This window comes from Ursus americanus, chromosome 17 (assembly GCF_024610735.1).
Source record: "Ursus americanus isolate L20-20 chromosome 17, mUrsAme1.1.p, whole genome shotgun sequence".
NCBI lineage: Eukaryota > Metazoa > Chordata > Mammalia > Carnivora > Ursidae > Ursus > Ursus americanus.
This window is the reverse complement of record NC_142143.1, coordinates 9,306,280-9,367,227: the sequence shown is the minus strand read 5'-3', so window position 1 is coordinate 9,367,227 and position 60,948 is coordinate 9,306,280. Positions and strand designations below refer to the sequence as shown.

General features: G+C 55.0%; 2 protein-coding genes across 3 annotated transcripts; one reads left to right on the top strand and one right to left on the bottom strand.

The window, feature by feature from the left end:
* The first annotated feature begins 2,413 nt into the window (after window positions 1-2,413).
* On the top strand, window positions 2,414-29,002 carry LOC123780568 (DNA dC->dU-editing enzyme APOBEC3-like). The gene is made up of 15 exons (XM_087869096.1): window positions 2,414-2,442; window positions 3,375-3,519; window positions 4,859-5,141; window positions 11,676-11,833; window positions 16,227-16,309; window positions 18,878-19,025; window positions 20,434-20,713; window positions 20,936-21,049; window positions 23,484-23,534; window positions 23,872-23,956; window positions 24,561-24,638; window positions 26,958-27,114; window positions 27,776-28,043; window positions 28,270-28,385; window positions 28,725-29,002. The coding sequence occupies exons 1-15, from the start codon at window positions 2,414-2,416 to the stop codon at window positions 28,773-28,775; spliced, it is 2,046 nt and encodes a 681-aa protein (XP_087725222.1). The 3' UTR covers window positions 28,776-29,002.
* Window positions 29,003-38,115: 9,113 nt separating this feature from the next.
* CBX7 (chromobox 7) lies at window positions 38,116-58,227 on the bottom strand. 2 transcript variants are annotated; one of them, XM_045779645.2, is made up of 6 exons: window positions 57,931-58,227; window positions 55,712-55,755; window positions 48,962-49,027; window positions 44,494-44,560; window positions 41,620-41,971; window positions 38,116-41,234 (listed from the first exon to the last, which is right to left on the bottom strand). In XM_045779645.2, the coding sequence occupies exons 1-6, from the start codon at window positions 57,997-57,999 to the stop codon at window positions 41,080-41,082; spliced, it is 753 nt and encodes a 250-aa protein (XP_045635601.1). In that variant the 5' UTR covers window positions 58,000-58,227; the 3' UTR covers window positions 38,116-41,079. The 2 variants fall into 2 exon arrangements, with proteins under 2 accessions (XP_045635601.1, XP_045635602.1); XM_045779646.2 differs by having other exon boundaries at window positions 41,620-41,692; window positions 57,931-58,226.
* Between the last annotated feature and the right edge of the window lie 2,721 nt (window positions 58,228-60,948).

Here is a 60,948-nt window from a genome sequence, read left to right as displayed (position 1 = left end):
GCGTGTCCTCCCTGGCCTCGGCGACACCGGGCCAGAGAACACAGTAGTCCCTGGGCCTCTGCTACACCAGGGAGTCAGGCTCCGGGGAGAGGGGAGGATGTGGGGGAGGATGCCGGGGCGGGGGTCCTTCGGGAAGGACAAGGGGCACGAGAACAGAGGGGAGGCCCACCCACGGCCCAGGCGCTGTCTCCTCGTGCTCCTGCCCTTCGTAGCCCAGACTCAGACAGGTGGCTCAAGACATAAGGTTCAGGGGAAGGGCAAAGCCCTGTTACCCACGATGTACCCTCTGGTCTTCCCAAGACAAGGAACCCCTTGCCACCTGCAAAACTGACCTACGGACTTGGAGACACCCTGGGCCAGTCTGGCCTGTGTTTCAGTGGGCAGCTGGGGGCAGCCAGTGCAAGGGAGATCAGGCCAGGCTGGGGCCAGGGGAGCCAGGAAGGAGGGGGTGCCGGGAACATTCCAGAACTGGAGACCTCAGAGCTGCTGGCAGAGGAGCTAGACTGGCAGGGAGACTGTCCCCGGGGAGGCAGGAGGAAAGTGTCCTCCCTGCCATGTAGCCCCCGTTGGTCTCCCCACAAAATGCTACAGGACCATTGAAGGGGCACCTTTGCTCAGCAGAGCCAGTGATGCAGGCTGAGCCCAGAGAGACACGGGTGCTCTGGCTGCAGCAGCTCCCTGGGACGGCAGGGGCCGATGTGGGGGGGGGGGCTCCCCCTCAGAAGTCCTCCCGGGGCCAGGGGCTTGTGCCCAGGACCCCACACTCCTGGAGCCCCCTCTGCCCCCAGCACGGGACTGGGTGCACGGGGGTCCCTCCACGGAAACCTACGGTGTGGGGGGACCAGCAGCGCTCCCTCGAGCAGGGTGAGTGACCAGAGGGACTTTGGAGGTCCTGGAGGAGAGCCAGGCCTGCATCAGGGCGGCATCCTCCCCCCTGGAAGGCGAGAGCTGGGACCAAATCCTCAGGGGCAGGCCTGGCCTCTGCAGCCCCGGTCCAGGCAGGGATGGGGGCTCCCGCTCAGGGGGGCTGGAGATTGCGAGCTATGTGTGGTCTGTTGTGTGCACGGGCTGGGACCTAGGAACTATGGGCAGCAGGCAGGATGGCCCAGAGACCACCTGGGCCCCCAGGGGACGGGGTCAGGGCTAGAGGGCACCGGGTCTAGGGGATGGAAGACATGGGAAGACGGCTCAGTGCAGGTATGGGGAGGACACCCTCCCCTCTGTCCAGGAACAGGGAATGCCCGCCCGAGAAGGAGGGGCCACGGTGCTACGGTTTTCACTCTCAGGATGTGACTAGACAGCCCGGGAGGGTGATCAGCCCAGCGGTTCTCAGTGCAGGCAGCCAGGGTGTGACTCAGGCCCCGGTTGGCCCAGCTAGTCCCGGGACAGACACATCCCTCAGGGAGGGGACACTGGGCCAGGACTGGGGGTTCTAAGGGAAGCCAGAATGGGGGAGTGAGTGGGACAGAGGGGCAGCCCTGAGGGGACAAATGGCCAGCTAGGGCTCAGGGACCTGCCTGGGGCTGGAATACGAATCCCCCCTCATTCCTTGAGGCCTGGGGGTGAACAGAAAGGGCTCAGGTGGCCGCCCAGTGGGATGTCTCCATCCCCCCATCCCTGCATCCAACAATGCCTGTAGGGTCCTGGCCAAGTCCCATTCCCTCTGGGAGCCTTTCTTTTCCCCTGCAGGTGATGGGCCAAAGGCTCCACGTCCAGTTTGCAATCACCCGCTGGGCGGTGTGCTCTCAGGGGAGCTCAGTACTTGTTTGTCCTCCTCCCTTGGCAGATGCAGGGATGAAGGCCCTGCTGCGACTTCTCAGACCAGACGCTCCCGCCCTCCACAACCCCTGTCATGTGCGGGTGCCCAGGTGTCTCACCCAGCTGGCCCCGGGGAGCCTGGGCCACCCCCTCCACCCCCCACCCCCGCCGTGCTGGCTGCGGACCGGGACTCAGGGTGGGGCTGCCCAGGAGCCTGCCCTCCAGGGGCCCTGTGTCCTGGGCCAGGACCTTCCTCCAGGGGGGACGCCTGTCCTCTCACTTCCTGCCTTGCTGGTCCCTGCTGCCCAGAGAGCCCGCACCCTCCCCGAACCTCACCTGCCCTCGGTCACTCCTTCAGACTTCCAGGTAGGGCCTTCGTCAGAGCAGGGAAACCAAAACTTAACTTGACCCCAAAGACTTAGGGACATGACAGCTGGCAGAGAAGTTCCTCCTGTGTTGACACCCATGAGGGTGGCATGAGTAGCGTGAGTCTAGCAAGGGGTGTGTCCCCGTAATGCCAGCTCAGCCGCTTCCAGGAGCTCTGATGGCATATAAGGCTCCTGGGTGCTTGGAAAGCACCCCGAGAGGACGGCACAGGCGGGACAAAGCAGAGAAGCTGTGGACACAGAGCCACAGCTGGTGAAGGGACCTAGACATGGATGCTGGCAGAGAGGCCTGGGACAGGTAACCCCGCCCCCTGCGTCAGCCCTGCTCCTGAGCCCCTCCTCCCGGCTGCCTGATGGGGGCTCGCCACTCCCTCCAGGTCCCTCCTGGACCCCTGGGGGCGCCTGCTCTTCTTTGCCTTGCTCCTGCCACTCCAGCCCAGGCCCACCGAGCCCTGTCAGCTGACACCCGGTCTGCTTGTTCACCCAGCCTCCCCCAGGATGACTCCTGAGGACCCATCCGTGAGGGTCCCCACCCTTGGCTCCCTCCAATCCCCTCAGGAATCTGGTCTTTCTGCCTGGGATCCCTTCTGAACTGTGCACTGGAAGGTCCCTTTTAGCTTTTAGCTTTTGGTTTTGTAAAGGGCTTGTGGTATATTCATCATTACAGAAAAGCCCATGATTATTTCAGAAGCACAGGCTCTGGTGTTCTCCTATCGGCAATGGTCCCGCACGGGCATGTCTTGGCCCCAGTGCACCCTGCGGCACGGGCTAACCTTGAAGTCAAGAGGGAAAAGCCCCAGGTGTCCCTCCACGCAGGGGAGTAGGCCAGCGGGGACAGGGATGGGATGGTGAGGCCAGCAGAGAGTCTGAGCGCCCTGGGAAGCTCCTGGGGGTCACCTGACAGAGCACTGGCCTGGCCTCCTCCCCGGGGGATCCCAGAAAGAGTCGCAGAGGGAGGCTGGGTGGCCCAGCAAAGCCAGTGGAAGCCCGTCCTCTGCAGCTCCGGCCAGTATGTGGGGTGCAGGGGGGAAGGCCTGGGGCGGAGGAACCCAAGAAACCAGCCAAAGACAATGAGCTCATAAGAAATAGTTTAGATTTTTAAAGATTGAAGTATCTTCACCTTTTACGGAAAACCTCTCTTCTATTCCCAACACACATCAGCAAGAGGACTCTCACTGCTCCAGGGGGAGGCCGTGTCCTTCAGCCTCTCCTCCGCCCCTTTGTCCACAGACACCTCCTGGATGAGGACACCTTCAATGAGAACTTCCGCAATGATGATTGGCCCTCCAGAACCTACCTCTGTTACAAGGTCGAGGGTCCCATTCAGGGCTCCGGGGTCCCTCTGGGCCAGGATAAGGGCATCCTGCGCAATAAGGTGACAAGGCCTCCCGGTCCTGGGACGTTCAGGGTAGAAGCTTCTGGGTGTACCAGGGGCAGGTCTCACCAATGTTTCCCCTTCGGTCCCCACAGCTGCCACACCTTGGCCTGAGTCAGGTGGGGACTGTTTCTGTTGTCGCTGCTGGCTTGGAGCCACACGTCAGAGAGCAGGCACAGTGTCCCAGGCCTGGCACCGTCAGTCCCTGTCACCCCAAGGCCCGGGCTCAGCCTCTCCCCTCCCGCTGTGCCTCTGAGGAAGGGTTAGGTCAGAGGAAAAGGCTTCTGGATAAGGGGTCAGCTTTTCTAAATGGGTCCTGCCTGGGGCGAGTGCCGGCCACAGAACCTGAATTCCGTTGGCTCTCGAGGCTTCCCTTGGTCACCAGTGGGGGTCCTGGCAGGACCCCTGCCCACTGCCTGGAGATCGTGCCAAGGGCACTGCTCCCCACACCAGCATCGCCCAGGGAGGTCCCCTCGTCCCCGATCCCCATCCTACTTCGCCCAGATCTCTGAGCTCGCACCAGGGAACCTGACTTGCTCCCCATCCCTGCTTGACAATCCTTCCCTGGACGGGTTGGACCCATCTCCACAGTCCTGTGAGCCCCGACAATGACATTCATCCCACAACCCAGGCGCCTCTCCTCTGGGCGCCCCTACCCCATTCCTCTCAGCACAATGAGCCCTTTTCTATCACCCGTGGGCGAGGCCCAGAGCAGAAGCTCCTGGAAGTGCTGGTGCATAGGTGGGAGGGACGTTCGGTGGGGGTGGATGGGATCCCTGACTGGAGGAAGCACCCACTTCCACAGCGTCAGGCCAGGGTCCTTGGAGCTCACCTGGCCTCCTGTCTCCCTTCCTGGGGCTCTTCCGCTGCTGTCTGCAGGGCCCCAGTTAGGTACGGGTCCCGAAGACTCTTCCCTTGGGCACAAGCTCAGAGGACTCCAGAAACTCAGGGGTCAAGTTCAATCATATTTTAAAGCAATCCTTAAAAGTCGAAATTCCTGCAAATCCCATGACAAATCAAATCACAACAATGCAAATGAGGACCAGTCAGGTGCCCTGCCATGCAGAGCCCTAGTGAGCAGAGGCAGAAAGCAAAGTGCTCAGCACCCCTCATCGGGCTCCTAGGAATTTGCCCTCCTGTGCTTGTCTGCCAGTGGTGCTGACCCGGGATCCTGGGAATACCGCACTGACATCCCAATCAGCTCCACGCTGAGAAGGGCTCCCCCTGTATTTTGTGCCTGAGGCCAGGACTTCCCTGCCTGGCCCTGGTCCCACCCTCTCCCACGTTCACCACCAATGACAGAAACCCTTCCTGCCTCTTCTGTGCTCAGCCTGCCCAGGGACCTGAGCCCTCCTGCCACGCGGAGTGCTACTTGCTGGAGCAGATCCAGTCCTGGAACCTGGACCCGAAGCTTCACTATGGGGTCACCTGCTTTCTCTCCTGGAGCCCCTGCGCTAAGTGTGCCCAGAAGATGGCTCGGTTCCTGCAGGAGAACAGCCACGTGAGCCTGAAGCTCTTCGCCTCCCGCCTCTATACCCGACAGCAGTATGATGAGAATTACAAGGAGGGGCTGCGGACCCTGAAGAGGGCTGGGGCCAGCATCGCCATCATGACCTACAGGGGTCAGCGGGGCCCTCCCGGGGGTGGGCAGAGGGCAGGGAGAGGCCTGGGCAGGGCGGCTGCTGGGGGGAGTGGTGGGCAGGAGTCGTGTCCCTGGTGGTAGACCCCGTTGGCTACCTGCGGAGGGGAGGCTGGAGCCTGGACAGCACAGGACAGCAGGGTCTGTGGGAAGAGAGAGGCAGGGCAGGACAGATGTCTCCGGAAGGGAAGGGAGCATGAGGGGTGGACAGGCCACACAGACCCTGGGCTTCCAGGAAGAAGGCCAGTCAGGCTGGATGAGGCTCCAGGCTGAGGAAAGAGTCCCCGGGGTCAGGGGAGCGCCCTGGAGGAGAGTGAGCAGAGGTGTATTTAGGAGGGGCACAGCCTGTCCCTGGGAGTCAGACCCCCTGTGGGCCCTGGGCCTCCCCAGAGCCAAGCTCATGTCCCTCCTCTGCTTGCTGCAGAGTTTGAGCTCTGCTGGAAAACCTTCGTGCTCCACGACCAGGAGGGAAGCTGCTTCCAACCCTGGCCATTTCTGCATGAGGAGAGTCAGAAATTCTCTGAGAAACTGCAAGCCATTCTCCAGGTGGGGGTCCTCCTTCCCTTCCTGCCACCTCCCCTGCCCTCCTCCCCCCTCTCCTCTCCCTGGCCTTTCCCTGCCCCTTCCAGAGCCTCCACTGGCTTACCTGCTCCCCCCTGGGGGTCAGCTCCACCCCTCTGGCTGCCTGGGACAGACACCTCTGTTCCCTGTCCTCCTGTGTCCCCTCCCTTCCCCATCTCTGTGGCTGCCAGACCCCTTCTGTGTTCCCTCTGCCCCCCTGTCTCACTGCCCGCCCCATGCCACTCCACCTTCTCCTCCTGGAGCAGGGAGCCTGAAGCATGGACTCCAGTCTGGCTAAAGACCGCAGGAGACCTCTGTGAACAGCAGAATCAAACACTTCCTCCCGGGAAATGCAACCTTGCCCTCCACCCCCATCTCCAGAGGGATCCAAAGAAGCCAGCAAAAGCCAAGGAGCCCAGAGGAAGTTGTCTTGAAAGCAAAATCTGAGTAGATTTACTTGTCATGGGAAACCTGTCTTAGGTTCCGAATATACCTGATGAAGATTGCCCTCGTCTCTGTCAGAAGAGTTTTCAATTTTCAGAGAATAATTACTTTAATTGATTTCAAATGCAAAGCAATGAAAGGGGATATTAAGGCTCTCCTACCAAAGGTTTTCTCTGGAAATGTGTCACAATGCCCAGAGAGCCACACCAAGGCTTATAACCCTGTGCAAACCTGCAAATACCTCTCCCTTTGCGGTGGGCCCTTCGGGGAGCAGTCACACAAATTCCCTCTGTTGCGAGTAAGAATCAGCTAAGCCTTATGGGGGGGGGGGGGATCTAGAAATCAGAAACCTGCCCCCTGCCAACCTGTCCTATTGTCAGCCATGCTGATCTGCAATGACAGCCTCGCTGTAGAGAATAGAAAGAATGAGTCTAAATATTGGGGAGGAACCCTCACATTTGAGGTAGGGGGGAGGGTGGGAGGTTCTCCAGTCCTCACCCCTGCTACCTGCCCTGCCCTGAGAGGAAGCCTGAGGGAGGGGCCTCCCTGCTCAGAAGCTGAGCTCTGCTGCTTCATGACACAGGGCACCTGGGACAGAGCCCCCGGGTCAGGGCCCACACAGGACAGGGCACTGGGCAGAACCCCCCGCAGGCCTGGCATCGCCCTCCCGCTGCTCTCTGTGGAGTCCACACCCCTGAGTGCAGCCCTGGCAGCCGGTGGGTCCGCACAAGGCCTTCCTGAGGCCCAGCACAAGTCCCCGGTCCCTCCTCACAGACTTCTGCTCCCCTGTCAGGGCCTAAAGGGTGTCCCAGCCTCACACAGTGACTGTAAGGGGCTGGAGAGAGGCTTCATTCAGGTTGGGACAAGGGAGGGACTGAGAGGAAGGGATAGAGGACCATTGTCAGGCGGGGAGGAAGGGGCTGTCACGGAGGGCTGGCACCCCAAAGTGGAGGAGCTGGAGGAGAGAAGCGAGCCAGAGAGAGGGTAGAAAGGAGAGGAGAGGAGCACAGCGGGGCCCAGGTCTGCCGTGGAGGACGGGACAGAAGGAGCCTTAGGACAGGACTCTGGGAGAGAGGGGCTGCCAGCCAGGGAGAGCTGCCCTGGGGGGTGGACTTTGGGGCTGTAGCCCAGCAGACAGGAGGGGAGGGGCTCAGCGCTCCTATCAGCACCTGCCCCACCCCCCTGCCCCTGTTCCCCAGCTCCCCTCCAGGCACCTGTCTTCTCCTGCTGGGCTCCTGGGCCCCAGGGCAGCCTGCCCCCAGACAGCACCTCCTCCAGCCTGCATGGCTCACTCCCAGGAGAAGAGAGAGGGGCACTGACCCCAGACTTCGGAGCCTGTGCGTCCTTCCGTGGGCAGGAGCCGTGTCCATCCCTGGCAGGTGGCAGAAGGGAGACCCCAGAACAGGGTTCCCACTGGGGATTCCTCCGGAGACCCTTTTGTGCTGCAGAGGGAACCAGATTGTCCTCGGGGCTCGTCACCTGGAACCTAGGGACTGACCGGGGGCTGTGTAACCGGTCAGTGTCCAGGGCTGAGGACAAGGTGTGACATGGTTGTTCCTCCACGCACAATGCTGCCGTGGAACGGAGGGGATGTCTCCGCTCCCGTGGGTCCCTCAGTCCGCAAATACTCCCTCCGTCCTGCTCGTTTGGGCTCCTGGCTTGAGCAGCCTGGCGCTGGGAGGCTGAGCTGGTTGGGCAGCCTTGGGGCCCTCGCCAGAGTGACAAGTGTAAGAATCGCGGTTTATGCAACTTTACAAGCAACATCCTAACCTCAGATACCACGTTCAGAAGGAAAAAGAAAGGGGCTCCCTTGTAGGGGAAGAAGAAGTTATACAGGCTCCCGCAGGAAACAATTACTTTTCAGAAAGGAAGCCGACTTGGCCTTCATTTTCACCGACAGAACTTTGGCAACAATCTCAATCACTCCCGTGTCCGAGTAGAAGCCCACCGTTAACATGCTTTCGTAAACGTTGGCTGAAGTAAAGCTGTAAACGGAACGCCATGTGAACACCCCGTGCCCATGGCCGACTTCAGAAATAGACACAGGACAGCCGACCTGGGTGCCCGGGCCCCCTATGTCCTGCCCCCTGTAAGGTTGGGGAAAACCAGTCACCCCTGCCTTCCAGCTCGGACTCAGGAGGGGCGAGGGAGTCAAGGGAGGGAGGGGACAGGCACAGCCCTGGGAGCGGGGCGGCCTCTGGCCTGCAGGCGGTCCCTTGTCCCACACTTGCACACAGACTGTGCCCACACCTGCGGGCCTGCTCCCCCGCCCTCCCCAGCACATCATTCTCGGTCCCCCAAGTCTGACACATGTCGAAAAAAGAATGCATACTCTTCAAATACTGGGAGGACCACATCGATATCCAAAAGGACGCATAATATTCTCTCCGTGGGGCTGAGCCCTGGAGACTCACTTGATCCCACCAAGCCCCTAAGGAGCACATCTAGGTTCTTTCCAAACATTCAGAATTCTCCGGAACGCCGCAGCGCTGAGTTGTGTAAATGCTCTGGCATTTTGGACAGATGGTCAGAGGAAATCCCCAAAGAACTGGTTGCGGGAGCTTTGGTCCCTTTGACAGACTTCCCCGTGACAGCTTGTGTGGAGCTCCTCTCCCACTGGAGGCTGTGAGAGGCGCCTGGTGACACCACCACCCCTGGCCCTCCTGCATCTGGGGGGTCCTGGCAGGGGAGGAATAGGACCGTCCCACTGCCTGGGAGCAGAGCAGCCCGAAACCACGTCCTGGCCACACTTCTGGAACAAAATCCCTGTGTACTGAGCTCAGATCACTCTGGAGAACGGCCCCACCTGCCACAGCGGGGCTCAGCAGAGTCACCCAGTTAGAGGGTCCCATTATGGCCGCCTAAAGCTGCTCCGTAAAGGAGAAGGGGTGCATGTTGGGACCTGTGTGGTCAGAAGCCATGGGCAGGGGAGAAGCCCAGTGGCCATGGGGATAGAGGATCAGTGACCTGGGGCAGGGGCCCTGGGGACTGTCATCACACATAGGGGGCCTGACAGAGGGAGCAGGCAGGCTCTGGGTCTCCGGGGTGACCATGTCTCCAACTCCAACAGAGAAAAGCATGAGATGTGTCCTCACGAATCAGCTGAATTCAGGGCTGGGCTTCCCCCCGGCACCAGTAAAGGCAACAAAGGCTTCCCAGGCTGTTACCAAATGGTTCGAGACACAGAGATAAAAAACCACCTGCCTGGACCCCAGGAAGCCCTCTGTACCTTCCTTTTTTCTGCCTCCAGTAGCCTGGTGCCCCCAGATGACTTTCTCTTTCTCGGACAGGAGATGGGTGGCACGAGGCTAACCTATGTTACCATCTGGTGCAACTGGCCAGTGGTGCCCGTGTGGCTTCACAACGACGTCCTTCACAGCCAGGCACCAGGCAGGGACAGGCCCAGACATGCCTGATGTATAGGAGAAAAGTGCAGCTGTAGGTGGGCTCTTCTCAGTCATACACCTGTCCTCCCAGCATGTGTAGCTCAAAGGTATTGGTGGCGTGGCAGTGGGTGGGGACAACAAAGATGGAAGCCTGGTCCTGAGTCGTCCCCTCAGCTGTGTCCCCTCAGCTGGAAGGGCCAAGTCCAGACTGCAGGGTCTATGGGCGGGTAGAGGGGGGTCTGGGGGATGGAGAGGCTGGGTCACTGGCTCCTCCCCTATCTGCTCCAGACTGAGATCTTCTTGAGGACAGGACAGTGCCTGGCCCATCCTTGCCTCCCAGGTTCCCCCCGGCGTGGGACCCTGAGTTGGGGCTCCCGCATGCTGTTGAATGGCTGGGGGACACAGTGAAGGACCAAACCAGTCTTGCCTTCCCCGTGAGCGGGAATCTCGTCATGTGGAAGTGTGGCCCACATGCTTGGAGAACATTCTGGGGAAGCTGAAAGCACACGGGGGCTGCCGGGTCCCATGGTCCATTTCCCGGAGCCCTGGTTCTGAATGTGCCCAGAACGCCTATGTCCCTGACTTGAGCACAGAGCCCCCTGCCTGAGGACTTTGTAGCCTGGACCCCAGCACTGGTCATCCCCACAGATGGCCCGGAGCTGGCACCGGGCACAGGGGCCTCCTGGGGGTCAGTGGCCTGGCCGGGCTGGTGAGGAGTGCCAGCCAGTCCCCAGAGGGAGGATTCTGGCCTGTGGTGAGTGTGGGGGCAGGGTACTGGCGTAGGTGACACTGGGGACAATTTCAGTGTACCCCTAGGGCAAGGAGACAGACAGGGGGCATGTGTGGTGGTGGTGGGGTCTTCTGCTCCCTGCAGGGAAGCTGCCTGTCTCCTTTCCCACCACAGAGTTCCCAGGATGCTGGGAGGACTCAGGGACCCCAGGGAGGCCTGTGAGCCCTGGTGTGGCCTGCACACAGGTGCTGGAAGGGTCCTGGGGTGGGACGCCGTCAGCCCCTCGGCCCTTCCCTTTCCGTTTCCCCCCTCACTGGCCCTTGGTCCCTTTGGGGGAGACCCTCCTTTCTGTAGGTTTTCCTTCTCCCCCAGGCTCCTGCTGCCTCTTTCCAGTCCCTGTGCTCACTTCAGCTTAGCTCTGCTGTCCCCAGTCAGTCCCCTGTCGTTCTGTCCCTCCCTCCCTTCTTCCGTGTCTTCCTCCCTACCTCCCTCTGTCCCTGCCTCCCTCCATTTTTCTTGTCGTGGATCCTTTGCTTCTCTCCCACTGCCCAGAGTGTTTTACTGTCCTCTCTGATCCTGATTCTGTTCCCGCACTCCACTTTCTCCTCTCTTCCCTCATGGCGGCCTCTTTCCTTCCCTTGGAGCTTCACCGCTCACAACTAGACTTGATTTTCTCCGTGTCTCTCTTAGATCCACCATGAAGTAAGGCCTTGAGTTTCTGCTTCGACCCTTTGGGACTTTCCTCTCCAAGATGCCCTGGCACGAGTCACCTCACACGACCATGGCCTGAAAAAGCCCTTCTTGGAGATGCCACCTTGCAACCTGAGCCATGTCCCTATGTCACCACAGACAGCTGACACCCCAGTGTGTCCCTGTGCCCGGGTGTCTCTTTGGGCTCCTCAGTAGAGTTTGGAGTTTGTCTTTTCATCGTGGTTCTTTTTGAGCAGGAAACAGCATCCTTTCCTCCCTCCCATTGATGTCCAGCTGCTATGGGAGCGGCTGTCGCAGCCCAAGTGCCCTCTGATGCCCAGCTCAGTCCGTCTTGGGAACAAGCACTCACCTGCTGAGACAATGGATGGAGGCTCTGTTCCACCCCACTGCTCACTCAGTCCTTGGCTCAGCAACTCTGATCACAGGCTGTGCCCTTGCCTTTCAACCGGGCCCCATAAAAGGGGGGCTCCTTAAAATAGTCATGGGGTATATTAGTTACCACAATAACAAAAGTTATTGGGAACCCATTCTTACATATTTCAAAAAAATATTTTTAATAGTGTTGGCATCTACTAAAACACCCAAGCAATTTGTAATCAGTAGAGTAAGAAAAAAATCTCTTCTCTCATGCCTCCTGCCCACCCCATCCAGCCCTTTAGGAGAGTCCTGTTTCTTGTGGTTGTAGATCTTCAGTCCTCCTGGCTGCAGGATAGTCCCTCCGTGAGCACGCTGCACTTCCTTTATGAGCTCCGCTGTCATGGGCACTGGCTGCAGGATAGTCCCTCCGTGAGCATGCTGCACTCCTTTATGAGCTCTGCTGTCATGGGCACTGGCTGCAGGCAGGTGACTGTGGCAGAGTTCAAGAGGCCATAGGGGTGTAAGAAGAACTGAGGCTACCCAAGCCCAACTTCACCAAAGCTACACTCTTTCCCCAGAACATACCTCATTAACTCATTCACTTAGTCTCTTCAGTGTTTTCCAATCAGATATGGGCTCTGGTGTTGGTCCTAGTGTGAATTCCCTGATTACCAGGGAGGGATGAGGTGAGGTCTTTGTTTTAGACTCTACAAGGGAAGTCCTATCCACCTTCTTCCCCTCCCCCCCACTCTTATTTTTTTAAGATTTGGCTCTACCAATCTTCTATTGGCTTTCTTGCTAACTAGCGATACTTCACAAACTCATTCTAAAAAATCTACAAATCTTCATAAATACAGAATAATGTAAGATAGAGATGAAAATGTCCCTTCCTGCCACCACAGAAATTGAGGGAGAGAGATCTTACTGTGTCATAATATTAGTTCAAAGAACTAGTTCAACGAATCTGAATGTAAGATTAAAATCTCACATTCACAGAGCATCAGTCTTGATTTTCGGTGCTATTGTGTGAACACCAGCAGCTGTTACCCAGCAGTATAGAGTAGTGGTAGGAGGAGAGACTCTGGAAGCCAGCTACCTGAGTTCCAATCATGCCCCTACCACTTACTGGATTATGACATCTGACAAGTTCTTTAGCCAAATTATAAACATATGAATTGGAGATAATAATAGAACTTTCATCTATTTGTGTTTTGTGAGGCTTTAATGACTTTGTTCATATATATATCTACATATATTGTGAAGAGTGCCTTACCTATAGTAAACATGATAAGAGGGTTTGCTGTTACCTATTACTAGAAATCTGTCTCTGAAAACAGCACTAAACATCATCTTGTAAAAGTATCTTAGATCCGTACACTGAAAACTACAAAATGTTACTAAGACAAAGCAAAGAAGATGTAAAAACAAAGGGAGAGATATGCCATGTTCATGGATCAGAAGGCTCCATATTGTTAAAATGCCAGTTCTGTAGATTCCATGTAATCCCAAGTGCATTCTCAGGGTTGTGCCCCCTTGCAGCAGCTCTGATGCATGGACTTGGCCAGGCTGAAATACATTTGCAGAATTCCCCTTACAGTAGTCCTAGATAGAGGTGGGCCCCAAGAGAGGCTAGTTTGGCCAATTGAGGGGAATGCTGTGAAGAAGCAGTCTTCTCTAACAGGCTCCCATGTTGAGGTGCTGACTTGACTCACCTCCTTAGTGTGAAACCACAACAGTAAGAACCTCCCCCACATCCTCCTTGAGCTTCTCCCACCCTGGAGTGAGGTGTAGTTTGCTAGCCCTGTGGCAAAGGAAGTGTTAAGAAAGAAAAAAACAAACACAAAATGGAGTCGGTTACTCCCCGTGACAGCAAGCCAAGACTCAATTGCAGGGTCAATCTGTCCTAAGACTGTAACCTTTTATCATTCAATCTGAAATTTTGTAATTGGCCCTAGAGAGGTCATCTGCTTGATAAAAACCCTACTGGTCCCTTCCCCCCAAAAAGAAGATGTGCAAGACTGAAACAACCTTCTCTTTTGTTTTGCTAACAACTTCCTTGCTCCACCCTCTACCTATGAAAACCTTCACTGGTACAATGCCTCAGAGCATCTCTACTTGCTAGGTGTGGTGCTGCCCAATTCCTGAAGCGTTTAATGAAGCCAATTAGATCTTCAAATGTACTCAGTTGAGGTTTATTTTTAACAGGACCCCACAGGACACCCAGACCACTAAAGTCAGGGGCAAGAACAAGGACATGGGTTTCTGCCCATCCTCACGAGCTCTACAGCGCATCCCTTAGGCTCCAGTTTGTCCTTGCTCTCCCACACCCTACATCCACCATCCCATCACAAAGTTCTTGTGCCATGGACTTCATGTCTGCTGCACACCGGACATGAAGACAGCACCTTACTGACACTGCTTAACCTGCCCCTACCATGGCATAAAGTCAGAGTCCCATAAGAAGTCCTCGTATGTTCTGTATGATCCAGCAATCCCACCTCTGGGTATATAGAGCAAGATAGCTCTGTAGAGAGCAAGACAGAGTCACTCGTGTCAAGCAGTGAGTCATGTCAAGCGTTGATGTAAGCAGCCCAGGGCACTGTAGGTAGGACCAAAAATCCCCAAAACCAGCACAGGCTGACAACGCCCGACACTGAGAACCAGCAGGCCCAAGGGCAAAGGCTGACTAAAGTCCAAAGGAGTTTTAAAAAGAACTGTAGCAAACTGTGCATCTCTCCTGATGCTGATTCTTTTACATCTGGCCGCATCAAAAAGGCAACTGTGGCCGAAGGCTCTGCCCAGTTGATCTCTGAACATAATACAGATCCTCCACTGCTTGAACGTAATAAGCAGCAAGTGCCAAGAGCTGACCAGGACTGGACAGAGGCCTCGTCTCAATTGTGTGCCCACAGACCGACTTCGAGTTTGGTTCATCAACTTTGTAACCCTTGTATCTTGTTTGTTGTGTGACCTTGTCTTGTGCTTTGCTTGGTGTGACATGTATGAAGCCAATTTAGAAATTGGGCATATGAAATGTCATTGAGTTTGGAATCCTGAACTTGCTTTACAATTACATTAACCTTGCTTTAGGACTGAATAAAGCTGGCATTGTAGAAAGACAACTCCTGCATGCACCCTCATAGCATGCTTGTGACAATAGCCAAAGGAAAGGAAATCAGTATTTTGAAGAGATATTTGCACCTCTATGTTCATTGCAGCATTATTCACAATAGCCAGGCTGTGGAAACAACTTAAAAGTCCAACTGACTGATGAATAGATAAAGAAGATGTGGGAGATTGTATATATATATATATATATATCTGAAGGGAATAACAAAAGTATTATAATCAAAACCTAGTACTTTGAAAAAAATAAGAGAGAAAGCAAAAATAAACCAAATTATGAGTAAAAAAATGGGGTCTTTTTTTTTTTTTTTTAAGATTTTGAAGTAATCGCTATACTCAGTGTAGAGCTCAAACTCATGACCCCGAGATCAGGAATCACGTGCTCCACCGATTGAGCCCGCCAGGTACCCCTGGGGTTGTCTTTTACAGAAGCGTAGAAAGTCGGAAGAGAATACTATGAACACACTTGCACCAATCAGTTTGAAAAATGAGACTGAATGGATAACCTTCCAGAAAAAATATGATAAAAATGATACCAAAAGAAATACAACACATGGATTAACCATAAACCATTAAAGAAATGCAATTTTTACTTAAAATGACCACATAAACAACCGTATCAAATAGCCAGCCCCAGAGGTTTTATGGTAAGTTCAATCAACCATGTAAGGATCAGAATTGAACTTTCCTAGGAAACTAGAAAAAAGTGGAACTCCCCAACTGATTTTCGATAGGTACAATAATCTTGATTTAAAACTAAATAGGAAGAGGATGCCTGGCTAGCTCAGTCAGTGGAGCTTGTGACTCTTGGTCTTGGGGTTGTGGGTTCAAGCCCCATGTTGGGTGTAGAGATTACTTAAAATTTAAAAAAAATAAAAAAAAACTAAATAAGAACATGAGCAAGAAAAATTATAACCATATTTATTTATAAACGTAGATGCAAAAATCATATTAAACTGTTAGCAAACATATTCAAGCCAAGAAAGATTTAAAGACTATGGGACTTCAACTATACTCAAAAAAAATTATTAAAAAAAAAGATAAATAAAGAACTTGGGGTTACAATTTTCTTTTCTTTCTTTTTTTTTTTTTTAGATTTTATCTATTTTTATTTGAGAGAGAGAGAATGAGTGGGGGGAGGAGCAGAGGGAGAAGAAGACTCCCTGGAGCGTGGTGTGGAACTCTATCAGAGGACCCTGGGATCCTGGGATCATGACTTGACCCGAAGGCAGATGCTTAGCCAAAGGAGCCACCCAGGCACCCTGGGACTTACAATTTTCTATTTCCCTCTTAGAAGAATTTCCCTTAAAATGGAAGGACAGAAGAGTCCCCTTTACGACTGCTACTGTTCAACACTGTGCTGTTGTCCAAGCCAGTGTCCCAGGAGACACAATAAAGCACAAGAGCTGTGGGGATTGCAAATGAACAGAAACTATTAGAAATAGTAAGCAAGTTCTCAGTGAGGTGGGTGGATCCAACTTCAACTTAGGAAAATTAGTAGTATTCCCAGATACTAGCAACAAATGACAAGTGTAAAGGTAGCTGAAGGCTACAATAGCTCCCCAAAAGTTTACTAGAAGTGAACCTAACAAAATGTGTGAGACCTTTTTGAAAAAGTACAGGAAACATAAAGAGAAGACCTATAGAAATTGAGGTATATATCATGTTAATGGATAGAGACCCTCTGTTCCAAGATGTTTATGCTTCCCAAAATTTCTTCCCCCTCTCCTTCTCTCTCTCTCTCTCTCTTTAGCAAAGGCGAGACAGTGCCCAAGAGGAATACCTCCATGATGACGTGGAAATGCCCCCTGTCAAGGCTGGGCCTTATAATAAAGGGTAAAGAAGCAGCCAAGGAAACCTGCACAACCAAAGAGCCCAGGTTGGGGAGGAAGCAGGAGGGACGCGGTGCCCATCACTCCTTTGTCAGGATTATAGGCAGGGCTGAGGGTGAGGACTCTCCCCAGTCTCCAGGACACCAGCTTCAGGGGCAGCTCCTCTATTTTGCATCTGCTATGAATCTATCTCCCAGCCAATGCGCCTTCGCTTCTTTTATTCCCATCAGGAAGCTCCCATCCCTGCTAGGTGCAGCACTGGCCCAGCTACCATCACTCACGGGGCCTCCAGGGAGGTAGCAGGGAACACAACTTCTGACCTCCAACCTCCAACCTCCAGAAAGGCAGCCACAGAGCCCCGAGATTGAGATTCAGCTCCGGGTGTAAGGCAGCACCCCCCCCCCCCCATGCAGCAGTGTGAGGAGGTCAGCCCTCCTGTCCCTGAGTCAATGAAAGGAATCCTGTCAGTCACAGTTGTTATGGGCTGAATGTTTGTGTCCCCCAAATTCATATGGTAAAGCCCTAAACCTCAGTGTGGTGGTGTTCAGAGCGGTGGGGGGGTGTCTTTGGGGTGATTACGTTTAGGCAATATCATGAGGGTGGACCCCATGAGGGGATTAGTGACCTAAGAAGAGGAAGAGAAACTAAAGCTGTCCCTCCTTCTTCCTCTCCCTCCTTCTCCACCTGTTCCTCTCCCTCAGCTCTGTCAGATGAAGGCTGAGGGGCCTTAGGCAGAGGACCCACCACAGACTTAGGAGCTCAGAGCACATCTGTGCCCTCACTGCTGGGGAGTCAGGAGAAAACACCAGAGTCCTGACATGAGATCCACACTTCCATTTCTCTTCCACTCATTCAGCAGACAGGTGGAGAGCAACACCTGGGCCCAGACATGGGGGCGCAGGGGTGATGAGGAGAGGGCTCACTCTGCTCCCCAGAGAGCCTGCCTCTCCTGGGAGCTGGCCTCCCCCGCCTCCATCCTGCTCTCCCCTGCCAGCCTGTCCCAACCCCCTCTGACATCCTACTTTCTCTTTCTCTTTGCAATAACTCAGGTCCTGCTGCCTGTCTCCACCCCAGGGCAGGAAGCCTCGCCCCCCCCCCCCAGAGAAGGAGAGAAGGGGGGTCTGAGCCCAAGGAAGTGCAACCACCAGAGGGCCCTCCCACCCCTGAAGCCAAAGCAGGAAGGAGGTGGGGCGTCTGTGGAGGCACCCGGGAAGTCTCAGATCCCGAGGCTTTCCTAAAGCAAAGCTGGGGAGAAGAATGGAGCCCTGGCATCACCACCCAAGGTACTGCAGCTGCTGCTCGCTCTGTCCACGCGCCCCCACCCTGCCCCCCCTTCCACAGCTCCTCCTTCCTGGTGGCCCTGCCCATGTGTGCCACTGTCCCTGGCCTCCTCCTCCTCCCTGCTGTCCTCCTTCCCTTCTCTCCCTCTCTGGGCTCCTTCTCTGCAGGACCCACTCCTGCCTGGGTCCTCACCCTATTCTGGGGACACTCCCACTACTGCTCCGAACATACCCCTCCCGCACCTCCACCCAGCCCCGTGATCCTCCAGGCCAGCCTCTGGGTCTGAAAGTCTGTCGGGCCTGCCCCTCCCAGCCTGTGCCGGGTGATGCCATTCTCTGAGGCTTCTGGAAGTTTCTGTTCTCTGTTAACGCTTAGAATTTAACTAAAGGATGAGCGAAGAAGTAGGTGGATTTAGTTTTAAGCACTTTGATTGATTTTCTATCATATTTACCCCATTGTAAACACGGTGTGAGGCTAGCTCTTGGAGGCAAAAAGAGAAGTCATCTGTTGCTGGGCTCTCCCAATCCCGCGCAGACACGTGAATGCAGCCTGTTCTCGACCTTACCCGCAACCTAGGTGACCAAGCTTCACCCTTCACGTTTGTAACGACCGCTGACTGGCAGCTGGGGGCAAGATGCCAAGGTCAGGAGAAATGCGCATATTTAAAATGAAGAGGAGAAAGAGGCAGGTCGAGGACCATAGTCATGGGAGGTCCTTGCTGGAAATAGCTTGGAAATAGCTGCCCAGGGACCGGCCGCAGCCCCATCACTCACTAGCCCTGGGCTTGGAGAGGCTGCTCCATCTCCTGCCCCTGCTTCCTTTCCTCTACAGTGGGGGTGGCTCCCACGGGATCTGGGGAGGACTCTGTGAATTGAGATATTTAAAGCACTTGGAATAGTGACCTGAACCTGTGCATTAACCTGATACTTAAAAAAAAAATGCAAAGATAAAAAATCAGGAACGAATTGAACCGCAGTATTAGAAAAGCCGTTCTCCAGGGATGGAGGGTTCCTATTTCTCTTTGCAATTTTTCTAATGCGTCGGAGGAAGAATGGGCAGGAAAACCGGCGTGGCTGGCAGGAGCAGGCCTGCAGGGGCCCCTATGGGAGAGGTCCCTGTCCCTGATGTCCCCGGCAGCACCCCGCCCATCCAGTCTGGAAAAGCAGCAGGCGATGCTCAGGACCCCGGAGCGGGAGCTGGGCAGGGAGCCCCCGTGCCCAGGGGAGGCCAAGGGTCAGGGACAACTCCAGAGAGCATTCTCCGCATTTTGTTTTCTGTCTTTCGCCCCCAGAAACCCAATGGAGTGGATAAGTCCTAAAACCTTCTTCTTCCAATTCCCAAGCCTGTGCTACGCTTGGGGGCGGAAGTTCTGCTACCTGTGCTTCCAAGTGGAAAGAGGGGGGCACCCCCTGAGTGACTGGGGGGTCTTTCGAAACAAGGTAAGGCCCGTTGACAGGCAGGAGCTGCGTCAGTTGGGAAGGGGGAAAAGAATGGACTAAAATGCCAGGTGGAGGCTCTCCGCGGGGCATGCTCCTTCCTCCGACGTTGTCCTAAGCCTTTGGCCCAAGAGCTCCCTGCTTGATCCTCCTGGAACGGGATACGGGATGGCGTTTGACTTACCCTGTGAGCCTGGCTCTAAGAGTCTGCCGGCGTTCGAATCCAGGTCTTGTCCTGGAGCTTGGCCTCTAGCAGTCTCTGATGAAAGAGCATCTTTAGAAAGTCGGGGCCTACTGGACACCAGAGCCTTTTCTGCTCTAGTAATGGTTTTGCCGGTTGAGTCCTCCGCCGCCCCACCACTGACCCCTCCCGATCCAGGACCTGTGATCCCTCAGGGGAGAGCCTGCACCCCTCGTCTGCCCGCCCCCGGCCTGCTCCCAGCCACAGCCCCGGGGTCCCTGGCAGGCGGCCACAGCACCAGTGACCAGCTTCCACGGCTGCTGGAGCCAGGCCACCCCCCTGCAGCCCTGCCCCCTCAACACCTGCCACTCCTGAGAGATGTCCCACCACACCACACCCCTACCCTCTCCTCTCTCCTGACACTACAGACTTTTCAGAGCCTCTTTGCAGGACAGAGCCCTTACGGGCTGGGTCAGGGGTAGCCCAGTACTAACCCATAGAAACGTCATGGGGGTCACGTATGTCATTTAACGTTTTCTAGTACCCAGTGTTCAAAGACTTAAGAGAAATTGATGAACTGGGTATTGATAATGTATGGGATAATATATCTAAGATTATTTCAAGTTATAATTAATATAAAAATTCTTCATGAGGTCATTTACACTCATCTTTTTTACGTTGTTGGAACAAGATGTGTACTTTACACTTGCCCCACATCTCAATTCAGACAAGCCACGTGTCAAACGCTCTGGAGACACGTGGGGCTAGCGGCTTCCCTGCAGGGCAGCATGGCTATGTGGCCCTCCCCAGCAGACAGCACCCACGGAACCAGCCTGGACCCTGGAGGGCCTGGCCTGGGGCCAGGGGGATGCTTGTAGGATGGATGGATGGGTGGATGGATGGATGGATGGATGGATGGATGGATGGATGGATGGATAGATGGATAGGTGGATGGTTGGATGGACAGATGGACGGGCGGATGGACAGATGGGTGGACGGACAGATGGATGGATGGAGAGTGGATGTTGGAATTGATGGTCGATGACTGTGAGAAGGGATGGCTCAGTCAAAAAAGACAGGGTGGGGAAAGATGGAAAGGAGGGATAAATCAATGAACACCATGCCCCTGGGACTCCTGCCCCCTCGTCCGTCCTCTCTCGGCACCCAGCACTGCCATGCTGTCTGCTCTGCCAGCCAAGAGTATCCCCTTCTCTTCTCCGCCTCTCCCAGGTCCATCGCCGGGCTCCCTACCATGCAGAACTCTGCTTCCTCTCTTGGTTCCGTGCCCAGAATCTGTCCCCTGATGAGAATTACCATGTCACCTGGTTCTCATCCTGGAGCCCCTGCCACACCTGTGCAGATGAGGTGGTCAAGTTCCTGGACCAATACAGGAACGTGACCCTGGACATCTTCGCTGCCCGCCTCTACTGCTTCTGGGATCCACCCTTCCAGAATGGGCTTCGCGAGCTTCAGTCTGCAGGGGTCCAGCTGGACATCATGTCCTTTGAAGGTGACAGCAGAAGGAGCTGGGACAGGGCTGTGGGAGGGAGTAGGACCCGGGCGGAGGTGGGGAGTGGTGGAGGGTCTAGAGCGTCCCTAGGGAGAGTGAGTGGGAGGAGAGCCTGGGAAACTGAGGCAAGGACTGGTGGCGCCTGGCCGGGAGGTCACGGGAGGGTCAGAAGAAGAAGGCCTCCAGGACCCACCTGACTTCCTCCTTCCCTCTTTATCTCAGATTATCAATACTGTTGGGAAAACTTTGTGGACCACAAGGGGATGCGCTTCCAGAGTCGGAATCTATTAAGACATAGGGATGTGCTGGCCACAGAGCTTGAGAATATTCTTAGGTGAGGACGTCCTCAGCCTCCTGGCCTTTCCCTGCTGCTGCTCTTCCTGGCTCCAGCCACCTTCACCTCCCTCCCCAGTCCCTCAGCAGTCCCCACTTTCCCCCTGCGCATCCTCCCTCCTCCCTCGAGACTTCCCTCTCCACCGGGAGGTGGCCCCCTCAACCTGGCTCCTCCCATCTCACCACATTAATCAAATCTCGTTAATAAACGGAAGGTCAATGGGCCTGAACATGTCTAAGTGTGAAAACTGGAAACTGTGAGAGACATCCTTCCTGAGGATATGACTTCTCAGAGAACCAGGGTCCTCTGCGCTCATCACGGGGAACCCCCGGTGTCCCTCTGCGTGTCCCCGTCTCCCCGACTCGTAACAATATCAGGCAGATTGGATCCGGGCCCACCCTAAAGGGCCTCCTTTTAACAACCATCTTTTTAAAGTCTGTACGTCAAATGTAGTCGCATTCGGAAGCACTAGGGTTGAGACTTTAGCTGACGGATTTGGGGGGCACACTGTTCAGCCCAGACAATGACCCAGGGCCTTTCTGAGCTGAAGGCATGGGGCAAAAGCAAGATCCTTATTCTGCTCTCTGCCTCCTGGGTTCCGCCTGAGCGGCCCCTGCCTCACCAGCTTCCCTTCCAGCCCTTGCTGCCCTGGACCGCCCCGCCCCCCACAGTCACTGCCTCTCACCAGGTCAGCACCACCCCTGCCCTCACTCCCACATCCCTTACCCCCTTCCCACATTGCTGCCAGAGGGGACAACAGAGATTGCAGCCTGGAGACAGCAACGGAGAGTGAGCTAGAAATGAATTATTCAGTTTATGTTTAAATAAGGCTTTTTTTTTTTTAATGTAGGATTGGGTTTGGGAGGCCTGAGATCATCAGAACTTTTCCAAAAAAGCAGAATCAAAAGTGGCAGGCGGCTGAGAATCAAGTCGGGGAGACAGGGAAGCGCGCAAGCAGTCGAAGTAGAACAGGGACCATCTGGGTCTTTGACCACAGAGCCGACGACCCCATAAACATACTGGGGGGAAAGTCAGAGGCAGGGCCCCCTGGGGTGGTCTGGACCAGGGCACGGCGAGAAGGAGCAAGAGGTCAACCTGAGACGGTGGGATTCTGGGCAGGCAGAGGCAGGAAAAGCAAGAGGGCAGGTGTTCGGTTTGGAAGACATCCCTAAAATCACTGTGGAGAATGTCTTGGGTCCCATTCAGACCAGCTGTTTCTCCCTCTGATCTTGGCTGTCTAGGTGTGAATTGTTGGTGGCCCTAGACCGCTGTCCCTTCCCTCGGCTCCCTGTCTCTCCTGCTGCCTGGGGGCCAAGGGCAGAGCTCAGAAGAGCTCGGGCTGCCCCCCACCCCAGTCTGCCCTGCTGCTCTCCCTGCCCGCACAGCCTCCACGCAGGGAGGCACGGAGAGGCACATGTGGACAACGCAACTCTCGGAGGCCTGCATCGTCAAAACGGGCCAAAGGAGCCAGCTCAAAATATCCCCTCCTTCAGGAGGAAAGAACCAAGCGGAAGGCTAGTCTTAGAGATCTGTGGGGGCCTTCAGGACATTTCCTCCAAAGCAGTCACGCTCCCACTCTGGCACACTGCCGTTCTCTGCCCATCTCCAATGGCTAGCAAGAGTTCAGCCCTCCTGCCCACCCTTCCTGCTTCTCGGGCCAGAGGCGTCTTAGCTGTCATTTTGACTAACACCTGAGTACGCAAATCTGATCACTTTCTTGGAAGGGCCGGGGCCCAGCTCATTCTGGAAGCTTCTTCCATTGGCTGGGGCCTCTAGACATGAGACCAGATGGCAGTGAATAGTGAACTATTCCCTCAGATCCTCCAACTCTTGCCCGTGCTTTTGTTACCCCCTTGGGGCCATCCCAGGGCCAGTAGGGCAAAATAAGGTGTGCGTGTGGCGGGGGCCACCAGCTGGGAGAAGTTCTGCGGGGACTCATATATGCATGTCGTCTGGACTGGGGGTGACAGGTGGCTGCTCTAAGGCCTCCTATCTAGGATTCAGCTTTTCCTCTCTTTGTTTTTCCATCCAGGGGTCTTGGTGGACCTGTGACAAGGCAAGCGGATAGCTTTCAGGTCACACATTTCAATGTCAGGTCCTAGAGATGTCAAGACCTAGGAGGCCTTGTGGGGGCAGCAGTTTCCCTCCTCTTGTGTCCCACCCCCCAACTCCTACTCCAGGAACACTGAGGAAGAGGGAAGGGCCAGGCCAGTACCCTTGGAAGGCATTCCAGCTCCGCCATTTGCTTGCTGTGTGGCTTTAGAGAGTAGCTTAGCCTCTCTGTGCAGGGACCTCATCGAAGATGTCAGGATAATGGTAAGCCCCTCCCAAAGCTACTGGGGGCTTTGGTAGCGGAGAGAGTACAGGCTCTGCTCAACACACCTGCCTTCTCCAGGGTTAGGGATGAAGATCTGACCCATAGACCTCACCTTCCAGATGCCCAGAGTCCTGACACGATACTGAATGACTCTAAAGGGCAACACAGGGGTAATGGGGGAAGGGCTCACTCCACTCCTCAGAGAGCCTACCCCTCCCCAGGAGCCAGCCTCCGTCCTGCTTTCCCCAGCCAGCCTGTCCCAAGCCCCTCTGGCACCTTACTTTCTCTTTCTCTTTGCAATAACTGGGGTTCTGCTGCACAGTGGGGCCTGTCTCCATCCGAGGGTGACTCGGAGAAGGAGAGAAGGTGGGTCTGAGCCCAAGGAAGTGCCACCACCCGAGGGCCCTCCCCTGTCCTCCCACGTCCAAAGACAAAGCAGGAAGGAGGTGGGGCATCCGGGGAGGTCACTCCAGATTGGGGCTTTCCTGAAGCAAAGCCAGTAAGAAGAATGGAGCCCTGGTGCCCCAGACAAAGGGCAGGCCTGGGACAAGCCAGCTGAGGCAGGCAGCTGCCTAGGGACTCCCAAGGTCAGGTACGTTGGGAGGAAAGAGGGTGGGTGGGAGCCCAAAGAAGCACAATCAAGCTAGGGCCTCCCACCCCAGCCTTTGTCCGGCAGGAAGGGGGTGGGTTCACCACTCAGACTGCTGTGGGAGGACACCCAGAGTAAGGGGCTTTCCCAAGGCCAAGAGCAGCCTTGTGAGAGGGGAGTGGAGCTGGAGAACCTGGGCCCCAGGCCAGGATGGGACGAGCCTGCCAAGGAGCCTGGGACGGGGCTGCAGGGACCCAAGTACCACTGCTCGCTCAGCTCTCTGCCTCCTTCCTGCTCCCAGCCCGACTTCTCTCCCTCTCTGACACCTCGTCCAGTCCATCCCCGTCCAGTCCATCCCTGACCGTTCCTGCCTCTGGCTCTTGCACACCACCTGGGCAGGTGCCCATCCCCCCACCCCAGCCCCACCCCTGCTGCCTCCAGCATCCTGTCTCTGTCTCCGTGGCCCTATCCCCTAGGCCCATCCCCTAGGCGTGGCCCCTGGGTCTTTCTCAAGCACTTCCTTTAAGCTTAGTTATAGACTTTAGATTCAAGGACGATTGAGACAATTGTTGGAGTCAACTCCAGATTTATATATTTTATTTTAAAGACTTGCACGGTTTTGCAAAGAATGCTGTAATTTCTGTAACCGACCTGAGCAAGAGTTCATCCGCCTTCCATTTTGGCTGTGAGTTTCTCAGACTTTCCTTGTTTTTGATGACCTAGACAGTTTTAAGGAGGACTGATCAGGAATTTTGTTGGATGTCCTTGGGATTTGTCTGATGTTTTTCTCATGCCTTGACTGTAGTTATGGGCTATTGGGAGGAAAACCACAGAGGTGAAGTACCATGTTCAGCACATCATATCAACAAGCCCTGTTTTTTATATTTCAGGAAGCCAACAGAGAGTTGACGCTGGGCTTCTGTGCTGAAGAGACAGGCTAGTTACTGGTGTGCTACCACCCAGGGGAGCCGGGAGCTGATGCTCAAAGGTCCTGAACTCCCCGGTGGTTTGCAAGTAAGGGTGTTTAAGGGCAAAAACTCAAGGTTAGGGGTCCAGGCTCGTGGCTTCTTCTGATTTATCTGGGATTAGGTAAACTTCAAGATTGATTGACTTGTCTTTCTGGTACCAACCGGTCTGGTTTCATCCAGATTGTGGTCAGTGGTCCTACCGCTTCCCTGGTCCAGGTCTGCAGGCCAGCTCAGCAGAAGCAGAAGCCAAGCACCTCGTGGCTCTGGTGGCTGCTTAGATGATGTTGCCTGGGTAAAGTTCATCGTCTTAAGCAAAGCATCGTCTAAGCTCCCACTGGCGTTTTCCCCAGCAATCTTTAACTGCGGGCAACACGCCTTTCTGCAGACTTAATTCTATGGATGGTTTCATTTCTCTACTGTGGAGGGAAAAATCATCTCCAAGACAAGAAGATAAATTGTTTCCAGGGAAGACACTACCAAGTGTGCAAAATTAAATTAGTCTTTAAATGCTTCTTACAAGTTGTTTCCATCATCCCTCGATTTTAGCTATTCAAGGTCAAGCTTCAACGTTTGTGCCATAAAGATAGTGTACTTGTCTAAAATTTGAAATATTTCAGCCCTGAGTGTCCGGGTTTGCCAGGGATTGGGGAGTCTCTCAGGGCGTGGGAACTTCAAGGCTAAAATCGGGAAGCCGCGGGGCAGCTGGTTGTGCTAAGTGTGCGATGAACGGATGTTTCCGATCCGATGTTCGCGCTGAGCGCAGCCAGGTGCCCTAACTGAGACTCGCAGCTCTGGGGGAGGTCACTGGCGGGCAGTCCAAGGCCAACATCCAGGGATGTCTTTTTCAACCACAGTCATTGAAATGCACCTGAGGCTTTACTAATCAGCATAAAGGGTGTCGGAGATGGGTTTCCATGATGAAATAGTGGCTTTGTCAATTAGCGTAGCAGATGACAGAAATGGTCTTTTGTTGGTGGAATCCATGGTTCAAAGAGTTGGCTGGAAATATGGGAAGGCACCTCCGGCCTTGAGGGAGCACGGGATCCCGTAGTCTGTACAGGAATGGCACCCTTGGCTTGATACCTGTGTCCGGTTCCAAGCGTCTGTGGTCACCTGAACCAGACTCAGTAGTCGGCCAGGTCACATGAGCTTCGGGTGGAGTTTCCAGAAGGAGAGTGGGCTGCGGCCCCATCGAGCTTCCCCAGCGCGTTCAGACTGGTTGGCGTCTGCTTGGTCAATGATGTCCACATGCAGTGGGGCTCCGCCGGATGGGTTGTCAAGCACTTCTCGGGGGCAGACAGGAAGGCTCCTAGTTCTGTGTCCACGTACTTGTCTCTTTGCAGCGCCGACGGCTGTGCACGCACGCTCACATGAACCAGGTCACTCTGCGACTGAAAAACGAGCCAGATAGGAGACGGAATGCTCTCCAGAGCACCGTCACAACTGGGGGGAGGAAAAGCTACGTGAGTCCTTTAGCCAAAGTCTCGGTCACAACACGTCCTTGGTGACAACAGTTTTTCCTGTTCACCAGCCTCTCTGCGCTTTGTACAGTCAAGATTGTCATACCCACACCTAAGCAAAGAGCACAGAGTTAGAAGAAATACCAGTGCAGCCCCTCCCTCCCCAAAGAGAAGGGCTGTGGCATTGGACAGCAGGGTTGAGATGTCCGTGGGACCTGAACAGAGGGGTCTGGGGCACAGGACAAAGATGGGTGAGCCAAAGAAGGACATATGATGTCGAGTTCTCAGGGTGGGGCCCCCCAGCCAGCCCAAGGCATCTGGCCAGCAATGACCTCCAGCGTGGGCGTGGTGGGTGCTCCCCCAGACCAGAGGTGGGGCTGTGTGCAGCTGGGAGAGCTCACCCTCTTCCTTCTCCCTTCCCAGCCCTCCTGGCCAACAAGGAAAGAGGAGAAGGTCCCTTCCCTCCCCACCCCAGGGGCCCAAGTGGACCCAAGGAGTTGGGTTCAGAAGGTGACAGAGCCTGGGGTGACACCAGAGGATGCTCTTTGCATCTTTGGTTTTCTTCCTCTTGCGCAGAACCACGATGAACCCACTACCACGAAAAGTATTCTACCATCAGTTCGGCAACCAGAAGCGGGTCCCAAGGCCCTACCGCCGGAGAAAGACCTACTTGTGCTACCAGCTGAGGCCCCAGGATGGCCCCGTAACTGCCAGAGGCTGCCTTCAGAACAAGGTGCCCGGCGGGCTGTCTGGACACGGGGCCGATGGAGAAAATGCCGAGGCTTCACCGGGTCTCAGTGAGCCCTGCTTCCCGGGAACTCGGCATGATTATCCCGTCCCTGGGCCTCCGCAGAAGCTGTTCCCTCCAGCAGAGTGCTCTTCCTGCCCCTCTTTGAGGATATAATATTTACTTGTCCTCTGGATATCAGTTCAGTCGCTGCTTCTGAGAAGCCAAGCGGTCTTCCAAGGACTGAGCGCTCAACCCCACCTCCAAGAGCCCCTCATACACCTGCCCTCTGCCTTCCCACCTGCCCCGTCCCGCCTCCCTCCCATTCGGAACTGCTTCTTGGGAACCCCATGCTCGAACATCTCCTGATGTCCAAAAGGCGAGGTCTGCTGAGCATCTGGGATGGTGTCATGGGGGTGTCTGTCTGGCAACCCGTCTCCTCCGGGGGGGGGGGCGGGTCGGGTCTGATTCAGATCAAGCTGCCGATGCTCTGGGGGGTGCTGAATTAATGGATGAGTGAGAGAAGGAAGGAAGGAAGGAAGGTTCTTTCCCTGTCCTAGGCAAGTTCACAGGGCAGAACCCCTTAGCCCCAGTGGCGCCCTCAGTATGTGACCTCTGTTCTCTGCGTTGTAACTAAACCCTTCTCTCTGTCTGGGACCCTGTCTAGAAAAAGCGCCATGCAGAAATTCGCTTTATTGACAAGATCAGGTCACTACAACGGGACTCATCCCAGACATTCGAAATCACATGCTATGTCACATGGAGCCCCTGCTTCACCTGTGCGGAGGAACTGGTGGCGTTTGTCAGAGACCACCCCCACGTCAGACTGCGGCTCTTTGCCTCCCGCCTGTATTTCCACTGGCTGAGGAAGTATCAGGAGGGGCTGAGACTATTGCACAAGTCCAGGATCCCAGTGGTCATCATGAACCTCCCGGGTAGGGAGAGGGCCGAGCTGTCAGGGGACGGGAGGGTTTGCAGCTCCAAGGACGGAAACGCCACTGGGGGAGAGGGGTGACTGGACCGAAGGGTGGTGGCCCAGCAGAGGCCCAAGCTGTGACACCGCCAGGAAGGGCAAAGGAAGGAGGGGTCCCTGCCGTGGCAGGGTGCACGCTTGCGGCTCCCCTGGCCCGGGGGCCTGACTGCCTTCCCTCTTCATCTCAGAGTTTCAGAACTGCTGGGGGGAGTTTGTGGACAACCAGGACAAACCTTTTCAGCCCTGGAACAAGCTGGAAACGTACAGTGAAAACATAAACCGTCGGCTCCAGAGGATCCTCGAGGTGAGAAGCTGTCCCCGCTGCAGGCTCCTGGCCCCCCTCTCCCCCTGCGACCCCTCTTCCCAGCTCCAGCGCCCCCTTGTGTCTGTCACTCCTCTCCTTGCTCTCTATCCCCACTGTCCCCCCACACCTTTCTCTTTTCTCCCAACACCCTTCCCTTCACCCCAACAGGGACTCCCACTTCCTTCCTTATCTCCCTTTTCTTAGGATCTTGTCCATTTTCTGGTTCCCTCGAGGCCTCGATGGCTTCTTTGACTTGGCTCTTCTTGTCCCCTCTCCTTAGCTTGCTCCCCGCACCGCTGGCTGCCAATAACACTTTTAATTGTTCTCTTTCTCTCTCAGCAGCCCCAGAATGATTTAGAAAATGACTTCAGAAATTTGCAACTTCGATGACCCTCAACCCCTTCCCCCATTCCTGGAGCCCCTCAATGCTTCATGAACCGGCTGACTTTTAGAAGCAACGTGTGAGTTCCACAGTCACACCTGAGCCTCCCTGGAGTCCAGAAAACCTTCCTCCTTCGTTCTTTTGTCTCCTCTTTTTTTTTTATAAGTAGGTATATATTTTTATAACTGAAAAAATAAAAATAATTTTTAAGTCTGTAAAACTTGGGTGACTTTCTAAAAGAGAAATCAGGACTTTCCGTCATCAAAAAATGAGTATAAAGGATTTTTTATCCTACCGCACCAAGGAAAAAAAATGTGTTTGAGAATTCCCTCTAAAGTCTAGAATAGTCGGATCATTTTGTCATCCCAATATTCTCTGTTCCTTCTCAGCAATCTACTGTGTGTCTAAATAAATAAGGTAACACAGCTGAGCGCACACAGTTGCTCAGAGGACTGCCTGGGGGGGGTCAATAAAACCAGTTGACGCGGCGTTATTCGGTGTTCTTCTTTGAAGCAGTAAGCACGAACACCAGCTGATTAAAACACGGGAAAAAAGATTCGTTATAAAGATATTGGGTGGCTCCTTGAAGCTCTAGGAAAGAGGGAGAGCTAGATTCTGCCGCTTCCAAGCCAGGACGGAGCCCCCAAATTATGGGGCAGAGCCTGTCTAATAAAGGTGGCCCCGCCCACCTCAGCCGCGCCTGGAAGCTGGTTGCTGACCTAGAGCCCCCGCCTTAGCTGCCTCCACTGCCAACCCCGCCCCCCGCCCGGAACGGAGAAAAGGAAAGGAGAAGAAAGGAGTGACAATAAATAATGAACAGAGCGGGGGCACCTGGATGGCTCAGTCCATTGTCTTAGCGTTCTAATGAGGGCAATAAGACAAAGAAATTCCATGATCAGTGTGAACATTGGAAAAACACATAAATTTTCTGTTGACGATTTGACACCCTCCAAACCCAAGAGACTCCAGTTTGGTTGGGGGGGAGGGGAGAGTAAATAAGACAGCTGAATACAACATAAATATCTAAAACCTTTTTTTATGGGGCGCCTGGGTGGCACAGCGGTTAAGCGTCTGCCTTCGGCTCAGGGCGTGATCCCAGCGTTATGGGATCGAGCCCCACATCGAGCCCCACATCGAGCCCCACATCGAGCCCCACATCGGGCTCCTCCAATGGGAGTATGCTTCTTCCTCTCCCACTCCCCCTGCTTGTGTTCCCTCTCTCGCTGGCTCTCTCTATCTCTGTCAAATAAATAAATAAAATCTTAAAAAAAAAAAAAAACCTTTTTCTCTAGGTTAACAACAATCATCTAAAAATGGAAAAGGGGGAAAATATTTCACTTAAAATAGCAATAAAAAGTATTAAATCCAATTCATACAAAAATCAGTTGTACTACTATACACCAACAATGAACAGTCTGAGAAGGAAATTAAGAAAGCGATCCCATTTGGGACTCCTGGGTGGCACAGTCAGTTAAGGGTCCAACTCTTGATTTTGGCTCAGATGGTGATCTCAGGGTCATGAGTCAGGCTCTGGGCTCAGCGGGGAATCTGCTTGGGTTTCTCTCTCCCCCTCCCTCTGCTCCTCTCTCTCTCTCTCAAATAAATAAATAACTAAATAAGAAACTATCCCATTTAATTAAAAAGAAGAAAAAACTAAGGACTAAATTTAACCAAGCAGGCATAAGATCTATTAATGGCCAATTGCAAAACATTGTTCAAAGAAATCACGGACACAAATACCTGGAAAGATGTCTCATGATCATGGCTTGAAAAACTTAATGTTGTTAAAATGTCCACAGTACCCAAGATGATCAGCAAATTCAGTGCAATTTCCATCAAAATCTTAATATCATTTTTTGCAGAAATGGGAAAAACCATCCTAAAATTCGTGTGAAATCTTAAGAGACCCCCCCCCAATTGCCATGCAACCTTAGAAAATACAGAAGTTTGGAGAAAGATGCCAATCTCCAAAATTAAAATCTGTATAACAAAGGAAAACTTCACAGTCCCCAATGCCACAAATAAATATTGCAAATAAATAATAATAATAATAATAATAATAATAATAATAATAAAGAGACCAAGCTTAATGATGGAAGATTTCAGCTTAAATCTCCTTCGAGTGTACCTCTCAATAAGGAAATCAGTCTCGATGACTCAGATCCTGCACTCTCGATGGGCCTGAAATATTCTGTGTCTGTTTGGCCTGTTATTTAAGATGTCTGCAGGGGTCAAAAGGATCAATCACAGTAGACTTGTGATTGCCATCTAGGTTTGAAGGAGCTGTAATTAATCACATTATTAATAATGTTTAAATGTTCAGGGAAATAGATTTCCAGAGTTCTATTACTTTCATAAATTGTTCAATGCACTAAGTACCGATACAATTGAGTGATCCCCTCCAGGCACAGAAACCTCCCGGATGTTAAAGGATTATCAAAAATGTATTAGTTACATTGAGACTGCCTGAAAGCAACGGAAATCCCCCAAACAAGGGGCTGAAACTAGCCGGGAGCAGGGGCCACTGAGGATGGTCTGTTCGCCTCCAAGCTCCTAGGTCTCCGTTCACATCCTCTGCCGTGGGAAGGCGCCCCCTGCCTTTGTGCAGAGCGGCACTCCCGAATGGACGATTATCTCAACAGAAAAATCCAGATATAAGCTGCAGAGCGAGGATGACCCAGGCTGCTTCCAGCTTTCCACTCTCGTTCTTGGGATGTGTAGGGTCTTTGTCCTCGTGGCCCCAAAATATTGCGCAGTTGTAACATCTGTGTTCTGTCAGCTAGGATGGAAAAGAGGAGAATAAAGGGGCAAAGGACCCACCTGGCAGTCTCCTAGGAAGAGTCCCAGAAGCTGTCATTGGGCCTTTACCGTCACATCCCATTGACCAAGACTTAGTCATTTGGCCACATGGGGCAGCAAAGGACTCTGGGAAATGTAGCCTTTATTTGGGAGGGCCATATAACTTGGGAAATGTCAGGGGTTATACATTGACAAAAAAGAGAATAAATAGAGTGGGACAATTAGTCTCTGCCACATAAGTGAGAAAGTATCTAATAATAAATGTGAAATGTGTGTGTGCTGAGTGGGAGAGCATCCCCTCCAAGATATATGTCCTTTCCCAGAATCTCAGAATGTGACCTCATTTGGAAATAGGGTCGTTGCAGATGTAATTATTTAAGATGAGGTCACACTGAAGTAGAGTGGGCTTTTCATCGAATACAATCCGTGTCCTTATGCGAAGAGGGGAGACCCAGACCCAGACTTTCAGGGAGAAGGGCCTGCGAAGACCAAAGGAGAGCTTGGGTCTACAAGCCAGGAAACGCCAAGGGTTGCCAGCAACACCGGAAGGGAAAAGCCCCCACCTATAGAAGATGCAAGAAAGAACCTCCCCTAGAGCTCTCAGGGAGATCGCAGCCTACGGACACCTTGATGACAGACTTCTAGCCTCCAGAACCAGAGAATACATTTTTGCTGCTTAAAGAAATTCAGTCTGTGGTACTTGGTCATGGCGGCCCGGAAACGAACACAATGTATATACAAATGGCGGTCTTATTAACTAATGATCCCCAATTTACAAATACTTATCTGTGGTTGGTGGAGGGGAGGGATACTATTCTCGAATGTCACAAAAATTATGAACTGCATAGGAAAATCCCTAAGAAGAAAGATGTACACTCTATGAATATAATTTTAAAATGTGGATGAAGGATATAAAAATAGAAGCTAGATGAAGTGAGGAAAAAATTTAATATTCTTACAGAAAATATTGTACTTTTTCGTTTTTTCTCCTATAAATTCACAGCACTCTTAACCAAAATTTCCTTTGAATTTGTTTCCATAATTGGGCCTATCAGTTTTAATCTCAATATGAAGAGAGAAAATCTGCAAGAACAGCCAAAAGAATTCTGAAAAAGAATAACAATGTTAGGAGGGAAGAGAGATTGCCCAATGAAGGGTTTTAAAGCTTTAAGAATATTGAACCCTAAAGCTAGAATAGTTAAACTAGCTTACAACGGCTCCCACTAGCCAAATCTGAGATATTCTGAGCATTCAAGTAAATAATGATATATGAATTATAGCCCATTGAGTGAAATAGGGAGACCATGAATCCGTACTAATATAAATACATAACTACATTGAAAATGTGATGAAGAATGGGAGGGCTACATAGTTTCAAATGATCTCCAGAAAATAGCTCTTCATTTCAACAGGAAAAGGAGTAACTAGAGGATACCACCTTAATCAAATGATCCAAGAGGACCTGCGGAGCGATGGGGCAAACAGACATCGTGTGCTATGTCTTGGGTACCGTGAGAACACAGCATCACCTTGGTAATGTCCCTGTTGAAGATGCATGACCTGAATCTAATCATGAGGAAGCATTAGATGAGCCCCAATTCAGGGGCAGACTGCAAATTGCTCCCTCACTTATCATTGGTCCTATAGCACCCCTAGTGGTCGGGAGCGGCATTTCATCGGGTCAGTTGTTTCTCCCCAAATGAATGAAGGTTCTGTTAGCAGGAAGACAGTTGGGTATTGGGGGTTGTTATGGGCTGAACTGCGTCCCCTGCAAAATTCCTTTTTTTTTTAAGTAGGCTCCACGGCCAATGTGGGGCTTGAACTCACGACCCTGAGATCAAGTTCAAGAGTCACAGGCTCTACCCACTGAGCCAGCCAGGCACTGCATCCCCCCTTGCAAAGTTCCTGAGCTGAAGCCCCAATTGCCAGGACCTCACAATGTGACTGCATTTAGGGGCAGAGCCTTTAAAGAGGGGTTGAAGTCAAATGATGTCACAGGGGCGAACCGTAATCCAGTAGGATTGATGTCTTCATAAGAAAAGCAGAGTACCGGGGCACCTGGATGGCTCAGTGGGTTAAGCATCTATCATCGGCTCAGGTCACAATCCCCGGGTCCTGGGAGCCTGTTTCTCCCTCCCCCTCTACCTGCTTGTGCTCTCTTTTTGGCTCTCTCTCTCTCTCTCTCAAATAAATAAATAAAATCTTTTAAAAAAGAGAGAGATTAGAACACAGACACACATGGAAGGAAGACCAGGTGAGGCTACAAGAGAGGTGGTCATCAGCAAGCCAAGGAGTGAGGCCTCAGAGCAAATAACCCCACCAGAACCTTGATCTCGGCCTTCCAGCCTCCAGGACTGTGAGAGAATTTCTGTGTTGTTGAAGCCCAGCTCTCAGTTCTGGGGGCCTTGGCACGTTACCACGGTGAGTACCGGTGTCAGCAAGCAGCGAGCTGGCTGGGGGAAGGCAGGACTCAGGAGAGTCCACGCACCCAAGCCTTTCTTCAACAAGAAGTAGGTATGAAACAGAGGACGGGGTGGCGGGGGGTTTCACAGCTATTGGAACCGCTGTCTTCCCTCTTCCCTGCTGCGTTCCCTGACTCTGATGTCCCCATCAGAAGCACACCGGGGATGCCCCCCTCCCCCATCGTAGGGGCCCACCTGGCCAGTCATTTCTGGGGAGCTCCTGGCCCAGCTGACTACTCTGTTCACGTGTCGTAAGGCCCTAGACGAACAGGTCACAACCCCCAGCACGGGGGGTGTTCTCGAGGTCTGTTTGAGAAACTCGACTCTGTCGCTGGGAGGCCAGCCACCCCCTCCTTCACCTGTCCTGGCTGTGCGCTTTACCTTCTGCCCGTGTGCTCTGATGTTCCCTCTGCTACTCTGCCCTTGGCCACCTTTACACCTTCTGGAAATTCCTCAACCTTTGTCATGTGTTGAATGGCCCCTCCTTTCCACCTTTCCGGTCCTGCTATCCATATTTCTCATTTTAGTTTTCAGTGTTGATTGGTCGTTTGGTTGTCATTTTACTGGGATTTTAGGAGGGAGGAGAGGTAAAGGCTTGGCTCAGCTTTGCCCTCTTGAACCAGAAGTGCAGGCGGTGTTGGCTGGAGGGTTGGACAGATGGAAGAATAAAGGGGAAAGTGTGCGAAGAGCTGAGCGGATGAAGACCATTCACTCTTCCTGGCGGGCAAAGCACAGCATAGCCCAGTAACTGAGGGCTGGCAGGTGGGCGGCTCTAGGGTCAACCTGACTGCTGGCTTGGTCGTTCGACCAGAAATCTTGCCCTGCCCTTCTTGGCCGCCCCGAGACTCCCTGGGCTGCAGCGCTTCCTCGGCAAGACTCCTTCTTGTCTCAGGTGGTGCCGGGCCTGCATCCCACCCACGCCCTCCCAAGGTCTGAATGTACCTGGTACAGAGAGAGGCTAAAGAAACCACTGGAGCCACTGGCTGAGGGCGGGAGAGATGAGACTCCCAGGAAAGAGCACCAGAGCGCTGGGCTGGTAGGATGACACCAGGCTCAGACGCCATCTGAGTCCACCTAAGAAGGGCGGTCCAGGAGCCGATGGAAGGCCCTGTTGTGCAGTGCAGGGGTGTGTGCAGTCCTGGGGCCCGGCTGCTTCTTCCCCTTTCCCCTCAGATTTGCAAGGACAGTTGGGAGACTTTGGAAAGACAGGACGGCTGCGGGCTGCCCCAGCAGAGTCCCAGCAAGGGCGGCCTCCCTCTCTTTCCTCCACCATCTGTGGAGGTGGTCCTCTCTCACTTCTCCACTGTAGCTGGTCCCCACGCAGCCTCTCCAGAGCTGGACCCTCCTTCCCTCTCTTTCCTCCCGTCCAGCTTCCACCCCGTCAGACTCCGCAGCTCCTCTGACCGCGGGTGGGAGCTCCCTTGCCCTCTGCACAAGCACAGCTCGTAAGTACAAGAGACTCGACGCCCTGGGCATCCTGGACGCTGAGGGATAGAAGCCCGTGGGTAAGCAAGCCTGTCTCGGTCCTTCTGGGGGAGGCTTTCGAATGCTTCTCAGAAAGTCTACGTGGAATTAAACCCCTGTTGCTCACAGCATCAACCTCAATGGTTCCCAGCCCCTCACTCTTGCTTCCCAGGACCACCTCCTAAATAAAGCACCCGCACCCAAGCCTCATCTCAGAGCACGAATGAGGGGTGCACGCGCGGGGCAGGCTGGGAGGCCTGCGGACTGAGTGGGGCGAAAAATGGCCCAGGAGGAGGTGTTGATGTGAGAGCACCCCCCCACACACAACTCAGGAGTTACCAACTGACCAGGACACCTGCCGCCGGCCCCCGTGTCCTGCTAAGACGGCTCCATGAGGCCCGGGCCTGGCGACAGCCCATTCCGGGATAGAGATACTGTGACGAGGGGTCTGAAGCCCCTTTTTGATGTTTAGCCACTGACAGCTTTTATGCCTACTCCCCTCTCCCCCCCTTGCACCCCACACCTGGGCAAACTGATAAGAAAGCCTTCTTTGGTACCAGCGGGAGATTCAAACCCAGTCGGTACAGGGGCACTTGGCCCGGCCTGCCCTCTCACAGCAAGGAAACCCGGGCCAACTGCCTCCCTGGGCGCTCTCGGGCCGTTACGAGCCACACCACCTACCCCATCACCGCCACCGTCACCCCGCAGAGGCGGGCCACAGCCCTCCAGGATCTAGTGTATGCGCTGAACCATCGGTGCTGCGTCCAGGGAGAGCCGCGGGGCGGGCGCCGCACCGGCCCTCCTCACCCCTGCCACTTAGACCCTGGCCCCAGTTTCCAGTGGAGGGAATGCTCCCACCGGGGGACGGTGGAAGGAACGCCTCAGAAGCCAGCACTGCCACTTGGTCCCTTGGGCAAGAACGGTGGTCCCTTAATTGATGCGGTTAACCAGCTTCAATGACCCAAGATGCCAGGCTTGCTGCTCCATACTGCGGGCAGAGGGGTCACTGAGGTCCCTTCCGGGGCCCCGGGGCCATCATAACCAGGCGCTTCCGGCAGACTCGGCTGATATGACGAAGACGAGTCAGCAAGGGCGCAGACTCTTCCCGCAGACTCACCCCACTGGGCGAACAGCCTAGACCCAGGGGCACCGGGGCCGAGTGAGGGGCAGAGGCGGGAGATGAGGGGCGTCCAGGACAGGCTTGGGGCCGGCGGCAGCACGGACGACTCTCAGCGTCAAGTCTTTGTTTAGAGATTGTCACTGGCCACCTCTTTGAAGACTCTGAGAAAGAGCGAGTCTGTATGGAGAAGGCAGGAAGGGGAGCAGTGCGAGGGGTGGCCGTGTCAGACGCCTTCAGGGGCCCCCAGGGCACTGGTGTCTTGGCCGCGGCTCTGTTTCGGCTGTGGGTGGGGCACACGGTTGCCTGTCCCCACTCCCTGCCCCAGGCTCTTCCAGCAGCACAACACAGGGGGTGATGGATGGCAGAAGCCAGCACGTGCACAGCTCAGAAGTTGGGGGCTTGGGCTAGCGCCCCCCGGGGCAACCCTCGGCCAGCGATGGATGGCGACAGTGAGGAATGCTCCCGTTCCTCATTGTTTGGGAACGGACAACTCTGGGAGCCGTGGCTGTACTTGGGTCACTTCGGGTGGAACGACACAGTTGCCAGACCTCAGTAATGCACCTTCCCATGGCTTTTCTTCCTTCCCCGACCCGTGCTACCCCTCACGCCTGCTCCCGGGATCACTCCCCAGAGAACACCCCTGTCTTGGGCTCTGCTTCTGGGGGTGACCCAGGTACCTCCATGCCTGCTTCTCCTCTTTCAGGCTCTGTCCAGATGAAGAACTGGCTACTCAGCTGTCCGTTGTCCAAACTAGAAACCCGGGCATAACCGTGATGCCTCCGTTCCCCTCACACCAAATCACTGCCCAAGTCTTGACAATTCTACTGCCTAGGTCTATCGCCAGCCTCTCCGTTCTCCCTCTCTCGCGGACATGTCCTCAGCTGTGGCCACCACCATTCCCCTCCTGGGTGGCCGCTGGGAGGGCTGGGACGTGAGCTGATTCTTACCTCCTCTCCGTCGCCAGCCCTGGGCGCTCCCGTCCAGCCTCTACCCTGAGCCCGGAGTGAACTGAAATGCAGAGAAGCTCAGAGGACTCTTGCGGCGGTCACTCATTTTGGCCCCAACCACCGCGCTCCGGGCTCAGACAGCTGTGCCGAGCGTGGCCGCCCAGCAGAGGAGCGTTAGCTCACGACAGTCCCGGGTTCCAGAACCTGCAATTACAGAAACCTGGGATACTGACCACCCCTGGGTTCTAGAACAGAACACACTTGGCAGGAAGCAGAGAAAGGGTGAAGAGATCAGAAGCACTGCTACGCCTCTGATGACACCCTGCAGGGACCCGCACGGGGGGCATCCGCCCATCTACGCGCCAGCACCCCCCACCCCGCTTCATCTCACTGTACATCTGGAGGCCTCCACAAATGGGCTGGCCTGTCTAAGCTCATGGCTGGCAACTGGCAGACCTGGGACCTCCATCCCAGGCTGCCACCGTGGGGGCTGGAGCGCCTTCCTCGGCCCAGCTGGGACACCGCCAAAGCAAAGGCTCAAATGCAAGAGTTTTTTTCAAAATCATCTTTAATGTATTTTTAATAATTTTTTGCCTCATTTACCAGATAAATCATCTAAATAAATAGATGCTATACAGTCTCTTACCAATATCAGTACAAAAATAAACCGCGCTCTGCATCCGCTCTAGCCCTCCCAGCACACGCTCACGCAGAAAACGCATGTGCTTGGAATCAGCCCGCACCCCCAACCCTCCCAAATACATTCACGTTGTCTGAACAAAGCTCGACGCTCATTCCGTGCAAAGGCAGCGTTCTTGTGCTGAGACGTGGAGGCCAGGCTGGCCACTTACAAAGCAAAGCGAAGCCACCTTACACGGGCATAGCGCCCCCCGCTGCAGGAGGGGAGTCAGCGATGGGATCATCACCTTGGAGGGATGACAGGGCTCGGCTGGGCATTGCAAGTGGCCGTGCCAAGGGTGGGGGGAATCCTCTCTTCGCCCCATCCTACAGCAAGAGGAAAGTACCGACCGGGCTCTCTACATTCAAAATGGGTGGGGGCTGGGGAAGGAAAGGCAGGCGGTCCAACTCTTTCTAAGCGCCCCCACCCCTGCGAGTACTGGCCTTCTGGGGTGGGGTGGGGTGGGGCGGGGTGGGAGCTCAGTGTCCCAGGCCCCACCCGGACGCTCAGGGCTGGGCAAAGGCCTGCAAGACCACACCCAGCCCCTCATAGAGGTCTCCGTCCTGGGGAGCCGTGGGGAGCCCCGGCTTGCAGGGTTCTGCCCTCTCTGAGATCCCCTCTACCCTGCACGCCTTAAAGGGCCGAGGAAGAGGCGAGAAGCATCCTGCTGCGGCAGACAGAACATCAGCTGTCTTGCTCCACGAATGGTCCCCCAAACCCCCCCGCCGAGCCCGCAAATTGCACAAACAGCTCTTTGAAAGTGCCCATGAGGCAGGAAGAGGTCCCATGTCCCCTGGGGGGTGCGTGTCTGCCTTCTATTGCAAGCTGCCAGCCCAGCCCCAAAGCCACGGCCAACAGCATTCGATCAGAGAGGAACCCCTGGCCACCCCTGTCCCACCACCCTCACATCTGTTGGGAGCCTGTGTCCTGGGACAGTCCCCCCACTCCAGGCTGCCCTTCCGGAACCCAGGTTCTCACAGCTGGATGGGGCAGGGTGGGGTGGGTTCTGCTGTCCCTCCTTCCCTGGTCTGCCCCCCACATACTCCTCTAGAGTCAACTTCCCAGGCTGGGAGGAACCACCAGAGGGGACCACCCCCAATGGAAGCACTGAATTGACCCTGGACAACGAAGGATTAAGGAGGAAGGGGAGAGAGAGACTCAGGGATTTAGGAATCTTCCCAGCAGGGCACCCCAAACAAAAATGGGGTCCAGGCTGTCTTTGGTTTGGGAACTTGGGAAGAAGGGGTCTGGGGGAACAATCACCCTATCCTCACCTCATCAGGATTCTGCTGAATTCCTCAGGACCCATCAGAGTGGGGAGAGAGCAAGCAGCCCCTGCCCCCCCCCCCGCCCCCGCCAGTGCCCAACTCTGAAGATGGGGGAAGGGTGGAGGGAGCCGGCCTTTTACTTTTGCTCCCCCAGGTGCCCAGCCCCACCTGGCTTTTTCTCCCTTACAGGGTTGGAGCAGGGGAGCAGCCCCTCCTCGAGGCCTGGGAAGCTACTTGGCCACAGGGCACATCTGTACAAAGCAGGAGATGAGAACCCCTCCTCCTGGAGCCACAGCCCCTTGCTGGGTGGGCGGGGCTTCTATACAGCCTGAACCACCCCCCCCACTGCCTCCCGACTTTGGGAAGACTTGGCAGAGGTCCCCTCGTAGGAACAGGAATGCTAGGTCACTCCTGGCTGTGGCATTTAGGATGAACGGGGAAGGGACACAGAATGGAAGGAGGAAGGGTTTCGGGAGGCTGCCCTGAGAAGGTGGTGGGACGCTCCCTCCCTCTCTGGGAGGACAGCAAAAGAGAGGAGTGGGTAGGGTTGAAAAGTCACCTGAGTCAGAGAAAACAAGAGCCCCTCAGGGGAGGAAGGACAGGGCCCAAGTGCCTCAGAGCCTGTGTTGACCCACGGCACACCTGCGGCTGGCCAGGGAAAGCCACAGAACCACATCGCATGCCCGGGGCCTCGGCGGCCATCTGGGCCTCTGTGCACAGCTGTGAGCAGACTGTGTCGGGAGAGCTCCCGTTACATGACGTGCTGGGCAAGGCTGGTAAGTGTGGGTGCCCGTGACAAGTTCTGAGGTGCTGGGAGTCACCCCACAATTCACCAGGTTGGGGTTTCTAAACAGGAGCTCTGCAAGACCCCCTGTACGCGTCCGCAAACACAGCAGCCGGGGGTGCCCGTGTGGCTGCGTGTGCATGGGAGTGTTTCTCACAGGCCAGGTGATGGGGGGGGGGCTCCCAGTGGAAGGGGCTCAGCTGGCAGCCACCCCCAGGGAAGGGTATGGGACGCACCCCAACAACCTCAAAGGCTTCCTCCTGCCCCCTCCTCTTGACCCGGTCATTTTTGGTCAAAGCCAGCCTCCATGTTCCACTGCAAAGCTGGAGTGGAAAGTTAAAAATAAAGGCCCTCCCACCCCCCAAAAAGGAAAAGGGAAACCAACCAGAAAGGCGGGAGGTGGGGGGGCTCAAGGGAGAGGGTTTGGGCCCTCGCATTCTCCTTTGGTTCCTGGGACGAGCTGCTGCATTTCTAGAGAAGAACGGTGATGGAGGCATCCAGGGGTGGGTGGCCCTGTCTCCATCCTAGCCCAGAGATGACCCCCTGACTGGCAGGGCAATGCCAGGCCGCCCCATCCCCAACCCCCAAAACAGACCACCAAGCCTTTCTGTAAACATCAGGCGCAGAGAAAGGGGCGAGGTGGCGGGAAAGTGTCGGGATCTTGCCCCCTGCTCCTGTTCCATACTTTTTTAAATAAAATAATTACCCCGCCCCCAACCCCTCCCCATCTCTGGAAGTCCCCACCCCAAGCCCAAAAGCAAACAGTTTACGAAGAGTAAAAATGGTGACTCAGAACTTCCCGCCGCGGTCCCGGAAGAAACCTTCAGCCGCCTGGGCCTCACGGAAGGTGACGGTGACGGAGTTGGCGGTGATATCGGTCACTGTCACTTCACTTGGGGGGAGCACGGGTGTCCAAGGAGGGGGCCCCTCGGCCAGGTCTGCATCTGCGGCAGGCACGGGAGAAAGACGGAGAGATGAGGACGGCCTTGACAACACCTCTGAGAAGGCGGACTGGGAGTGGGGGCAGCATGCAGACCCCTGCCCGCCCAGCACCGCGTCCCCCCTCTGAGTCTGCAGCCAGCTCCGGGCCTAGCTCAAGGCTGGACACCTGGGAGGGGGTCACTACATTTGTCTTCCCTTGCCTGGACCACCCCACCCCAGCGGGACCACAAGAAGCGCTCGGGCGGTGCCGGGGCCCCTGCAGGCTGTGTGGCCTCAGGAGCGCCCTGGGCCCTCTCTGGGCATTGCAGCAGTTGGGCCTGATGACTCAAGGGAACTCTCTAGCTCTTGGGGGCTCTGGGACGGGGCTGAGGGGCCCGGCCACCTTACCCTCCTCCTCGGGGGGCTGCTCAGCAGGCTCCCACTCGCTGGCCGCCTGCAGGACGTCCGGGGCTGCGGGCTCCTGCAGGAAGAGCTCCCGTGGATGGCTGTGACTCTCCAGGTCGGGCCCGCGGGGCGGGAACTTCTTGCGTGAAAGCCGCAGGTACTTGTGGGCCTTGCGCGGCTTGCGGAGCGGGAAGGGCAGGGCGGGCACCAAGGGGCCCTTGTCCACCAGCTCGGGCGCCCCTGCCTTGACCACCCCCTCAGGGCTCCCGCTGCCGAGTGGGCACGTCAGGGAGAAGCAGAGCTTCTCCTTGCCCTTGGCCTTGTGGGAGCTCCGCAGGTCCATGCTGTACAGCCGCTGCGGGGGCAAGCCAGGGCACGGCGGGTCAGCCCTGCCCTCCCGGCTGCGGCCGCGCCTTCGCTCATGCTGTTCCTCCCACCTGGAATGCCCTTCCCTGTGTTCCGTGGCCCAGAGCCAGCCATGACCCCAGCCCCCACCCCGGCCCAGAAAGCCACCCCTGACCAGCCCCAGCCCCAGGCCCAGCCTGGTGGCGCCTCATCTCCCCGGGGAGCTGTAAGGGGCTCGGGGATGGAGGCCACACAGCAGAGGCACATATGAGAGTACAGACTGAAAACTGACCAAGAAAAAGCAAATCTGGATTCATGAAGCAGATAAACTAAGGAGTTCTTCTTCATCACGGGGAAGGAATTTTTGCCTCCCAGAGGACCCCCTGGGCTGGAACAGCCAGCTCACCAAGGAGATGGTGTGAGACGGATGCCCTAAGGGCAAGTACCCGAGGGGGCACGCGGCACTGGGTGCCCCGTGTCACGCGGCCATGGCGACAGTGCTCTGCCCACAGCCCACGGGATACTCCTCCGCTCCGAGCTGCAGCATGGCCCCTGCGGGCCCTGCCCTCCGCCGATGCCGCATCGCACTCTCATTAGGATGGGGCTGGAGGGCACGTGTTCCACCACTTAAGGGCTGGAGTTTTGTACTCTAGGGATTTGTCTTGCTGACTTTGGCCAAGATGTGTACAAATCCAAGAAAGATCCTTGGTGCTAAGGTGTTGGGAGCGCCTGGATCCCTCCAGGGCAGCACCTTCTGCTGCCACCTGTCATCAGAGGCCAAGAGCCCCCAGGAAGAGAGTGAGGCCATGAGATGGGGCCTGTAGGTCCAACATCCCGCAGCTGGGAGCAGAGATCACACGCACAGGCTCCATTCTTCCGTCCAGCCCGCTAAGGCCCGTCACTTGGCCTGGGGTGCAGGTTGTTAGGGGAGGAGGGCTGGCCAGGGAGAGGTCGGGACAATATTGCAATGCTGGGAGGGCTTATCCTATTGCCGTTTTATCAAAACCCACTCCTTCAGCCTGGCTCAGCGGCCATCACGAGCCCAGTAAACTCCAATCTGCAAGGCGATTCGTCTTTGCCCTTCTCTACGTCCCCAAGAGAGGACTCAGCTACCGACAGGCATCCAGCAGCCTCCGGAGTCAGACCTAGGTTTGCATCCAGCTGTGACACCTGGGCAAATTCCTGGCCTCCTGGAGCCTCAGTTTCTTCGTCAGTGCCACGATGGAGAAACTGAAGTGGCCTGCCTCCAAGACTGCCCCAGCAAGGCCCGCCTCAAGGGATTCACAGCCATGCCCCTCGGGCCGGGGGACTAGCTCATTAAAGACACTGTGCTCCGCCCTTGCCCTCACTCTCGGATCATCTGCTCTGGGGGAAGCTAGCAGCCATACAGGGAGGCCGCGAGGTCCACGTGGAAAGTACCAGGCCTCTGTCAACAACCAGTGCGGACTTGCGGCCACGTGAGTCGCCACCTTGGAAGCAGATCGCCCCGCCCCAGGCAAACCTCCAGAGAAGTGCTCACTGGTTGACATCACGACTGTAACCCAAACCGGAATCACTGAAGAACCAGCTACAGGACTCCTGAATTCCTGACCCTCCCAGACTGTGTGATATGCAAAGTGTGTATTTGCTCTAAGTTGCTAAGTTCAGGGAAGACATCTGACAGATGCTACCTTCTTCCTGGGACCCACTTCACACCAAACCCCATGGAAAATACCCACTGCGTGAAGGGAAACCCATCTTCTCTGCCCAAAGCCTCAGATGATCTATGCTCAAGAGTGGGCAGGAGACTGGCTGTGGCTCACACTGTGTGCAGACCAAGAAGCCTTCGAATGGCTGGGTGAAACTTACTCACTTAAGGACAGCAGGTATGCTTATCGTCCCAATGTTACCGATAAGAAAATTCAAGCTCACAGAGGCAAAGAGACTTGCCTCAAATCACATCCCTTCGAACTCCACCCTCTTTCCAAGCAAAGCAGTGAAGTCAGCAACGTGGCCCCAAGACCTGGGTAACTTGGGGTGTCCTGGAGTCTAGATGCCCACCTGTGGCAGACAACTGGAAAAGGGGGCCCCATAGGGTTCTCTTTTCTCAAAAATGTCACATTTCTAGGGCATCCCAAGACAACAGTCCCAGAATTCTGAGTCTCCCTTTCTTGGGTTCTAAAGTTCCAGGCTGCCGCATTTCCTCTAAAGTTTATGTTTCTGAGGTCTTCAAATATTATAATTTTGTGTTTGGGGGACTCTGAGCCTCATAAAGGCTTATCTACAAGATTTTAAACTTTCAAACTTTTAGGCTCCCATCAGCCATATACCCACCCTCCCCCAAACCCCACAGCATCTCCCATCCGGCTGTCCTCATTCCCCCCTCCCCCCATGGAGACTTACCCACTAAGCGCCCCCACCCCACAGTGCCCTGGGCAGAGCAAGGAGGGTAAGTGGCCCAGCTCAACTAGCTGGTGCAAATGCACGGGGTGGGGGCGACCAGCGGGAGGAGCAGGGGGACCTGTGGGTGGGCACCCAGGCTGGCGGGGTTACCTGCAGCAGAAGCCGCTTGGGTTTCGGACCTCTCTTCCTATACCCCGACGCTCGGTCTCTCTCCTCCCTGGGGTGCAAAGCAGATGGCAGAAGAAAAGCAAACACTGGTGACATTTAAGGGAAAGTAAAGCATCCGCTCCACCTCGCGCTCTGCTGTCTACGGGGAAAGGGGCACCCGCCATAGGCCACCCCCAATCCTAGGACAGGGACTCCTCCGCATTGCTCTCTACACTGTAACAGCGGGGTCCCATGTTCCAATCCCAGGGCCTCAGTCTTCGCATCTGGCAAAAGTCGGGAGGCCACCGCCACTGGTCCTAATCGCTGAGGTGGGGCTTGGGTGACGTCCCCAAAAGTATGTGGGTGTTTGCTGGGTTCCAGAGTCACGCCGGAGCTCTGCTCTCCATGCCAGTGGGTACAGCCTCCGAAACAACGCAGATCCCGGTATCCACTCTCGGGAGAGAGGTACAGAAACCTGTCAATCAAATGTGCCTCCAGTGTCCCAGGGGAGCTGGTGAGAATGGGAATGGGCCTCTTGTAAGTGAAGCTCTCCCCAGGTTTGCCCCCATTTGGGATCTGCATGACCCTGGTGGGGAGGACAGGCTCTCGCCTGTATCACCTGCTTTGGGAAAGGGAGAGAAACTTGCCTGTACTGAGTCCCTCATAGATGCCAGACTCTCTGCCGGGTGCCCTCCCCACATCCCAAACACACAGACACAACCCGAGGACGCGTACAAAGCCACACACGACACACAGGAGACAACACAACAGAGACTCCGACAACAGTGCCGGGAGTGGTGGAGAACTTCAGAGCCACTTTCGTTCTGCCCATTTCGTTTCATTCCACCCCACCTCCTGTGGCCCCCACTGCAGAGGCCATGTGGACAGCAGGGAGAATGTGGAGGCTGGGAGTGCATTCTCCCTTCCCCTATGGGCTGTGTGATCCCAGGCAGTCTCTCCATCTAAGCTGGGGAAACCAGCCGTCCAGGCAGCTGTTTCCACCACTCAGCCTCTCCCTCAGCCCTCCACCCTCCTCCCTCCTGGGGGGGGGGGCAGCGCTGCCCTCTCTTCCCCCACTGGCTGCCCTCGGGGCGCTGGGGGAGCTGCAACTTGCACAGAGGGCCCTCCCTCCCTCCCCGTGGAGCTGGCTTGCCTTGGGGCCGAGGAGCCAGCATTTGATCCCGCTGTGACACCAGCCACGGGGCTTGCCAGGATAGACCTGCTGGCCTTTGAGGATGAGACTCTTCTCTCAGAAGCTGGTGCTGGGCCCCAGGACACCCTGTGCCAGGCCCAGCTCTACCCTGACCCACGGAGGACCTTGGCCAGTCACTTCCCCTCTGGACCTCAGTGTCCTCGCCTGGAGCCGAAAGAGGGTCCCTTCTGCCCTGGCCACCAGGGCTCTCGGGAGGAGCAAGAGAGGGCCCTGGGATTTATCCAAATGGAAGGTAGACAAGCTAAAATAATGACGTGAGGTTGAGGAGAGAGGGACAAGAAAGAAGAGAGGAAGAGGAGGAGGAAGTGGGGGGGTTGGGAAGGGCTGTGGGGGAAAAGAACGATGAAAGCGTGTTTACGGTATTTCTATGAGCGCTGTTTACAACCATCATGCCTGAACACTGCACAAGGCACCGCTCCACCCAACCCTCCTGCCACCCCGTGAGGGAGCCACGGATACTACCCTCACCTTACAGTCATGGAAACTGAGGCACAGAGAGGTGAAGTCACTTGCCCAGCGCCAAAATTCTGATGTCTGCCGCTGAGCTCTGGGCTCCAGGCCTAACGAGGGTCGGGCCCGGGGCCCAGTCAGGGCCAGCAGGGCAGGCTCCACATGATCTTGGTTTCCAATCTGCAGCGTGCATACGTGTGTGCATGTGTGCGTGCGTGCGTGCTGGCGTGTATAAAGCGGAAGGGGTCCATTCTATCCAGTCCTCACCACCCAGGGCCTGGTTTCTGTTGGCCTCGGATTCTGCCCCTCAATGTTCAGAGCTGCAGGGCAGGAGCACCCTAGGAGTCGCACCCTCTCAGCCTCTCCCTGCAGGCGGGCCTCTGTAGAAGAGCCCCCTGGCCAGACTCCTTCTGAGTCTTTTTAAAACCCTGCAAGGCAGGTGTTAAATGGACATCATCCTGGGGCGCCTGGGTGGCGCAGTTGTTGGGCATCTGCCTTCGGCTCAGGGCGTGATCCCGGCGATCTGGGATCGAGTCCCACATTGGGCTCCTCTGCTGGGAGCCTGCTTCTTCCTCTCCCACTCCCCCTGCTTGTGTTCCCTCTCTCGCTGGCTGTCTCTCTGTCACATAAATAAATAAAATCTTTAAAAAAATAAATAAATAAATGGACATCATCCCTCTTTTACCCCCTTTCACCAAGACTGAGAGAGAAGAAGTAGGCCAAAAGTCACACAGTGGGTCTATAAAAGTCTCCAAACTCTCCCTTTGTTCCTTAACTATTAAATTTTCTGACTCATTCAAAGTAAGATCCAAATCCTCCACCAGGACTTACGTGGCACCCCCTGAGCTGTGCTCCCCCTTTCTTCAGGTGCTCTATTCCTGCCTCATCTCCCACACCTCACCCAGCTCACACCAGTCCAGCCGGCCATGCTCAGAGCCACGCTTGCCTCCATGCTCTTTCTTAAACACTGGCTCTCACCCCAGGGCCTTTGCACTGACTGTTCTCTTCACCTGGGATGTGCTTCTCTAAAATACTTGCTGGGCTCATTCCCTCAGGTCTCTGTCAAACACCCCCACCTAACCACCCTACTGATCCCTGCACCCCCACCCATCCCTTCCCCCTGCCCTCCAACCCTGTCTTTGCAGCAGTTATGACCATCTGATATCATATACATTTATTGTGGTTTTTTTTTATTGTATGTCTCTGCACTGGAATTCGAGCCCCATGAGAATAGGGATGTTTGTTGGTTTTGTTCCTTGCTGCATCCCCAGCACCTGGGGCACATGGCAGAACCTCAATAAAGACTTGTTGAACAAGCAAACAAATGACCCTGAGTTATGGTCAGGGAGATAATTCAAGCTTACTGGTCTACAAAGTGCTTTCATACACCTTGCTCCCCATGAGAGCCCTGTAAGGTCAGCACTATTGTCCCCACTTCACAGATGGGGAGGATGAGGCCCCGAGAGGGAGAAGGCCTTGCTCACCACCACACAGCTGGCGAGTGGCAGAGCCAGGATTCTAACTCGGGGCTGGGACACCTGCCTGACGCTCTCCTCACTGCAGTCCAGGACATTCCACAGGATTCTCCCAAGCACCACAATCCTTTTAGATCAAGACCCCACCAAGCGCCCAGGAGCCAGAGAAAAGTTGTGGGACAGGGATGCCCTGATTTATAAAGGAAAGAACAGGGGAGAGTTTTCCTTGGAATGGGCAGCAGAACACTTCCTGGGCAGAAGCAATGGGAAGGGAGCAAGGAGGGGCAGGGGGAGAGCATCTGACTGGGAGTCAGTAGGCCTGGGTTAAGTCCTGGTTAGACGGCTTCCCAGGTTTGAGGTGCCCCCTGACAAGCTCCTTAGCTCGCAGAGCCTCAGCTTCCTCATCTGTCAGATGGGACTCTCATCCCGTCTCAGGAGGTTATCGCAAAGGGCCAAATGGAAACGATTTCGTGTAAGATCCCGCCCTGTACCAGTGGGCAGGTTGGGAAGAGGCAGAAGGATTTGGGCTGTCTGCTGGCAGGAGGTCAGTAAAGCTGGAGCTCCTGTAGCAGACGGGGATGGCTAGACTCAAAAGGCTCCCACATCAGGAGAAACAACATTTTGTCAAAGCTTCCCCCTGAGATGCACCCTCATTGCCCATGGGTGGAGCTGCCAGTCACTAACCGGCCTTGGGAATCAGAGCAGAGCACTGGCAGATAAGGGAGTCTGAGGCCTGGTGAGGGGGCGGGGGAAGCTCTGCCCAGGGCCCCTGAGCTGGGAGGTGGCCAAGTGGGACGGACCAGAACTCAGACATCCTTGCTCCGAAGCCACAGTCCCCCCCTCCCCCCCAGCCTTTCTCAAGCTTCACTGGACTTTTCTTCTCTTGGTGAGAGAGTCTCTAGATCTCTCTCTGATCTGTTGCCAAGGCCATGACTGCCCATTTCGGACATGGCTGCCCCTCACACAGGGCATCTCTGTAAAGCATTTTTATACCCTTCACAGCAATTGAAAGCCCTATCTTTGCGGGAATCAGAGCCAGTGTTATTAGGGATGGCCCATTTTACAGCAGAGAGACTGAGGCCTGGGGAGGTTAGAGAAGTGGCCAACATCACTCAGCCACAGGAAAGGGAGCCTGGGCACTTGGCTGCCCTGGGACCTGACGCCCACCCCCTTCTCCCAGCTGCAGACTAGACCGGGCTGTCCCTGCCAAACCCCCACCCCGCCCCCCGCATGCCCATGCCCCTCCTTCAGAGCCAAGCCAGCAGCGGGCTCCTTATGAAACCTCAAAGCCTGCCTTATGCCCAGCCCCAGTGGCAGGCTAAGGCCCCCTTACTTCTCCTCATAGGCCATGACCAGGCGGGGGTCCAGGATGTGCTCTTCCGGCTCCCACGTGCTGTACCTGGGGAGAGAAGCAGGAAGTCAGAAGCTGCCCTGCTCCCCACTGGCATTCCCCGAGGCTACAGCTGCTCCAATGGGGCCCACCATCTGCAAGCTCTCGCCCCCTTCCTGGTCCACATAATTGCCACCTACTCCCAGGAGCCGTCCCTGGCTGCCCAGGCTAAGTGAGGGGGCTCCGACGACGCCAGAACTCCCCTCATTCTGAGCACCGATCACACCACCCTGCAAATAACTGCGTCCAACTCCCAGTTAGACCTCATGCTCACTGCAGAAGCACAGGGCACTGCTGCCAGGACTCCCTTCTTGCGAGACGCATGAGCATGTGGTCAAGGGCAGAGGCTCTGGCGCTAGACTACCTGGGTTCAGACCCCAGCTCTGCCCTTGCTAGCTGTATAACCTTGAAGGATTTACTCAACGTCCCTGTGCCTCCATTTCCCCATCTGTAAAGAGCTCTTGTGCTGCTTAACACGTTCATCTGTCTAAGTGCCCAGAGCGCAGTGCCCGGTGCACAGGAAGTGCTCCTCGCTTAGGGCTGCTGTCCTGCCGCCCACCCTTCCAGCCCTGGCCCGGGGCGCAGCTTCTCTGTCTGGGCTGAGCCGCTCCCTCCCTCCTCGGCACACATCTGTACCTGGCATGCAGCAGGAATTGGGTAGATGGATAGCGACTGAATGGTGATCCCACGGCAGGTCCCCTTGGTATTTCCAGCGGGCACCTTCCACCACCCCCAGACCACAGAGCGTCCCCTGCTGGGCCAGCCTTGGGAGTGACAGCTCGGCAGTTCCACAGCTCAAGCCACCTCTGCTCTGCCTGCACTGCTATTCACTTACCGGCTCACTTTTTTGGTTAAATAATTTTATTTTAAAAACAAACTTTAGGGGCACCTGGCTGGCTCAGGCAGAGGAGCATGTGACTCTTGGTCTCGGGTTGTGTGTTTGAGTCCCACGTTGGGTGCAGAGATTACTAAAAAAAAATAAACTTAAAAAAAAAAAAACCTTTACGACTTCCATAAATGGAAAAACTAGTGTCACTCACCATAAACAGATGCTACTGAATAAAAAATGCAAAGTTTTAAAACACGTACCTGAATGTGTCCATATACACACGTTTTCAAATATACAACATGCGTACAAACATATAAATACACATATATGTTCATGTGCATACACGTACATGTACAAACAACACCAAAGCAATGGACTATGATTCTGGCCCCGGCTGCACCCAGGTCTGCTGGACAAGAAGGGAGGTGAGCAGGTATGAGGGAGGTGTCAGGAGGCAGTAAGAAGCCGGGTGGAGCCCCTGCTCCTGCTGCCTCCTAACCAGCCAAACTAAAACCTTCATCTTAATCTGTCCTGGGACACTGACCGCTACCAGTAATTCAATCCAGATTCCAACCACAAGCTCCCTGAGGACAGAATCCTTTCCTCCTTCCTTCCACTGACACTTCTGCGCACCTACATTGTGTTGGGCCCCGCGTCAGGCTCTGTGGAGTCAGCAACAAAGGTCTGAGCCCTGAGGACCTCACAGTCCCTACCCAAGTGCCCCACGCCCAGCCTGGTCAGGCACAGCCGCACCTATCTCGTACAGGCTGTGCTCTCCGCCTGAGGGCCAGTCCCTCCATGACCTCCTTCTCATCCTTCAGGAGCCAGGCCCCTGTAGCTTCCCCTGACATCGTCCTTAAGCTGTCTCACTCCCCTCGGAATAAGCCCTTCCCTCTACTGCTCTCCAGCCTGGTGCACTTGGCTGGCAGAATATAAGCCCTCCCCAGGGTGCCCAGCCCAGCCCCGGACCCGGACCCGAGGTGTTCTGAGAATGGCTACAGAAGCCACTGCAGAGTTCTGCTCACTCTAAAGAGATGCTAAAAGTGAAACTGGGGTTTTTTGATAGTTTGCATAAAGCCCGAAGTATAAGCAACCAGAGATTGGCAGAGACTCCAAAACTTCCTCTTCCAAAACAAAGGTTAAATTTCCTTAACTGTAACTAGTTATAACAAAGGTGGAATTTTGTGTTCCTCCTGTGTCCTCTGCCTTGCATTCTCTCCTCTAGCTGTTAAGATGTCTTTACAGTGTTCTAGTCCTCTGTCCTGCCCACTTCCCCACTGCCCTGCCCATTTTTTTGTTGATGTGGGTGCTGTGTGGTTCCCGGCAAGTCCCTAACCTTCTCTGGACCTCAATTTCCTCATCTTAAGAATCACCACCACCTCCATCATGGTAAGAGCACGACTCACTGCCAGGGACTCATCTATTCCTCATAAACCCATGGGATAGGTTACCCTATATAAAGATGAAGAAACGAAGGCACAGAGGGTAAGCATCTTGCCAAGGTCACTGAGACGGTAAGTGGCCAGTCTGTGGTTGGAACTGTTGAATCTTGGCCACCCTCTACCTTTGGGTCTCTCACTTGTCACTGCATCTGGCTCCCCACCGGGCTGTGATGTCCTTGGGAGAGGGCTAGTGCCTGACTGACCACGGCTTCGCACACGGTGGGTGCATAGAAAGGCTCAGTGGATTCAGGGGGGATTGCTACTGGGCTGGGGCAGCTGGAGGTGTGTAACAGTGGCAAAAGGTCAGACTAAGAAGCAGAAGGCCTGGTCCTGCTCCATGCTGCGGGAGAGAAAGGCTGGGGGTCTGCACTAGCGTCTCACTCTCCAGACACCCCCGCCCCCTAAAGCGGAGCCATTAGCCCTGCTCCGCTGGGGCCACCGCGAGGGCAAACGCGCTTTGCGAAGAGCTGGGCGCAGGCAAGACCAGAGCGCGCACCCGGCGGGCGGCAGGGCTGGGAGGAGCGAGCAGAGGGACCCGCGCGGGCAGGGCGGGAACTGAGCGCTCCGCGGGGGGCGGAGAGCCCCACTTTGCCCCGCCCCGCCCCCTGCAGCGGAGCCGCCGTGCGCGCGCACGCACGGAGGTGGGCGCGCCCCGGATTGCCAGGCCAGCCAATGGGGAGCGGGGGCGGGGACGGAGCGCGCCGGCCCCGAGGTAAACACGGCCACGTGACCGACCGCCCCGCCCCCTAACCCTGGTAAACAGTCTCGCGGGGGCCCCGCCTGAGCCGCGCTGCGCAGGCTCCCGCCGTGCAGGGGGCGGGGTCTCTCAAAGCCAGGCCCGCCCCAGTCCCCCCCTCCAACTTAAAGCCCTCCAAAATGAAAAGCAGCGCAGCGCAGCAAGCTCAGGTCCGAGATTGAGGGGCTCGGCGATGCGCAGGTTAAGGCCGCCGCTGGGGCCTCCGTTTACTCATCCGTGAAGTGGGACTACCAAAGGTCCCCGAATTTGGGGCTTAATGTGACCATGAGATGTGCTAAGCCACGTGAAGCACTTAGCTCAGTGTGATACGTAAGAAAAGCAAATACGCGTTAATTAAATCAATTCCAATAGAGTGCGAAAACCTCCCAGCCCAGAACCCTGGACTCCGCTGCTGCCGCGGAAACCCAGCTTTGGAAGAGGTAGGCGCGCCTGCTCTGTCCCTGGCACTGTGTTATGAAACTTTTGTCTCAGGCAGCCTTCCACGGGGTCCTGTGAGGCTAGGGCCTCATTTTACAGGTGGAAAAATGGAGGTGCAGAGGTTGAGGGCTTTGTAAATCTACAGAACTACGGTTCAAAGGCAGCCTGGTCTGGCTCCAAAGCCTAAGCACGTCTTACTGAATGGCCAAGAGAGGAACAGGCAAGAGATCCTCAGTCACCTTTGGCAGAGCTGATTGCTTATCACAGGGGCTAGGCCCCCAAGCCCTGGGTCAGGCACACCATAGTGCAAATCATTCCAGCTGTATCTGCCCCTGGGCACAGACTCCTCTGCTGGGGATTTCTGTGTGCCCATCTGTAAAATGGGTTGCCATGAGGTCATTATAAACTGGCCAATGCCTGACTCATACCAGGTGCTTACTGATTAGCAGCCTGGCTATTGCTGCGCCCACTGACAATATCATTACCAAATCTCCAGAAAGGCAGTCCTCCCTAAGAGATGGGGTAGTAGTCACAAGTGGGAAAAGAAGGAAGGAATGCATTTCCAAGGACGGAACAGCAGTCCTGGGCAGGCTGAAATCAGTGGGGTATCTGAGGGTCTGTGTGGGTCAGAGAGCCTGGAACTGATGATTTAACATCCTCTGCCCTGAGCCCCCAGCCCCTCCCTGCGCAATTTGCCGTACCTTCCAGAACAAACAAGACAGCTCCTCTGCCCCATCTGCTGGGGATGAAGGGCAGTCATTTGTCTGCAGCTGGGGAGAGAACAGCAAAGCATGTATGGTCTAACGGGGGCCTGGCACAGAGTGAGTGTGTAGCTAAACTATGGTTTCTGTTGTTAACATAAGCCTCGTTGAGCAGGGCAATGAAGGTGCCGCAGAGCAGGAGAATCGAACTCTCCTCCCCACCAAGGCTGGCACGACCCTAGCCAAGGCTCCGGGCCTGCAGGGAACAGCCTGCCCAACTACCCACTCCCCACCCTCTTTCTCAGCTTCTTCTCCAAGCAAGGGCCCCTGAGGAGGGGAGACTAAAGCCAAAGGAGCCCGGGTTCTCCCCCCGACTGAACTTGTTTTCCCCCAAGTGAAATGGGGTGATGCAATGGGTGGCAGGAAGTAGGTACCACACTGCATGGGGTTGGAAGCTATATTCTTGTCATGATCTCCCCTCTTTGGGCCTCAGTTTCCCCAACTGAGGACTGATCTAAACCATTTCCAAGGCTACTTTGAGCTCCTATGAGGAATGGAATCTCCCAGATTCCTTTCCTGGCTGCAAGGAAACCTAGAAGCTGAGCTGTCCAACTTCGTGTTAACAGCAAGCATTTCCTAAGTGCTGGTCACCTGAGAATGCACCGGGTACTTTATCTCCATCACCTAACCCTCACAATGCTGTGGCAGAGGCTTCATTATTCCGATTTGTAAGTCAGGAAGCAGAGGCCCCAGCATGTGAGCCAGGCTAGGAACCCAGAACCAAAGTGCAGGGGAGCCAGGGGTGCCCCAGGTCATCTGGGCAAACGGCTCCCAGAACCCCTCTGGGGAGTCACAAGAGGCAGTCATTAGGGCCCACTTGCTGGTCTCAGCATGTGAAGAAACAAGTGGCCTCAGGGCCCATGGCTCAGACCAGCAGAAACTGAGGGACTGTTCTTGGAGTGCTAGGCCCTTCTCTCCTGGCAGAAGCTCTGATAGGCAGACAGATCCATCTGGGAGTAAAAAAGTGGAAGAAGAACTTTTCATTGATAAGTACCTCTGTTTAGAGAAGGAAAGCTTTCAAAAGATGGAGTCTACAGAGGAGGGAAAATCGCCAGCAGTGCCTTGAAGGCCGACAGGCTGGTGACTACACTCCAACGCAAGGCCTTCTGGTGCCGAAGCTAAGGGAGTGCGGACCCAGGGAGTCAGTGCTCCTGCTGCCTGCCTTAGGCATCTTCCTTTTTTAACTCTGCCTCCACTCTTACTCCTCCTTCACCGAGTATAGAAGGCTACCTCTCATCCGCCCGTGAGGGGGAGGGGATCCTCCTCCAGTTCCAGGGTGTGGGGGAACGGCAAGCAGGGGCAGCAGGAGTGGACCAGTGCATTCTCTGATTGGCCAGTCCCCAACCCCAACCTCAGGATGCCTGTAGGTCACCCTGAACGCATGAGCCCAGGCCTTGCACCCCGCCAGGTGAAGGAACGTGAGAGGGGGGAGCTGGGCCTGCCCTATAGAGCCTATTTTGCAGAGCGGGAAGCTGAGGCAACATAGGCTGTATTTCCCTCTGCTGTGTCTCCCTGCCAGGCCCCCAAGATGCTCCCAGAATCCAATACCAGGTTAGCCCTCAACATAAACATGACAGAAAGCCCCTGGCACAGACAGCAGAAGCTCTGGGCAACGGGGGTTTCCAGAAGTCAGTCCCTAGGAGGCAGGGCAGGGAGGCAGGGCACCCACAAACCAATGAAGAGGCCCCACGACTTGCTCATTCCCTCCCACTGCAACCCCCCTGTTGGGAGGTGATTGGTTAGTAGGAAGGTTCCTGATTGGACCTTAGCAGGAGAGGTGGAGCCACTGGGAGAGGTCCTAGACCCAGCACCCTGCCCCCCAACTCTGAGATGGAGGAGGCACTCAGGAGATACCCTAAACTGGGGAGGCTCAGTTCAAGTCCCACCTCTGTCTCCACTTGCTGTGTGACCTAAGGTAAGGTGCTTACCTTCTCTGAGCATGTTTTCTCATCTTTAGAGATCAACATCATACCTGCTTTACAAGGCTATATGGAAACCTGTTTGGTAGACTGGAAAATGCTGTCCAAAGGCAAAGTGGCTCAGGCTCTGGTCCTAGCTCTATGGCACGGAGGACTCATGCCCCACTGGCTAGACTTGTCTTATCCAGCCCCACAAACCCCCACTCAGCACTGTATTTGCTCTACCTCCGTCTGGCCAGCAGCCATCTCTGAAGCCAGGATGTTGGACCTTCACCTCCCAGGTGCTAGGAAAAGCCAGAAGAGGGGAGAGGAGGCTCCAACCAGAAGATGGAGCTCAACCCAGAGGCGAGCAGGAGAGAAGAGAAGCTGGGGCCCACCTGGACCCTCATGTCCTTCTAGCCCCTCAGCTGGCAGAGGGGAAACCGAGGCCCAGAGAAGAGGATGATTTAATCAAGGTTCGATTGCCAATTACTACAGCAGCTGGAGCTAAAAGCTGGGTGGGAGAGAGGCAAAAGGCGGATGGAAGGGTGAACAGGTAGGCAGACACATACACACAGGGGAGCCTTACTTTGGAGGCCATCCTTTCCACTTCACCAGATATTCGACTTTACCCTGGGAAGAAAGAGAAGCAGACACAGTGAGATACGCAGCTGCCCTGACAACCACTCACAGGACAGTAAGGCGCAATACTTTCTGCAGACTGGTGCTCCCCCGAGACATACACAACCCAGGGACACTGCCCCCCTTGCTCTGCACCAGATCCCCACCAACCCAGAGACACCCGAACTTTGGCTGCTGCATGACTACCCCAGACTGTCCTTCCTGGGAAAGCACAGGAGGGCATCTGGCCTCAAACATTTCTGGGGCTCCTGTGGCAGAAGCTCAGAGCCCATGTCACACATGGGGAAACTAAGACCACATGGGGTATGTATCGCCAAAGACCCAGTGCCCAGAGTTCCAGTGCTAAGACCATAACTCCTACGTTTTTCGAACAGAAGACTCCCCAAATCCTAGAAAATTCCTCACTGGCGCGTTTCCCATGGTTCTAGCCCCACCACCCCCCTCCCTGGGAGAGGCTGCCTCTGGCCCAGGGGTGACAGGCCAGTGACTTTAGGGCTCTTAACTCAAAAGACCCTGGAAGGACCCCAGAAAAGACTGACAAAGTCTCCACCTTCAGAAGCGATGGTCACCCCTCCAGAAGTTAGAAAACAGAGCCTCACCCCTCCCTTCCTCACTGACGGGGGCCTGGCTTTCCAGTCCCACCCCATCCACACAGGAACTTTAAGACCAAGATATGTCACCTCCTCAAAGAAGCCGCCCTGACCAAACTTTCTAATGCCATCCCTCCCACCTTCCAGTTCTCATTCTGCATAGCACACAGGCCCACTGGAAGGCATCTGTATTTATTTCCTCGTTCGGCGTGTGTCTTCTCTACCAGGATGCCAGCTCCATGAGGGAAGGGATGCATGCTTCCCTGGGGCTTAGAATGGTGCCTGGTACGTAACAGACCCTCAATAAATAATTCTGAATGAATGGCTGAAGGAATGATGTCCTTCATTCTCAGGCACTACCATGGAGAAGGAGGGTAACCACTGTATCCGCTTAGGCTACTGTGCATGGAAAGCACTGGGCTTTGTGGAATAAATTAAAATCCTGGAGGAAGGGAGGAGGAGGAGGGGCAGCCCCAAGAGTTCAACCCCATCAAAGCAGGGGGGAAGAAAAGCCCATGGCCCACCTCGACCTTCACCCTTGGCTCAAGATGCCAGGACTGAGTTTTCTCACTCCAAAGATGAGCTAGCCATTAGCCAACTTGAGCTCCTGCTCTACCTCCATCTCTACCTTGCTGTGTGACCTTGACCAGGTCATTTCCTCCGCCTGGGTCTCAGTCTCTTGTCTCTGTCAAACAGGAGAAGATGACCTCTAAGACCCCTCCCAACCCTGCCACTGGGGCCTCCCAACGGGCTGCAGAGAGGAGATAAGGGAAAAGGACGGTGGTGAGTGCCAGAAGGACTTTCCCGAAGGGCTTCCATCCCCCACCACCGCTCTGAGGCGACCACTCTGCAAACAGGTGCACAGGAAGTGTGAACCGCCAGAGTCCAGCCCCGAGGCGCGGGTACCCGAACCCGGTGTAACAGATGCCTCCTTAAATTGCAGGGTGTATGTTTTGGAGGCGAAGGGAAGGGGGAGGAGCTTAGAGGATGCCCCAGCGCTGTAGGCGGCTTCACTAAGCTTGGCCGGGCGGGGCTGAGAGTTGGGGTGGGGAAGACAGAGAGGTGTGCGCTGCAAGACGGGGAGAAAGCCGGAGGTGGGGGTAGAAGGAATCCGAAAAGGTCGAAGTCCAGAGTTAGACCTCAGAGGCAGGAGGCTGAAGCTCCGCCTCCAACTTCAAAGGTGTCGGTACCGAGTCCGGGGTCCTGAGTTCGAGACCCAACTCCGATGCTAACGCACCAGTGAGCCTTTTCCTCAACTTGGGCCTCAATCTCCCCTTATTTAGAATGAGGGGAGGTTGAGGACGGACGGCGTTCGGGATCCCTACAGTCTGACCCTAATCTCCAGCTCTGGCGGGTTCAGCTGTCCCCAGGATGCCGGGGCGACAACTTTTATTCTACTAGTCCTACAAGGTGGCAGGGGAAACTGAGGCACAGACTGGGGAGACGAACCCAGCAGCGCGGAGCTGCCTGGGCCCCCCGCCCCACTTTCCCCCTCGCCGCCAGCGTGGAAGGGACGGTGCTGGGGACAACAGGGGACCCCACAGGGGTCCTGGGAGCCGCCCCCAGGCAGCCTCACCTTCCGCACGCGCTTCTTCCGGATGCTCTCCACCGCGAACACCTGCTCGCCGATGGCTGACAGCTCCATGCGGGGCGGCGGGCGAGCGGGCCCGGGGCCGGGCCGGGCCGGGCCGGGGGCGGAGCTGCGGGGCCGCGGCTGAGGCGCGCGATGCTCGGGCCGGCGGGGACCCCGTCACCCTCGCCCGGGCGCGCACGCGCACGCGCACGCGCGCACACCCCCTCGCGCTCCCTCACGCCGCCGACGTTCCATTTTTGAACCTGCGCAACGTTTTCCTCTGCGCGAGCGAGCGAGCTAGCGAGCGCGCGAGGAGGGGGCGGGGCGGGGGCTCGGCTCGCGCCCGGCAGGTCACGCCCCTCCCTCCTGGGCCTCCCCCTCCCCGCCGGTCCCGCCCAGCCCCGCCCCCGATGGAGTCCCGCCCCGCCCCGCCACCGAGCCGGGGGCCGCGCGCTGCAGCTTCGCGGCGCCGGCCCGCGGGACTTATTTGGCGCGGGCGTCGCTTGGCGCCGGGGCGGAACGAGATCTTATACCGAGACGCGTTTCTCGTAATGCTCCCGGTGCCTCTGGGAGGCCGGAAACGACACGCCCCGGTTGGGCAGATGAGAAACGGGCCGAGCGCGGAGGCCGTGCGTCCCATCTCCCACCGAGGAGCGGGCGGGGCCGGGGCGCGGACCCCGAGCGGCGGGAGGAAGGCGCCGGCCGAGATTCGCATCTCCGGACCGAGGCCTCTAGATCCGGGCTCCGGAGCGGCGTGGTTTGGCCAGTCCGGAGCAGGCGCCTGCTTGTTCGTCCTTCCGTCCGTCCGTCCGTCCGTCCATTCGTGGGCGACTGTGCGGAGGGCCCCAGCTAGGCAATAATTCGCGGCAGGTGTGGCCGGGGCGGGTTTTGCCGCCACGCACTTGGCGTTCGGCACATAATACTCGTTCCACTGTTTGTGAAATGAATGGATGTTGAGGTCCCAGACGGACTCTGTCTCACCCACCCCATCCCCCTTCTGTTTTCGTTCCCGCGCCACCATTCCTCCCCGCCGGGAACCGCGCCCCTCGCGCTCCCACCGCCTACCTGCATGGATCCCAAGTCCTGCCTCCCTGACCCGCTTCCCTCTACACCCCTCGTCCTTTCCGCTGGACGGCGGCGACCACCTCCTCACTGAGCTGCCGCCCCCTCCGAGCCGTATCCACACAGTGCCAGAGAGCGCTTTCCCCAATGCAGATCCGACTGGGTCACCCTAGTGCTTAAAAACCTCCCGTAGCTCCCTATTCCCCTCAGAATAAAGTCCAAACGCCTCTGTCTGGCGCACAGAAAAAAGAAATGATAAATTAACACTTGACTTTTTATCAGAAGCAACGGAAGCCAGCCAGAAGACACTGGAATGATTTATCTAATGTCCAGGGAGAAAATAACCATCATCTTAGAATTACGTACCAGTGCAAATTTCTTTGAAGAATTATGTGCCCAGTGGAAATATCTTTCCAGGAGGGGGAGAAATAATAACATCTACAAATACTAAGACTAAGCCTTTGCCACTAGCAGACCCTCCCTAAAGGAAATTCCTGCGGAAGAACTTCAGACAGGAGGAAGATGTTCACAGACAGAGGTCTGATGCAATAGGGAATAAAGAACAATGAACATTGACAATATAAAACAATAACAATGTCTTCTGGACAAAAAAAGAATTAAAATGCACAAGAACAATAGCATATAACTTGGATGAAAGGAGTTAAAGGGTTCTAAGATCCTTATATTCGTCAGGAGGAAGTGGAAATACCAAATACACTTAGACGTAGGTGAGTTAAGAATGTAAGTTGCCATTACCATTGTAAACTTAAAGAATGGAAATGCGGCGTATAATATTTATCCGAATTATTAGAGGAGGAAAATAGAATGAGAAAGCCCACCCAATCAATCCTAAACCGAGCAAGAACAGAGAGAAAAAATAAATGTAAGACAAATAGATGACAGATACAGATTCAAGAAATGGAAGTAGACTAAATGTTGTAGTTAAAATACAAAGACTATCAGACTGGCTAGAAATCCAACTACATGCAGTTTAGAAGAGAAATCCACAAGAGACAGTCCCAAAATGGAAGGATACTGAAAGGATGAAAGTAAATGTGCAGAAACTACATTACACCAAAGCTAACGAAAAGAAGGCTCGTGTAGTTCCTTTAATACTGGGGGGAAAAAAACCAAAAACCCTTGCTAGAGATAAAGAAAGTCCTTCATAATGAAAATGACCCAAGTCACCAGAAAGATGGAACAATTTCAAATTTGTGTGCAAATTCCATAATCTCAAAATATAAGAAACATGAAGAAAACTACGCAGAAAAATAGACAAATCCACAATCCTAGTGGGAGACTTAAAAACACACCCCTCTGTGATTGGTAGAAGAAACAAATATATTCAATAAGAGTCTAAGAAATTTGATTGATGGACCTTCATAGACTACTGTGGCGACAACTGTAGAGTTACGTATGGAATATTTACAAAGACAGCAAATCTCAAGAAATGTCTAAAGTTTGAAATCATACAGAGTACATTCTCTGACCGCAACACAAATAAGCCAGAAGTTGATAACTAGAAGAACTTCAAAAGCCCCATGTGTTTGTAAGAAGTATATTTCTAAATAACTGATGGATCGAAGAAGAAATCATAATGGAAATTATAAAACGCTTTTATATTGCAACAATGAGAATGGAAATATTACATATTAAAAACTGCAGGGGCGCTTGGCTGGCTTGGTTGGAAGAGCCTGCGGCTCTTGATCTTGGGGTCATGAGTTTGAACCCCATACTGGGTGTGGAGATTACTTAAAAATAAAATCTTTTTTAAAAAATTGCAGGCTACAGCTAAAGCATGACTTAAAGGGACATTTACGGCTTTTAATGCTTATATTAGGAAAAAGAAAACTCTGAAAGTAGTAAGCAGGTGCCCATCTCAAGAAGCTGGAAAAAGAACAGTAAAGTAAAACAAAGGAAACAGAAGGAGAGAGTGAAATAAGAGCAGAAGATAATGAA

What these genes read in the sequence shown, in the direction of transcription:
- CBX7 (XM_045779645.2), bottom strand. Translation starts at nt 57,999, where the DNA reads ATGGAGCTGTCAGCCATCGGCGAGCAGGTGTTCGCGGTGGAGAGCATC. An exon ending in GGAAGAAGCGCGTGCGGAAG is followed by an intron (nt 55,756 to 57,930) that starts GTGAGGCTGCCT and finishes CTTTCTTCCCAG; the next exon opens with GGTAAAGTCGAATATCTGGT. An exon ending in GTCATGGCCTATGAGGAGAA is followed by an intron (nt 44,561 to 48,961) that starts GTAAGGGGGCCT and finishes TTTGCACCCCAG; the next exon opens with GGAGGAGAGAGACCGAGCGT.
- LOC123780568 (XM_087869096.1), top strand. Translation starts at nt 2,414, where the DNA reads ATGGATGCTGGCAGAGAGGCCTGGGACAG. An exon ending in TGGGCACTGGCTGCAGGCAG is followed by an intron (nt 11,834 to 16,226) that starts GTGACTGTGGCA and finishes CTCTCTCTTTAG; the next exon opens with CAAAGGCGAGACAGTGCCCA. An exon ending in CTCTAAAGGGCAACACAGGG is followed by an intron (nt 23,535 to 23,871) that starts GTAATGGGGGAA and finishes GCCAGTAAGAAG; the next exon opens with AATGGAGCCCTGGTGCCCCA.